Source organism: Stegodyphus dumicola, chromosome 7 (assembly GCF_044657685.1).
Source record: "Stegodyphus dumicola isolate Sdum_Otavi_A_Nest chromosome 7, ASM4465768v1".
NCBI classification, from domain to species: domain Eukaryota; kingdom Metazoa; phylum Arthropoda; class Arachnida; order Araneae; family Eresidae; genus Stegodyphus; species Stegodyphus dumicola.
In genome coordinates this window covers 203080351-203152439 of record NC_140774.1, presented here as the reverse complement: position 1 = coordinate 203152439, position 72089 = coordinate 203080351, and the positions used below count along the sequence as shown (strand labels likewise).

Below are 72089 nucleotides of genomic sequence, written 5' to 3'. Positions count from 1 at the left end.
TGTCGGCCTGTCTGCCGGAAGACAGTCAGGTTGGTATCACACCGCTGTCCGGCGCGTCTCCAGACTCGCCTTCGCTGGTCATGGGGCTCAGTTCAAAGCGGGACTCATCACTGAAGACTATTCTACTCCAGTTAGTGACATTTCAGTGCGAATGAGCCCGACACCACTGCAAACGAGCTTGACGTTGTACAGAGGTCAATGGTAGTCGGCGCAAGGGGCGCCGTGACCTCAGCCCCTTTTCTGTGAGCCGTCTATGAATGGTCCTTGCGGTCATTGAAGCACTAGTTGCACGTACAAACGATGATAATGATGCATCTGGGGCTGTGAGTGCCGCTCTGACGGTTGCTCGGTCTTAACGTTCTGTCGTTTCTCTAGGCCTACCGCTTCCTTCTTGACACTGTGTGCGGCCATGGTTCACCCATACCTGCCAACATCGTCTAATAGTGGCAACGCTGTTGCTCAAATGTCGAGCTATTCACCGATAAGACCAACCGGCTTCTTTGAGTCCAACTACACGACCTCTCTCAAATTCTGACATCTGCGCATATCGTTCGCGCACATGTATGCGAGGCATAGTTACTGTCTACCAGAGTACAGGGAATGAAATTCGTGAAGAATTTATGACCTGGAATCGTAATTTCTCCTCTTAAATATTCTTGCAAGTTGCACAGATCAGATGCGCTGTAGCGACAACCGTTCATTCATTGGCAGCCAAAATGTAAAATTTTGCATTTTCCGTCGAAACATGTATGCATATCAATTTGTGTCCAATTTGCTTTATATCTTCTCGGTGCGTTTTTTTTTTTTTTTTTTTTTTTTTTGTCGTCTAAGAGTATAAATGAATGTTATTTTAAAGGAAAGAGCGCCAGAATATTGATATTAAGGTTGGCAATATAGAGAATAGCTTGACAGTTAACAATATAATATTTACATTAGGAGGTGATAGAAACAAATTAATTACACATTCACATTAAATTACGTGCCATAGCCTTCTACTGCTAGCTCCTTAACGGTTAATAATCATATCGCTGTAAACATGTAATTTAAAAATTGTAGTTAATGTCAGCTTTTCTTAACGTTTGGGAAATTTTAAAGTTGGGAATTTGATTTTCGATGGGGAGATCTACTAAGATTCGTAATTCTTCTTGAAAGAAATCAATCTCATTGCAAAGTTCTTTGATTCTAAGAATCTGAGTAAGAATAGTATTAAGAATAACTTGCTTGAAAATTTTTTGGAGTGCCATTTAATGAGTTTAATTGCATGGAAATTGAATTATTTCCTTTTGTCATAAATTTTAAGCACTTTGTAGTTCAAAATCTGTAAATCAAGGTAATTAATATCATTTTGTTGAAGGCTAATTAAAGTTTGAGGCAAGCAGAGTAAATATTAGCTTCTTCTGTAAAAACCTTATTTTGTACTAATCAATTATTTTTATTTTAAGAAACTTTCCTTTTACTTCTGATTTCAGTTTTCTGCCAGAATGCAAATTTAAATGACTTATATGCCAATCTAAATGAGTAAGGAAATAAGTATTTAAGTAGTAGAATTTAAGAGTGCGTGGTAGAAGAGTTAGTCACGAGTATATGCCGCGTGTTTGCAAGTAGCTCTGTTGTTGAATATTTGGTGCTACCCAGTTACTTTAATTTATATTGATATGCTAGACTCGGCTTTTGCGTATGCAGCCACTAAAGCGAATTTAGATTGAAGTAGGAGCCAGTCGTCTAGCTAAAATTCAATTAATTCTGATTGTATATAGAATTTTGTGTTAAGTTACTTAGCCTCGAGAGATGGATAAATTATGACACCGAGTGAGTGATGTTCTCTTCAGTTTAGTTAAAAATAAAAAGGTTATTATAACCTTCTTGGTCAGTCACCTGTTTTCTAAAGACATAGCGAGAATTCCCTACTTCTTCTGTAAGGTATTTTTCCCACTTCCCTAGCGTGCCTTCGTGGTGTAACGGTAGCACGCTGGGCCGGTATTCCAGAGGTCCGTGGTTCGATTTCCGGCGAAGGTGGTTGCATATTTTTCATCTTTTCTGCTTCCAATTAACTTAATGACTCTACAAGTGGCGCCCCAACTAAAAGGGTTGTGGATGATGATTCTCCGCACCCAGGATTTGGCGACTAGGTCCCCTAAAACACTAGTTGCCCTTTAAAAAGGGGAGTATATAAGGTATTCCCTAGCGTGCCTTTGTGGTGTAACGGTAGCACGCTGGGCCGGTATTCCAGAGGTCCGTGGTTCGATTTCCGGCGAAGGTGGTTGCATATTTTTCATCTTTTCTGCTTCCAATTAACTTAATGACTCTACAAGTGGCGCCCCAACTAAAAGGGTTGTGGATGATGATTCTCCGCACCCAGGATTTGGCGACTAGGTCCCCTAAAACACTAGTTGCCCTTTAAAAAGGGGAGTATATAAGGTATTCCCTAGCGTGCCTTTGTGGTGTAACGGTAGCACGCTGGGCCGGTATTCCAGAGGTCCGTGGTTCGATTTCCGGCGAAGGTGGTTGCATATTTTTCATCTTTTCTGCTTCCAATTAACTTAATGACTCTACAAGTGGCGCCCCAACTAAAAGAGTTGTGGATGATGATTCTCCGCACCCAGGATTTGGCGACTAGGTCCCCTAAAACACTAGTTGCCCTTTAAAAAGGGGAGTATATAAGGTATTCCCTAGCGTGCCTTTGTGGTGTAACGGTAGCACGCTGGGCCGGTATTCCAGAGGTCCGTGGTTCGATTCCCGGCGAAAGTGTTTGCATATTTTTCATCTTTTCTGCTTCCAATTAACCTAATGACTCTACACTTCTTCAGTAAGGTCTACATTTTATGCTCTCCAAAAGACATAGACGCGCCAAAGTGGCGCCCGAACGAAAAGGTGGTGGATGATGATTCTTCACCACCAGGATTTAGCGATTGGGTACCCTAATGTCCATTCACCCTTTAAAAGAGGGAGTATATAAGGCATTTTCTCCCTCCTTTCTGCATTTCTTCGTGGTGAAATGGTAGCACACTCGCTGCGTATTCGAGAGGTCCACGTTTGAGTCAGGGCGAGGTCATTGCTCATTTTTCATGTCTCCTGCTTCAGCAACAAACAAAAATAACAACAAAAAATGTCTTTGCACTTCGATCTTATCAAAATTGCTGATTGCTAATATGTCATCGTCGTATCTGTAAATGTTGGAAAAATAAGTACGTTGGTCATGAGAAAGCTGGTTTTGGAAGTAAAATTCTTCAGTGAAGAGGCATAAATTACAAATGGGCGAAGATGTACTGGAGCCCATTGGGATACCGTTGATTTGTTTGTAAATTGTTTTATTAAATTTAGCGTAACTATGAAATAACACTTTTCAAGTAAAGATGCCGATTTTCTTTTGTTTCTTTGTTCGGTTCGTGTTAGGATCCAAGAGAAAGATCGATGCTTGTAAATGCATAATGTCTTTGCGGCATAGGGGCACTTTAAATGCATGTTGAGTCGAAAGTCCTCTCATGTGGTTTGGTGGTAGGGAAGAGGGGTGAGAGACCCTCGGACCTCCTCCCGGGACGCTCTTCCTCAAAATTGGGATGGAAGTAGAAGTTCAACCTCCTTGAGGCTCTGGTAACCACTCTTCCACGAATTACATGGACAAGACAACAGCAGCAATATGTTTGCGCTTGTATGTATATCTTACCTTTAGTAGTCCACATTCCGTGGAGAATATATTTTCTTAATCATATTGGCATTTGCCATTTCATTATACTATTATATCTTATATATATATATATATATATGCGGCTTAAGTGTTTGTGGCCGATAGTTTATTGGTTGCTTGCGTAACTGTAAATTGTTTTATTCCCAGTGAAGTGTAACGCGTGACGAACATTATGAGAAAACTAAGCCGGAAAAATTAAAAATACAAGAGCACGTGCATTTCGTTTAATAAATAAATTTAACATCTATATATAATAGAATTCGGAAGTATGCAACTGGAAAAAACGACAAAGATGAAAAAACAAATAAAATGAGATAAATAAATATCTTTATTATATGCGGCTTAAATGCCTGTTTGTCGCTGATCGTTTATTGGTTGCTGGCGTAACTGTACTAGCCAATGGAGTGAAGTTGCCCCCCCCGGGGGTTGACTCAGTCGAATGCCTGTGAAGTACTGGTTAGGATCTATACCTAGGCAGTCTCAACCACGGGTGTATAAGAACAGACTTCACAGAAGGCCTGAGGGCTCTCGGGACAGAGTAAGGCTCGGCAGGGACCGTACTGGTACTGCCTTGTCTGCCCTTGCTCTGTGGGGTCGAAACATGGTAGATTGTAAGAAGTGCGGGACGGCACTCAATTCCGCAAAGCTAAACGCTAGGACGGAGTTGCCCTTTCAATTGAGACGTGGACAATTTCCTGTAAAACTTGCCTTTGCTATGACCATCCATAGGTCTCAGGGCCAAACGCTTAAGCGTGTTGGCATTTTTTTACCTAAGCCTGCATTTGGACGCGGTCAACTTTATGTTGCCTGTTCGAGAGTTCGTGAAAGAACGGACGTAAAATTAAAAATAATGGATGGTGCTCTGCAAGGTGAGCTTAAAAATGATGGAAAGATTTACACAAGAAATGTTGTGTACAAAGAGATCTTTGACATGTGAATTAACGTTTTATTATTTAAAACATCTTTATTTTTTGAGCTAGCAGTGGCTTTTAAGAAATGTATCACCAGTGGTTTCCTTCATTGCACTCTATTTTAACCAATTAAGCAAGTAGAAGGGAAAAATCCCATGGGGCAGTAAGCAAAGGGGCGTCCTTACCGCCTGTCCTGGATAATTCAGTTTGAATTAGCAGACACCTTTGCACAACTAATTTTAATTACAATTTATAATATCTAGAACAGCGGTCATTTCGTATGACCGCCGGGTTTTCTTGTTACACATAAGTATTTTAATGTATTTATTAGGGTAGTAAAAGCCCACAAGTCTGAAAAACAGTTTTTCATCTAATCATATTGGCCATTAGTGCATTAGTACTTGTGTGTATTTATTATTATACGTATTTATTATAGAATCATATCGATTAAAAACATTTTTCGTTATCATATTTGCTGACGAATAAATTAAATAAATTAATAGAGTAACAAACAAACAAGCAAAAAGTCTTGAAATCTTCAGTTAGAGTTCGATCATAGAAAATTTTTTATCAATTGCTCTTTTTCTTGAAGAGATTTTTAAATTTAATAGTTTAAAATACTTTGTTTCTTTATGTATCACCTATTTTTCTCTTGCGTACCACCGGTTGAGAATCCCTGGTGAAGAGTCATTATGTTTTTTAGAAGCACGAGACGTGCAAAAATGTGCAATACCCTCGTCGGGAGTCGAATCTGGACCTCTACACGCCGATTGTGCTAACCGTTACACCACGAACGTATGCTGGAAGGCGGGTGAAAATACCTTATAATAGTCTAAGTGTAGTGATGAGTCGGTACTACCTAACCGGGTATTTCGTAACGGGTACTGAAAATCGGTACGTCCAAGTACCCGTTACTTCAGTACCGAAATCGGTACTTTTCGGTATTCGTTACTTCTGAACCGAAACGGGTATTTTTCGGTATTCGTTACTTCTGTACCGAAACGGGTACTTTTCGGTATTCGTTACTTCTGTACCGAAACGGATGCTTTTCGGTATTCGCTACTTTGTAACGAAAATATGCGTCTCTTCTCGGTATTTCGGTATTCGTTACTGGAGGATTGATGAGGGTTCAGCTCACTTCGGTTTTGGCACGAGGACAGTAGTATCTGGTTGTATTTGCGAAATGGTGATATGCGCTCCTTGTGTCCATGAATTGCCTGCTTCTCAGACACTTCCGTAGTTGAAATGTTTTCTGATATTCAAAATCTTACTCCGTACAGATAAAATCAAACATGTGGTGACGTGGCAGAGTTCCTTCAGTGCGCAAAATCGTTAGCTGCGTATTTCAGTACTCCAAATCGTTACTAGGGTACTCCGGTACAGCAAACCGTTACTAGGGTACTCCGGTACAGCAAACCGTTACTCCGGTATTTCGTTACTTCGGTACTCCAAATCGTTACTTGGGTACTCGGTACTTGAAATCGTTTTTCGGTACTTTTTAAAGTAACGGTTACTTGAGTAACGGGTATTTTGTACCGGGTACTTGTCTGTACTCGTTACTCTCGTACCGGGTACAAGAAAGTACCGAAGTTGCCCATCACTATCTAAGTGTAACAAAGATTGAATATCATGGTAAACCTAAATCCTTGAATGTGTCTTTATATTTCGTCTTCCTCTCTTTGTAAGTAGCAAAAAGTATGGAATAATAATTTATATTATTTTCAACAAAGAAGAGATTCAATTTTATATCAAATTCTCAAATCTTGAGTTTCTCTTTCATTGTTAAACTGAACACGATGCTATTATGTCTCTAGACATTTGTGCAATTAAAAATTATTTACCTGCTTGCCAGTTTAACCTAAAATCAAGTTAATCAATTTATATATTCTAGAAATTATTTTTATGACTTTTTATTTTTAATAATTAAAATGTTTAAGGTCGATGATTATAAAATAACCAGAACTGATTTTGTGACGATATGCTCTAAACCTCTTACCTTAATTTTTGATCTCCAGAATGGTTAAGATTTACATTATCTCTTCTCGGCAATTCTTCTATCTTTAAAAGGTCTTTCAACTCTTCAACCGTCGTTCGAATCGAAGGCCGAGGTACTTCTGCAGTGTGCTTTTCTTCCTTTTATTGTAAAAGAGTAAAAAAAAATCGAAAATATTTTATATTTGTTTCATATGAAAAATGTCAAAATTTTACACAATTTCATGTAAACTTTTATTCATTACTTTCCGAGAGTTATAAAAATGTACTGCAATACATACAGAAAAAAAAAAAAAAAAAAAGAAGCTTTTAAATGTTTTTTGTTTTTTTCACTTAACAAACAAACAAACAAACAAACAAACAAAAAAAAAAAAAAAAAACCCACTTCTGAAACTTGTATTTTTCCTACACAAAGAAAATCTGTCTCTATCATTGTGATAGCAAAATCTTGGCAAACGTATATTATTTGTAAAGAGCTAGGTATTAGACATTTTAGGCTTTAAAAGTCAACAGACGGAATAGAAATTATTATGATAGGTGCCTATAAAACAAAAAATGCTTCCGCAATTCTCTAACTAAAAACCAAACCTTCAAAATTCATAATAAAGTTACGGTAAGTATAATTATTTGCAATACTAGTTTAATAATAAAGTGCTTCATTTAATTGATATTTAAGTTAACAAAAATATCAAAATGAATTGCTTTACAGAGTATAGAATATTTTTACAAGATAATGCAATCATTGTCTCACAATTCTCTGTCTCCATGGGCATTGCTTTCAAAATATAATGGACGTAGTCGTGCATTCTTCTATACGACACTAAATACAAGTTTTACTTTCCCTCTGTTGACTGTATTATTGTAAGCTATCTTCCCCAATGGCGGGCACTGGCCTATAATGGTAATTCTAAGGCCTCCAGAAGTGGTGGCCATTTTATTGCGGAGGCACCTAACAGGCGGCCCCCGTTACCTCTTATGAAGAGACAAACAATTTTAGGTTAATCTTTGGATTATGTTACCTTGGCGATTTTTTGGCGACCAACCCTGCTAAAGCAACCTGCTAGTTTTTGTTTGGACGCCATTTTGTTTTCACGAAGTAAAGGCATTTTTTTTTTTTTTTTTTTTTTTTTTTTTTTACTCAACATTTCCAACATTTTTTTTTCCAACAATCTGCTAGCCGAATTACGCTTATGCCAGAACTTTTATGGAACAAAAGTGCTTAATCATGATGAAGATTAGGTGCGAAATTGGGCAATGTGCAGAATCGCCCACTGCTTGCCGCGTTTTTACGAATTGCATATACACGGTATCATCCATGTACACGTCGACCTATTTTCACTTAAAAAAACATCCCAGAATTGCACAAAAATGGCATTGCACACACTCTTGACTATATCCATGTACACTGCTAAAGTCCTAGCTAGTAACCTTTATCGCCTTACCAAAATGTCGCCAAACTACCTGTTACCATATTCCAAAGATTAGCCCAATTTTACATCCATGCCTTCTCCAGGATTCGAACCCGGGCCCTTCGGTATCGCACTCAGGGTAGATCGGTGTTTCTCAGAACTGATTTTCAGAAAGATGATATTATTCGTCGCCACAAATTTAGGCTAGAGTTTTATTTTTGCGTTTAACATACTAACATTGGCACAAACTTTCGGTGCTTGTAAATTATCTTTATGAGAAATAAAATACTATAGCCTATTTCTAACAGTTCTCATTACATATATATAACAACCTTTACATATTTTTTATCTCTTTTTGCAAACCCACCAGCTTCTCTCATTTTATGTTTTGTCACACCGTAATAAGTAGCCATCTGCAACAAGAAGAGGAAGTAAAGGAAAAATTTTATTTACCTTAATAACTAAATTAAATCAGTCCCTAGCCAAGCAAAAAGGATTTAACATTAAAAAACGACAATTTTCAATAAAATTAGACATAGAGACTAAAGTCTACCTTTCCTTTAAGAATTACGAAATGCATTAATAGCAGTAAAAGGTAAAATATCCACACAAACGCACACCCAAATTCTTAAACAAACATTAAAAAAAACTACTAAAACTTCTTTCCCCTCTGAGCCATTTATTTCTATCTTCACATTACCATAGTATTATTTTTATTACATAATTACAAAACAATTTTTAAAATAACATAATATAATCATGCCTAGTATTTTCGCGCATTAAGTTACTGAAGAATTAACAGTAAAGACATAAAACAAGAAATTTAGAAGCAATTTTACACAAATTGCTTACTCATAGACTACTAATCATACCAGTCAGTTAATGTCAGTCCGATACGCTTTTAAAACTTATGTAGCTTTAAGAACGCAGAACATTTCTAAAATGTTCCAAAACTTAGAAAATATTTAAAAATTTTTAATTTAATTGCTTTGTATTTTATGACTAAGTATTAGTACTAATTATTTATGACTAGGTGTTTTTACCAGAAATGTATATAATAACGAAGAGGTAACATAATTTTATTATATAAATATTTATTTACAGACATAAAGTAAGAAATTTAGAACTAATAGTATTTCACAAAGACCACAAATTGAAATTCATAATTAATAAATTTCAAATAATCATTACAGTCAAAAGTCGTTAATCCGGACTCGTCGGGATTTCGGCGATTCCGGATTATCGATTTTTCCGGATTATAGATCATCAGTTTAAATCTCGTAAAATGGCATGCAGAAATTCTAAAATTAAAAATATGAAACCGTAATTTATGAAATAAAGAACAATTATGATCTAAAGGGTATCAAAATTTACAAAAAAAAAAAAGCTTAATATTTATTTCAATGTAAGTTGTTTAAGTTGCTTCGTTTTATGTGATAATACTTTCTCTTTAATTCTATAAACAGACATAATTTCTTGTTCAGTTACAAAGTTCCGCTGTTCAAGTCCCGTAATTGCTGTGCCGAGAATACCGACTAACTTGTCAATCGAAATTTTTTCGTTTTCACTAACCTCTCTGAAACCTTCTTCATGTCTTTATCCATTTTTTGCAGCAATTCCACTTTTTGTTTGACGGACATCGAAACATACTTTCGTTTTGTAGATCCTTTGAGAGCTCCAGCATCGGAAATTCTATTTGACATAATCGAAAGTTCAAGTTTACTTTTATAAAATTGCTCTTACAGTCTGCAAAAAATAATAAGCCGGATCCAATTCGAAGATTAAGGAACAACGCAATCATCAACATTAACTGAAATAGATAATTAGATAATTTTAGCTTATACCGTCCGTTATACATTAAGCGCGCACGCGAAAACGTATTCTGCACTTGCGCACACGCATATGCGCAGTCGTAAAGGTCTTACGCGCACGCGTAAACGCCTATGCGCATGTGTCAACGTGGCGCATGCGCAGAAAGTTTTTAGCTTTGAGGTCCGGATTATAGATCGTTCCGGATTATGGGTGTCCGAATTAACGACTTTTGACTGTATAATTTAAATACATTGAAATGGTTCATCGGCTAATTCTGGATACAGAAAAGCAATGATTTCTGTAGAAGAGAGACTTCAATTAATTTCAAGGTTCCTTCCTCTTGATGAAGTGACCTTGAGATTGATTGAATTCCTCTTCTGTTTTTGTTCATTTGTCTTTTAATTTCATAATTTTCGAAGATCGGTTTTGCTTGTTCGTAATGTTTTGGTTTTAAAATTTTTTAATTTATTATTGCATTTCTGTGATTATTTGAAATTTATTAATTATGAATTTCAATTTCTGGTCTTTGTGAAATATTAGTTCTAAATTTCTTACTTTATGTCTTTAATGATAATTTTTCTGCAGCTTAATATGCGAAAATAACTAGGCATGTTTGTGTTTTGTTTTCAAAATTATTTTGTAATATTTATTTAAGATGACAGATACTTCATAATAAGTACATTATTATGAAGAATCTGTCATCTTAAATTTATTGTGTGGACTTATCATTTATTGTGTCTTCCAATATTCTATTAAGCACCTCAGCCTTCTATTAAGCACCGCAGTCTTTATCCAGGCAGAGAAGCAACCATTAAATTTCATTGCTTCCATGCAAGATAAATCTATTATCTTATAATGTTCCTCACTACTTTGGCTATGATAAAATGTGGAGGAACTTAGTGAATTGTGTACCGAATTATCTCCGAGTTCAAACACTAACAACGTAGGCTCGAGAAGGGTTAAAATACCCTTTTATTCACTCACAAAAATAAAATCAGACGGCCCCTTCTCGGGCTTACTGGAAAGCCTCCATTTGGGCTTTTAAATCAGGATAAGAAAATAAAAAACTAAACTGATACTAACTAAAATAGACTTAGCTGAAGCTAGACACAAATATCTAACGCAGTTGGTCCTTAATTTAAACTAGCCAGCGAATATCAACAGACATATACAATACGGCTCAGAGTAATAGATTCAAAGATGAAATAATCAGAAGGCAAACACGCGCCTCTAAGGACTCCTAAACACTCTCTATCTCTTGAAAGACTCTCTATCTTTATCCTAAACACTCTCTATACGTACATACAGACGTATCGAAAAAAAAACTCTTTTGAATCCATTTTAAATAGATCTTCCTATAAATACTACGCCTATTCATTTGCCTATAACTTCCTATAAATACTACTACTACTACTCATTTACCTTCAACGCGATTCTAAAACCTCATTCTGGTTTCATTCTAAAAACTCATTCTTAAGTGAGAAACAAGAATTGAAAGGAAAGGTTTGTCAAAATTAAAAATAACAATTACAAAATTAACCACCTTACAATCTTTTTTCTGCGGTAAAACAAATTTAATCTCAACCTTTGGAAAAAATGAATGTCAGGTCCTCACTTTCAGCATGAATACTTATCCTGATACCATACCTGAAATCCTGTGAATTTATACATGAATCTTGTGAATTATCCTGTAAACTATGGAATATATCGAGTTACGGTTATAGAAAGAATCACCTAATATCAGTTAGCAGATATGTTGAAAATACTATAAAAGTAATCATGGCGAATAAAATGGGAATATTAGACTATCCTACACTAAGGTTCATATCAACGATCTGACAGAAATGATGTCAATATTTACATCAGGCACTGCTTGATACTGATGGTTCTCACCTTTAGCATTTAATCTACGAAGTTGTCAAAACTATGTGTCCTATGCATACTCTTGGCAAACATATTGGTGACAGTATCAAGGTCCTGATCTCGAACAGTGAGCTGAATGCAACTATGTTCTTGTGAGTACTAGAAGAACTACAACGCAAGAAGAATGTAAAATACCGTTTTTTTTTAAATCACTATTTACAGTAACTCTCAGCTCGGGAGTGATAACAAAAGTAATGACCGCGCTTTGGGTCCCAACTGCACAATCAAACAATTTAAAGGAAAGCTTAAGTAGAAATTTAAATATTCGCTGTTCTCAGAGCTTAAACGCGATATTTGGCCTATCTATGGTGCGTAGCAAGCTTTAGCTAAGTACTAGCGCACTTAAATCACTTCAATAAGTATTAGAGTAATAGCGCTGAGGCGTAAGAATTTAAATACTAACTAGTCTGGCGAACGTCCACCGACCCGAAGTGGTCTGATACTAAAAGCTCTCTTACACTTGAGAAGTTTCTCACTAACCTTTAAATACAAAAACTTGGCTCCAACACAAATTAGCATAAAGCTGAACCTCGCGCTCATTCTGAAGGGAAGTTGAAATAAGAGTTTACAGGAAAGGGTAACTTAAAATAAAAAGAAATTTGGTTAGTTTAAATTAAAACCTTATACAGTGTCTGTTAGTGGTAAACTGCCATCTAAAAAACATTACAATCCTAGTCAAAATTTTACATGAATTATTCTTAAAATTTGTAATTTTATTCATTTCTGGGCTCATCGCTTTATTTTACGCTGTAAGTTCAATGAAATCGACTTTTTTTTAATGATTACTGATTATTATTAAAAATGTTTTTTAAGTCTTTTCTTCTTAAAAGTTACTCATACTTTTTCACATTCGACTACTTTTTGGCTTTCATCCGAAGAAGTGTCTTCTCTAATTGGAAGTTGTTCTGCTTCTTCGCTTTCTTTCTCTTCTTTTAGTGGGTCAGTTCTGGGGTCTTCCCGATACGGATCCTTGAAATAAAATATTATTATATTTTATATTATTGTCATAAACGCAAAGCACCAATTAAGTAACAATTAATTTAATGGAAAATTATAAATACTTTTATTTGTCCCACAACCCACTTCAAAATGATTCTGTTGTTAATATCTCTTAAATGGTCCAGTTTAAGAAACAAATGCAAGGAGGTAAAGTTTCAGATTGTGATAATTTTGGCCGAGGAATGCGTTTTAATAATCATATATAAAACTACAATTTTTCCACGTATGTATCCTCTACAAAGAAGGCTCTAATTTATAAGCCATTTTTCATTCTATTAAAAATCGTTTGAAGAAACTGCCTTTTTAATATGTAAAAATTACTGCCGGGAAAAAGGAATTAAAATTTTACATTTTTTTTCTACTTTTTTTTAATACAGTAATTCCTCTGAGAAGTCCTCCCCCCGCATGCAAACACACATAAGGCCCCCCCACACACATACAAAATAAAAATCGAATTTTAACATTTTTTGCAAATGAGAAATGAAAACGGACATATTTTTCCTGATTCAAAAAGTATGTTTTAAACATTTGCATTCAAAAACGCACTTGACTTTTCTTTTCAGAAAAATTTTAATGAACTCCTCAAAGTTTTCAATCAGCGATTGAAAGTTTGTGTAGTTTAAATTACCGGGAAGATTTTCGGTAAAATCTTGTATATTTATTATTATTTTAATTAACCAGTTATTATGATTTAAACCTTTCCCACATAGCACGAAAACATCCTTGGGATATCCTGAGGATCAAAATCGTAAAAACAACCTTGTATTTAGCGTAGGTATAATGAAACACTCAATCGATTTCGAGGGCAGCTAAAGGTCCCTCCTCGTCAGGAGAAAGAAATACCTAGAAAGAAGAAAATAAAGGAGAAAGGGTCACAGAAACACGTGGTCCTTATCAGCACTGCACGTGGTTATAACTAGATTTTTAATCAGAGTTGCACTGGCCGCCTACTTTAACTGAGCCAGGCAATCTGATCAAGGATAAAGGACAAGAAAAATTAACGAAGTTAAAATAGGGAGCGGGGGGCAAATGCACCTTACGCTCAAAATCTGAGCTTCAAATAATACGTGCACATCCTCATACCCCGAACCTCCTAAATACATCTCCCGAATGCTTAATATCACATCCTAGTATATCCTCAGGACATCCTAACTAAATCCCATCGACAGAGTACGGGATGTTATTAGGATATGATCTCGTACTTACTACATCCTCAGGACATCCCATTATATCCTATCTATGTCCCATCGGCAGCGGATGTTATTAGGATTTAAAGTCCTACTTATTACATCCGCAGGACATCCCGTAATATTCCAATTTCCTCCTGAACTCATCCTCCCGAGTGCTTAATGTCACATCCCAGTATATCCTTAGGACATCCTATCTAGGTCCCACCGACAGCGTATGGGATGTTATTAGGATTTGAAATACTAGTTACAATATCCTTTAACCTCTTAAATACATACTTTCAACTGTTTAATGTCACATCCGAGTATATACCCAGGAAACTTCCTTAGTAATTACTATAACTTCTCTTTTCCATTTCCTCACCGGAAATGTAAACGAGTTAGAAGTATTTAAGTTGAGGATTTCGGCTTGTAAGACAGAGCGTGTTTCTGCCTCTCGACTTTTCTAGGTTTCGACAGCTCTGATGTGATTGAAATTCGTCGGCTTTGCGTTATTGCTGCTGACATTTAATTGTTGCGTCGGTGAGAAGTTCTGAGCCAACTTAGAATTAAAAATCCGTTATGTAGTTATTGAGTACTAGGCTTAGTTTTTAAATTTGGATTGACTGTTACTTTAATCTTTCCGGTCCTAATGGGCACATACGTCCCATAGATTAGATTTCATTCCCTATTGGGTAAATAAAACCCACTTTTAAATGTTTAAAACATACTTTTTACCACTTTTTAAATGGGTTTTTTAAATGTTTTTTAAATTCAAAATGAAAAATCGGAGACATTTTTAAGGAATTAGGGAACAAATATATGACGAAAGAAACCTGGCCTATTTGCCAAATATGTTAGGTTGCGCTTTGTAAAGACTGCTTTACGCCATATCATACTTAACTTGTACTGTAAGACTAAAATATTCGGTACATTTCATTTAACTTTACTCTGTGTTCACATTCAATGTAAGGTTATTATCACAATATATTCTAGATGATTGGGACAAGTAGTACCAGATGACAATACGGTTGGGACATACTGTCGCAGGAAATTTCCAGGAAACGGGAAAAGTTAAAAACTTTAAACTCATATTACACCTCTTTTAGTATGTCAACATTAAATTAAACTTCTTTTCTTGAATTTCTTGAATGTTAATGATGTAAAAGTCGGGTCGAAAGGGTTAAGTGGTAGTTGACATTGTCAAGCACGAGACGTGCGGTTTATATTAAAGATCTGTTTAAATGAAAAGATAGTTTTAAACCTTTTCAGCACTCTTACTAAGCGATAATTCGCTCCAACTCTATTAGGGAAACCAGTTTATGCTGGAAAAGAATGTCAAACTCTAGAATCTTAATAGTTGTCAATTAAAATTAAAGTCAATTAAAAATTAAAAATTAAATTAATAAAGTCAATTAAAAATTAATGCAAACCTGCTGAATTGTTTCGTCTTTATTTATGCAATTTTCTTCGTAAATTATCTTGAAAATTATTGATGAAAACCAACATCAGTATCGGACCTACATATTATTTTATGTACGATTTTGAGCCGAGAGCGGACGAAGAGCAAAATAATAAATTGGACTATCACATTTATTGATGTGGGTAAAATATAAGAGCGGTTTAAAGTTTACTTCCCCCAAAGTACTAGAAGTGATTATCTTGGTCATGCACGTCCAGCGCTAGTGGCCTCCCAGTGCAGAACTCCTGCAGACTATTAAACTGTGTAACCAAATAGAGGGGACGAAAATTGTCACTTGTGCAAACCTTACATTAGTTCTCATGTTGTTATCGATCGGATTCGGGGAAATTATTTTTTCAGTCGCTTGCCAGCTAGAATTATATGGCAGGGCATCGCGGTCAGAAAGTGTCGGATTTTTCTGTCTTTGTTTTCGAAGCACACGTCTCCGTTAAAATTTCTTTTCATACTGTCATACAGTTTGTAGCATTATCTGTATTCTCATTAGTGACGCTATAATCGTTTTACCTTTCTCCATTAATGTGCTGGGAAAAGAATTGTCTTTGTTTCTCTCGTCCTTTGAAATAGAACGTTATACCGTATACTTAGGACTTGAATTCAGCCGGAGGCTATCCGAGATATTCCTTAGTTTTTGAATTGCTGAATCTCTAAATTGAGCCGGAACCGTAAATAAGAAGATGTCGAGTATTTTATTTCTTTTACTGAACTATTTTATCATGTATTTTATAATTTATTAAATTTTTATTTATATTATATTTTATTACTTTGTTTATTTATTTTTCTCTTCTTCCTGACGGCTTTTCTAGGGCTCCGGCATTTCTAATTTTAGAAATTAAGCTCTACTTAAAATGCTTAGAAACCTTTCTTTTATTACGTAATATCTACATTATTACTTACTGTTTTCACTTATTCCACGATTTTACAACAGGTGGCGCCACCTCTTTTCCCAGTCATTTTATAAGGTATTTCTCCCGCCTTCTTAGCATGCCTTCGTAGTGTAGTAGTCTGCACGCTGGCCGCGTATTCCAGAGGTCGGTGTTTCGATTCTTGGCGAGAGTGTAGCTCATTTTTCATCTCTCCTGCTTTCAAAAATGCCTAATGTCTCTACAATTTCACCCGAACTAAAAGGGTGGTGGATGATGATTCTCCACACCCAGGGTCCCCTAAAAACCCCAGTCACTCTTAAAAAGGGGGAGTATATAAGTTATTTCTCCCGCCTTCTTAGCATGCCTTCGTAATGTACTGGTCTGCACGCTGGGAGCGTATTCCAGAGCAAATTTGCATGATTAATTTATTATTATTTAATACTAATAATTTTTTTACATTTTGCAATATATTTATTTCTTCTACTATGTTTTATGGCACGTATAAGAAAACCCTCAGCGTGCCAATAAAAGGATGAAATATTTTTTTAAATTTTATTTTATTAGCTGGTTTAAGTATTGCAATGAATTACCTTATATAACTGAAAAGGTGAGCCCGTAAATGTTATGGATATAGATTATATCAAGAATTTCGCTTATATAGTGAATGAAACAGATAAAAGGTGAAACAAAATAGTACATCCGATTTTGTACTGCTATATTTAGTTGTTTCAAAACCTATTTACAAACAATTTGTTGTGAGCAGGGTATTAAAAAAAAAAGAGAGAGAGATAATGAATTTAAGAGAGATAAGCACTGTTACCACTTAAGATAACAACTATTTCATTTGCTTCTTATTTCAACTCTTTATAATATAATCGTGAAATTTATTTGAGAGCAAATTGATAACAAAGATTCAAAGACAGCATTTTAAAAGCTCATCGCAAATTCAACGAAAAAAATAGCACGTGAAAGAAACGATAATCATAAACGATAAACATTACTTTTACAAACAACTGTCTGAACAAGAGGTGGCGCCATCTATTATAAAATTAGTTAACTAAATAACGAAATTCGGTAGATCGTAATTTGGAAAATATACTTAATCGATATGTGGTATCAGAGACGCTGATGGCATAAGATTTCAAATCAGATTCAAAATGAGAAATCGGAGACATTTTATATGATGTTGATATTGAAGCTTGAATAATATAAACCTCCTGAAATACAAAAGCTGAGAATAGATGGTTGTACCGGAAGATAAAAGTAATGAATCATTGCTACTTAACGGCATCTTTGGATGACTGAAACGCTATCCAAAAATAACAGAAATTTTCTATTTAATTTTTCTAACTTTTCTGTTTAATTTGTGACAAAGTCATAGTAGTTTGAATACACTTGGTTTTTATGACTTTCTAAAAAGACTCGAACAAACTGTTTCTTTGTGATTCTTACGTGCTCCACTGTCTCCCAGCTGTCCTCGAAAAAGGCAAAACTCCTCCTTCTTCCCAATATTCGCCGTTGAATAGCTGCATCTCTCCTCCAGCAAATGGACTGTTCGGCGAGACGCTGTAGAGACCATAAATAACGTCTCTTTAAATCATCCGTACAATGTTCTAATTTTTCGAACAGTCTTTTAATCTCAGGTAATTTATCCTGTAAAAAGATTTTGGATATAATCATTTCAAAATGCCGGTATATTGAATCTTTCTTTATTTTAAAGATTATTTCTTAAGACGATAAAAAAAAATCCAAATCATATTTTAGGGACTTTTTATATAAATAATCCAGTTACACGATAAATCGGTCAATCTAAATTTGTTAAACGGGCCTGAAATTGTTCTTTCTACACTCAAACACTTCATCTTCTGCTATTCTCATGCTGTTTTGCCTCGCTAACTTTCCGTTCATAGAGTATCGGCATCTGAATTTACTGTAACGAAAAGTGTTGCGTGTGATCGAGCACATCGTGGCTTAACGGGCTCGTAAACATCGTAAACGTTGGCTTAATGGGTTACATCGGATTCGTAAACCGAAGGTCCCGAGTTCCAAACCCATCAAAGGCAAATCGCCTAAAATTTGAATGTTGTTTAAATTTGTTTTCTGCTAATTTATTTTCTTTAGGTTCTCCATTTTCTAAACCTACCAAGTTTGGAATGTTTCAGCTCTAAAGTCCATATATTTCCGGCAAAGTTTGAAATCTGGCATTTTAATATTGTAGGGATTTATATTTATTTTAATTAATAATTTAAATTTTAGTTCAGGCTTTCTTATAAGCCTTCATTCCCCTACTTGTCAGTGCCAGAATAATAGGGGGACCTGAAAGTAATGTCGTTTCTGCGCATGTCGACAACAACATGCTAAGGGCAGAAGTGGAAGCAAATCCATATCAAACAATCGAGGAACTGTCAAACACTCTTAACCAACCTTGGTCGATCATCCAAGAACATTTAAAGCAGAATGGAAAAATAAGCAAAACAGGTGTTTGAGTCCCCAATAATCTGTCCGAAAAGAACAAAGCCAACCTATCCATCACATGCAACGTATTGCTTCAACGGCACCATACAGAATCGTTTTTTGATCGTTTGATTAGTGAAAACAGAAAAATAAGTTCTATATGACAATCCAAAATCAAAAAGCAATTTTAATAGGGGTTACAAAGGGTTTACATCCCGAAAAGGCGCTTTTGGGTGTTTGGTGGAGTATTCGCGGAATTGTTCATTTTGAATTGCTGAAACCTGGAAAAACTGTTAATGTAGACCTTTATTGTGAACAATTGGATCTAGTGAACCAATCTTTAATCGAAAAATATCCGGCGATTGTCACGGAAAAGGCGTCATTCTGCAACATGGCAATGCAAGAAGGCACTGTGCAAGACGAACACTGGAAAAATATAATGAATTGCGGTGGGAGGTACTGCCTCACCAACCATATTCGCCCGATATCGCACCCTCGGATTTCCATTTAATCCGATCCCTACAATATTTTCTTAGTGACAAAAAATTTGAAAATTTGGATGATGTCCAAAATGCCATCTCGAGATATTTTACTCAAAAACCAATTGATTTTTATCGGTCTGGGATTGAAAATCTGCATACTAGATGGCAAAAGGTTGCTGATAACGAGGGTGATTATATTATTGATTAAAAATAAAAACTTGTTACAAATTTATTCGTTTGAATTACTGTAAGAAAGCGACATTACTTTCCGGTTCCCCTATTAGTTAAATTTGGTTGCTCGCGTGGAAGAATGCAAATTCTACCTTAAGGAGGAAAGTTCAAATACTGAGGTTTTAGAAGGGAAGTTAGAAAGTTGTGCTCTAGCTGCCGTCTCTGCCGTAGGTACGTTTGCTGATTGCTGATTCAAGTGGCTTAATTGCATTTATCTGCTGCCACTAGTTTTAGAAGGGGGTTGAAGTTCGGGATCTCGCTGAGTCCTGTAGGTTAGTTTAGCACTTGTTAAACATTTCAACTTTTGATTTTCAATTACCTGCTTTTCAGTTACCGTCCAAGAATGGGAAATTTGTTAGCGTCGAGTTGACGCAGTGTAAGTTTTAAAGAGTTAATAAAAGATTTAAACCCTTCTTTCCGTGCAGTTTCCTGCTACTCCTGTATCCAGATAGAAGTTAACCCACCTGGGCACTACAATATAATGCCTAAAACTAGCCGGCAAAGTATGGAACAATTCATATTTCCCGCATTTTCTATAGAATGCGAAATGACAAACCGGCAAAGTATGAAATACATTTCCGATTCGTTTCGAAGAACCAGACTACTTACCAGAAATAAATAAATAATGTAAAAATGCCAAAATAACTACTAAGAAGGAACCACGGGACTATTGGCTGCTGAATTGCTAGGATGTGTTGTTTATGAAAAACAAAAGTACATCCTTTTATCCGCGTCAGTACTATACAGTATTACGTCACGGACGCCGAGTTATTTCCCGTACTTCACGAAAACTCATTTAAGTACAATACACGAACGACGTGACAGAATGTTGAAAGAAATTTCAAAATTCAACAAAAACGTTACACATAATGATATTGAACTGTAACAACCACCTTTGTGAGCCCTGCCAGGAAAAACAAAAAGGTTGCAAAACTTATGATAGTTCTGAATTTAATTTCCATCTCAGCCACATAGGAAATATAGATTGATTATGTTGTATCAAGATCATCTCACTATCCTTTATTTTACATATTCCGAATAAAATTTTTTTCAATGGCACTCTTTCATTAATTTTTCAAAATAACATTTGTATTTTTGAGGAATGAACGTCTTTCAAATAATAGCCTTATCATAACCTTTCTTTATACTTTGCCTGCAGAGCATTTGTCATTCTATAGAATGCTTATATTATATACAATGCGCAGGGAAAGTAAGTAATAATTCTCATATTTCATACTTTTGCCTAAAATTGACCAGCATTATATGCAATGCCTAGGCATTCTATAGAATGCCGGCGTTTCATACTTTGCCGGTAACATATACACTAATGTTTGTGAAAAATGGTACACCAAGAAGGAATTGTCGGAAATGAATGAAATTTATTCCGTATTTTACTGACAATGACACAAATAAACGATCAAATTAACAAGATAAAAAAACAAAACGAACATCGGAAATCAGTACTTTGTGTGTTCACCACACTGAGCGATGAGAACCTGTACACATTGTGGCACTGAATCATACAGAATCTGAATGTAATCCTGGGGTATGGTAATCCATATGGCTTCGACTTAACTCCAAAGGTCAGTCTTAGTGTGTGCCTCACCAGCTGTACAAGCGAGTCGCCGATCGATGAAATCCCAGACATGCTCGATGGGCGACATATCCGAGAAATAAGCAGGCCGTGGAGGAGGCGAGACCTTGTTGTGCCCTAAAGAAGACTTTTGCAGTCTGAGAAACATGTGCACGGGCATTATCCTGCTGAAATGCAGTCTCCGGAATGCGTCAAAGATTGAGGGGGGGGTAACATCTGGCTCCACAACCAACTTTATGTAACGATCACTGTTGAGGTTGCCCGCACCCTTCATTAGATGGGATCGAAAACTATACCCAATAGCTCCCCACACCGTATGCCAGGCAACAGTATGATTCAGGTAACACACTGTGGGAGAAGACGTTCCCCTCTGTAATGTCTGACACCACTGAACTTCAGATTCGTCATTGTTTGACTCTTCCATCACGCTGCCCCAGATTCTATCGAGATTTATCAGAGAAAACAACTTTTTGCCACAAGGCATGCAAAGCACTGTGTTGCCGTGCCCATTGAAGTCGGAGGCATCCAAGATTCAGCGGCAGGGGAATCCTGCGGAGAGGAATCCTTGCATGCAGTTCATGCTGCAGCAGATGGCGACGAACCGTGCAACTAGACAATACAATACCTGTAGCCTTGGTCCAACGTTGTGCCAAACCACGAAAGAACGGTGTACGATCCGTCACAACCGCGCGGATGAGGTGTCTGTAATCCCGCGCCATCGTGTTACTGCGTGCGCCACTGCCAGGATTTCGCCTTGTTTGGTTCTCCTCTGTACATTTCTTCCAAACACTTATTACTCTGTGTGCGAACTGCGATTTCTCGAGACGAAAATCCACCGTCGCCGACGATGCGGCCTCGTTCGAACTCCGTTAGTTTTTGGTATGGCTCCCTCCGCTGTTGACGAGGCATACTGACCACTAATTAAACGTTCACCGCAGACAGAGGACGATAAACAGATTTCAACGCAACTTTAGAGTCCTTTATATATACATGGAACAAACGGGGGGTCCTCATTCCACGCATGCGCAATCGCTTTGTATTATAATTCTAAGCATTTGCATGTCTTACCTCCCTTTACATTTCCTGTAAGTTTGGTTCAATTTGCCTAATTCCTACCTTCATGCTGCTACAATTTTCACGAACATTAGTGTATAAGTGGTTATTTATTCTGTTCGAATAAAAGTCTTGAGTTGAGATTTGAGTACTTTGTCGTCATTTTCCTTATTACCCACATTTCATCTACGCGACATTATTATCAAATCTGTTTTCCATTTTGAATTAAAAATGGCGGTCCGAAAATTTACCTTATTGAATAACAGAATAAAATACCGTAATGAAGGTGAAAGTGCATACCAGTTTATCGACGAATAATGGAAATTATAGAGAAAAGTCTTCTCATTGCCCAGCTCCAGTGAAAAGCTATGTTCAAGAACCGGTAGAGAAGTGGTGAGTAACTAGTTCCGTTATAAATTCTCCAAAGTACATCATGTTCGAAAATTTTAATTAATTTCACAGATTAAGAATAGCATAAAGAAAAGAAGCCGAATAAACCGAACCATTTGGCAGTTGCACAATATTCGAAGGAACCCTGTAAGAATCAAGGAGTGAATTTTTGGTCGGTTGTTGTTGAATGTGATTGCAGAGGATCATTTGAATTTGGATCACTTGATAATTTTTATAACTGATGAAGTGAGGTTTCATATATCAGTTAGGCAAGTTCTTAGAACAGTTGGTTATGAGATACCGAAGATCCTCAAGAACTCGGTAAAGAACCCATGTAAGAACAAAAGATCACGTAGGAGACAGAGCTTAAATTGCGCCGGAGCCCACCGGAGCCCGGCTCTGGTACTTCTTCGTTTTTGGAACCTAATCTAATTCCAGCCAGAGCGAACCAGAGCTCTAAATCAGAAGCCTCCGGCACTTTTTTTATGTAACTGAATAATTATTTCAGTAGAAATTAGATCTCGAAAATTTTATTTTAAGCAATAAAATTATATAAAAAATTACTTCTTAAATTTAATTTGTCTCTTTACATTTTATTTAATTTTAATTACTTTAATCTTTAAGTATTTTAATAAATAATAATCAATTAATTAGGAATCAATTTGATAATAATTAATAATTATTAATTAAGTTGAGACTCATTAACTATTTAATTTTTAAATTATTAATGATTTTTAGTAGTCATTTTATTTATTTATTTACTCTTGTTCTTCTTCATGATGACGGTATTTCATAGGGCTCCGACACGTCTATTTTTAGAAATTAAGCCCTGGTGGAAGATGGTATACCTGCCATACGCATTATTATTGCAGTATTCTTTGAGCTTAAAATCAACATGGATGGTTAGTTGGCCAGTTAAGAATTTGATTGCTAATCTAACACAGACAGGGAGCGTGAGTATTGTTTCCTATTCATAAGATGCTTATCGCAGAGTGGAAAAATGAGCGAAGGCTGAAGATCGCGGAGATTCCCAGACTTAACGACTGGCAATTTTTAGTTTGGGGATACTTAAAAGAACGAATGTACGAACAGCGTCTTGGATAATATCCAAAATATCAGCATCACCAAATTTAGTGATGTTTACAGATATGGAAAAATTTTCATTCATATATCACCATCATATGTTTATATAAAGCTGCTAAAACGCCTACAGTTTTTTTCGCCACATCATTCTGCAGACTTCGAATTTAGTTTAGTAAGTAAAAGATTAAAACGAGAAAAATAAGGGATGAAGATTTATCTATGTTGAAATGTTTGAATAAAATTTTCACTTACTATCGTTCAAATTTTTTAAAGAAATAACTGTGGCATTCCGCTGGAGCGAAAATAAAGGTTTATTTTAAATATGCATAGGAAAAGTACAAAAGTAATATAAAAGATTAAGCGCAATAAAAGAGCCACCAGCAATTATTAATGTGCGTAGCTCACCCAATCCAGCAAATCCGTCTCGATCAAGTTTCGCGGACTTGGAGGTGAGCTATAAACTGTTTTACATATGATTTCAAAACATGAATATTATTAACATAAAACTGATCCAATTATATCCATTATACAAATGTACGCTGTAAAGATTGTGGGAAACAACTTCAGTTATTCAGTTCAAATAAAGGAGTACGATATCACACATAATTCGTATCTTTTTTTTTTTTTTTTTTCAACCAGAAGAATTTTTTATTGTAGATAGGATTTATAAACAATCATATCAAAACCTACCTGGAAACGTTCTAGATATTCAGGTTCCAGTTTACCACCAAGGCAGCATGCTCTGCGTATACGTTGATGAATTTTTTTATTCTTTCTCTCAGCTTTAAAAAAATATTATGAAAAAAAAATTGTGTGTATATAAGATAAAAGATATGTTAATATAAATTATAATTTAAATTAGCAATATCACCTTAATGCTTAATTTTGAGTATTTTCCCCTTTTATTCTAAAAATAGTAATCTATACCCTACGTCATTTCGAGACTTAATCCATGTCATATGATTCTCGCATAACACTGGTAATACAAATGAAACTAAAACAGCCATTGATAATTTTACAGCAGTATTAATTATCCAATCAAATGCATTGAGAACTGAAACTAACCCATTCTGAAATAAGATTTCATCCTGAACACAACTTATAAGGTATTTATCCCTCCTTTTTAGCATGCTTTCGTGGTATAGTGGTCAGCACGCTCGACGCGTATTCGAGAGGTTCGTGGTTCAAGTCCCAGCGAGGGCATTGCTCATTTTTCATCCCTCCCGTATAAAAAAAAACCTAATGTCTCTACAGTGGCGCACGAACTAAAAAAGGTGGTGGATGATGATTCTCCACCGCCAGGATTTGGCGATCGAGTCTCCTAATTTCCAGTCGCCCTTTAAAAGGGGGAGCATGTAAGCTATTTCTCCAGTCTTCTTAGCATACCTTCGTGGTGTAGTGGCACACTCGACGCATATTCGAAAGGTCCGTAGTTCGAGTCACGGCGAGGGCATTGCTTATTTTTCACGACTCCTTCAAAATAAGCCTAATGACTCCTTTCCAACGGGGTCGGTACTGACGTCCCTGGAAGTCGATAAAATTTTAAGGAAGGTCAATGATGATAAATGGTTCGACTGAGGATCGGTAATCAAATACGTACCGGGAATGGATTGGCATAACCACAATCCCATTAATTACAAAAATGTCATCAATAAAGCTGATAATTAATTGTTTAATGATTTGAAGCCTTATCATTCACTAAAGAAGAAATCGTAATAAAATAAATATAAGCGAAAAAACGTACAAAAATTGTTTAGCATATTTTAAAAATCAATAGTATTTTTGAAATATGCAATTTTTATACAGTAAGTGTAATATAAAAAAAGTTAAATGCAGAAACGCAGCAAAATAGAACAAACAAACAAACAAAAATGTGAAAAACGCAAAACTCCCTCAGAAGATACTCTCATTGTTATATACGAGCCACTTGCAAAATCTAAAAGAATATTTAAATGTTCGTTTGCAAGACCCGGACAGTTTGATTATACAAAGATAGCTCATAGAATAGTTTAATTGCGATGATTTAATATGGAACAAGATTGCGTTGAAGGAGAATGTTCAAACTCAAGTCTCATTCAAAATTCGTGCTTAAATAATGCTTGAACAAATGGTAGGCAAAATTTTTGAAATTTAAAAATAATCATAAGAGACATATTCCAAAATAGAAATTTAAGCGTTTGCAGCAAGGGCCAAGCTCCACACTTTTAAATTTTCGAAAAATTAAAAAAACTGACGTGGACATCACATGACTTCGTGTATGGAATATTAAATTTTAAGCATTTTTTTTTTTTGCTGCATTTCATTTAAACTTATTTCCTCGATTTTCATTAGATATATTTCTCATTTAATTAATTCAGTTCTCACTTCGCGGCAACGCAAAAATACATAAAACCTTAGAATATCTTCATTAAAAATTGAAAAGTATAGAAAAAGATAAAACACCAAATACAGTTAAACAATTTTAAATAAGTTTTACAATTAAAATTAGCGTCCCTAAGCAAAAAGAAGGAATTCGGCCAGCGGGCATGAAGGCGGACTTTTCGGTGCACAAAACTGAAAGTTCACATTTGGCAAAAAGACACTGAAGATGCAGAAACTGAATTCGCTATTCCAAATGTAAACAAATGTGGCTTCTATAGTAAAACAAAATAAAGTTAGCCGCACTTAAACAACTTTATAATTGTTGATAAATTTATGACTATTGCTTGCTGATTAACTAAAGGCATAAAAATCTTAGCCAGATTATAAGAACAGCATAATTTAATCATTTTTATAGCAAAAAATGCATTATTTACCACCAAAATATAAGAACAACAACAACCCCCCCCCCCAAAAAAAAGAACTGAGCTTACTGAGCCGAGTAACAGAGTGGTTATATATATATATATACTTTATACAAATAAAATTTTATATTTGCTTTGTATGAATGAAGAGTGTTTGTTAAATATATATAGTTTTGGTGCGGCCGATTGTAGCCGAAAAGGCACATGCGCAACTACATATTATAGCAGTCCTATATACAAAATTTCAACGTTCTGAGGCTACTCGTTTTTGAGTTATGGCTAGATACCTACATACGTACAGACGCCACGATAAAATCTCTTTTGAATCCAGTTTAAATCAGTTTTATAATTCTTTTGGGGAAAAAGTCCTTTATTCTGTCCTTACGTACAGATGTCATACAAAAACATCGTTAAATTGCATTCGATAGCGGTCAAAATAGAAATTTTCTTTGAAATATGGTACCCGTAATTTTTCGTGATTACAATAATTTTTTTGCTTCGTACAATGAAGTAAAAATGAATTAATAAGTAAAATAAAATCAAGTAATCTCAAATCAACTGTAATAACTTGTAAGTAATTACATTTAAATTCGTTTATCCCAAAAAATTTTTCTCTGAAAGATTACTTTCTTTGCCTCATGGTTTTATTTCCTTAAAGCGTGCACTGTCAAAAATCTGAAATTAAACCAACCCATATATTGCAAATCGATCATACTTGTTTACAAAAGCATATCATGCAGTGATTTTAGCCCACTTTTCTCACCCTTCTCTTTCTTAAAATGACCTGTAAAGAATAATTTATTATTTAGGTAATTTACCCCGTGCATCGGGTTCGGTTAAAGAACACATAAGTTTTCCTCAAAATTTGAAATCTTTGTCTTTAGGATTCGTAATTAAAAAACGAGGTGAAGTTAAATAGCTAATTATTTCTGCCAATTTTCAGGATAACTATCTTCTTAAAAGAACATGAAATTTATTCCTCTTTTTATTTTTATTCTTTATTGAAATCTATTTTTCTTGCATATCTTCAAACAAAATTTATAAGGTTTTCCTGAAAACACAAAAACAAAAAAATACCTTCCTCCTTCAATAACGCTTTCAGTTTTGCATCACAGATGATACAGAAGTTGTTTAGTTTACGATATTCTTCAATTAAATCTTGAATTAAAACTCCTAAAGGATCCTCTCCAGCCATCTTTACTGAAAGGAAACAAAAAACTGTTATAGAATTGCCAGTTTTTCGATTTGTAAAGTTTAGCTGCTGTTTACATTAAAAAAATTAAGTTACCAAGTTGGCTCGAAATAAGAGCTATTTGTAAAAGAACTTATAAATTAAAGTTTAACAAATGTAACTGCACTTCATTTTTTTTTAAATTTGAAAGCTGTTGTAATATTTCGATAGCTACATCTTTAGAAATCGTTTTGTAAATGGAATTTTAAATTAAAACATTGAATGTTTTATATAACAAGTAGAATATGCTGTAATATTTTACCTTATTTTGATGCTTGCGTTATCTGAATTGTTTGAATTTTTTAAAATATGTTTTTAATAAAATTCCTAATGCAGAAAACCAGAAATATTTTCCATTTTGTAAACACTTTATGATGTCCTTATTCAAGAGGAGTTTTTTCTTCTGTAAAATCTGGCAAAAAATTAAAACTAAACTTTTTTTTTAACAAGACAAAATTTTAAATCAAAAGTTTTACATTAATTTTCATGGGAAGTTTCACCCCTGTGTGGCCTGATTTCTTGGAGATGTATATTGGAAAGAAAAGAAATCAGAAAAACTTTGTTAATCTAAGGTTATGTCTTATTTTGTTTAATCTTGTAATTAAAATTGATACGCTAATTTTCCACCTGCAAAATAAAATTTCATTTTTTGGGGGGCGGGTCACTTTTTTTTTTCTTCCTATGCGGGCTCAAAGACTTGACGTGTATCCAAAGAAGCTTTGGCGGTGCATCTAAGCGCGGGATTTAATCCGAAATTAAGTTATTTGTTATTAGGGTAAAATGCTATGAATATGATTTCTGAAGTATCGACTAGGCTGCATATTATAGTTCATAAATGATAATTTATTGTACTTTGAATACGGTTTTTAAATAAGTATCAGTACGCTTAGAAATTATTTTTAGTTATGTCCTGTTCTGTTTTCGATAAAGATCATTTTATGCAAGTGAATGATCTTCCTATAAATCCTAGTTTAATTGATAAACTGCGTAAAGGTAACGTGTGTTTTTGAAACTAAATTTTTATGTTTAACCATATTTGTCTACATCCTGTTATATAAATTGAATATACATTAGATAAATAAATAAATAGTGTTTAAAAAAGTTATCTAATTTTCTCTTAAAATGAATCTACATTTGTATGTATGCGAAGTCTGGAAAGTAAAAAATTCGTGTAAAATAGTATAAACTTTTTTAAAAAAACCTCAAAGCTGTTATGTATTTTTTAATTGGATATAGTACTTTTTTGGGGGGAATATAACGTAATATACAGGGTCTACTTATTTTAAGAAACAAATATAAGGTAAAGTGCAGAATCGCCCACTTATTTGTTTGGCGCTTTTTACAAGAGTAAGAAGAATTGGATTTTGTCAATTTTCTTTGACTTTTTAAGTGAAAATAGATTGATATGTATATGGATAAAGTCAAGGGAATGCGCAATGCCATTGTGCAATTCAGGGATTTTTTTTTAAGTGAAAATAGGTCGATGCGTATATAGATACCGAGTATATGCAATTCTTATGAATGCACCAAGCAGTGGGCGATTCTGCACTTTCCCCCAAATATATTATGTCTCAGAATTTTTTCCCTCTGTTTGAAAGAAAAGTGGACTCCTATCATTTTTCATAGAAATACTAGAGTTTGCTGTTTGGATGATTTAATTCAAGGAAAAGGTATAGTTTCTATATACCTGAGCTCATCCAGTTTTCACCAAGAGCATCTCAGAGGATGGAATCTATGGTTCTTGAACCCCTCTTTCAAGCAAAGTTGAAGCTTGAGTTGATAGATTTTAAGTGTTCTCATTTGTATTGTACTTGAGTTGCAATACAAAATATCCATGCTTTGTCTAGGATAGGATATGAACCAGGAGCCAACAAAATGTGCACTCAGCCATCGCTAACAATCAGTTTTATCCCTAACAGTATTTTACTATAAAACTAGTATTAGTTTGAGTTCCACTTAACTTTAGTTTCATGTTGGCAATGCTGTTCAGGTAACCCATTTTAATTTTAGAATTTTGTCTATTGTAAAAGTTCCATTGGAAAAATTGTTTCTCTATTTTTCTTATAAACATTTTAAGACTGCTTCTTGCATGGGACATTTGTGATTAACATTTGACATTTAGCAATTACTGGTGTAACATTTCTATCCTTATAATTTGAGAAATTCTAACTTTTGTTGAGGCAGGATCTCATCTACTATCTGCTGTTGGTGCTTATGACTTTGTTAATTCTTCAGCTGATTATTCTTTTAATTGTATAGTTAGAAAAAAATTTAACCAGTTGCAGATGGCCAAGTTGTATATATGGCCAACCATCCATATAATTGCATTAAGAACTCCTTTCTTATTTGCAAAGTGTTAAAACTGAGCTATTTTTAATTCTTGCTTCTTTTTTTTTCATATTAATGCTGCATTGTTTTTTGTAAGTCTTCATTATAGTTTTCTAATTATTTTTTATTAAGTATTTTATGCACCATTCGAATCGGATATTTAGCAACAATTTCTTTTTTGTTTTAATTAAAAGTATAAATATTACTGTAATTGTCTGTTTTGAATATATTTAATGCTATAAGTATTATATTTAAAAGGTATTTCTTAATTTTTTCCTTTGGAAATTTTTCTACTTTTGTTTCAAACTTTCTGTTTATTTAATCAGTTACGATACAGTAAACAAGGACAACAAGATGGATGCCTTTGTAGAGTACTTTTCATAGGAAACTTACTTGTATTTGCTTAGAGAGACACTAATCATGCAACCAACTGGGATCGGGTGTATAATGTGCATTTTTAATGCAAGAAATGATATTGAAATTTATATGTCATTATATCCCAAATGTAAAGCTAATAATTTAAAAATAAGGAAGAGATGAGAGTACAAAAATTAGATTTCTTCTTGTACCTAAATGCCATTTATTTAAAAGAAATGCTGTTTCGTTTAAATATGAACCTTATGAACTTCGAAAATTTTATCATTGGATAATATGAAAAGTTTGTCATATTCGTTTTCTGTTATGTCTTCAGGCACATCACTGAATTCTGTTTCATTTTTACTATCACTATTACTGTGATCCATAAATAAATAATTATCTTCCGTTCCTTCTAGGTTGTTAGACATACTATATTTTAAATGACTTTTGAATTATGTCCGGTTTAAATTCGTTCCATGCTTTTATTATCCATTCACACACTATTACTAGACTGTCATGGCATATTTGACCTCCTTTTATAAATGCTTTTCAACCTTCTAACATCTATGAATTCCACTCTCATTTTAAATTTTCTTTGAACAGCTTACATACACTTCTAAAGACACATGCTTCTAAGTTGACACGTGCCTCTAAAGGCTAAGAGTGTTTATCCACCTAGAACAGTGGTTCTTAACTGGCGGTGCGGGAATGTATTTTTGTAGGTGCGGGAGAAGCCCCTACCTAACCATAAAAATTATTAAATATCATTTATTAAATTTTTTATAATAAAATATTTGAAATCTGCAATAGTGTCCCCAATATTGAAGCTCATAAAAATTGATAGCACCTAGCTCACTTATCGGCAAAAGACACAGAAAAGAGCCGGTGCCGTTGGGCTTATACACTACGCTACGAAAAAGCATGAAACGCTACAAATGAATGCGAACAGGCAGCTAGGTGACGGAGAAAAGAAAAAAAACTTTGTGGGAATACAAGTGGAGAACGTTATCCCAGCTTGCGCATGCGCCGAGTTCAGTATGTGCTACTCCAATGGAATCTACGGATTCACAAATTTGTATCTGCATCTACTGCTCCTGTGTTAGGTTGAGTCAAGTTGAGTCAACTATTGTGTCTGCGACATGCGTATTGTGTATTCTGACTTGTCCAGAAACCTCTTGAGACTAATACAGTCAAAAGTCGTTAATCCGGACTCGTCGGGACTTCGGCGCCGGATTATAGATCTTTCCGGATTATAGATCATCAGTTTAAATCTAGTAAGATGGCATGCAGAAATTACAAAATTAAAAATATGAAACCGTAATTTATGAAATAAAGAACAATTATGATCTAAAGGGTATCAAAATTTACAAAAAGAAAAAGCTTAATATTTATTTGTTTACTTTATTAAACATTTCCTTCAATATAAGTTGCTTCGTTTCATGTGATAATACTTTCTCTTTAATTCTATTAAACAGACATAATTTCTTGTTTAGTTACAAAGTTCCGCTGTTCAAGTCCTATAATTGCTGTGTTGAGAATACCGACTAATTTGTCAATCAAAATGTTTTCGTTTTCAATAACCTCTGGGTCACTTTCTTCACAATCGGAAGCGAATTATAATGTCGAGGAACTTGATTTAAATCATATCAAAGACGGAGTACATCGAGATGAAATACTACACTTAGTACGGAATTATAAACCAAATAAAATAAAAACAACTGCCCTGAAGATAAGGATAGTGCTGACAGATCAACTTCCAATCCGCGGCGTGAAATTGATAAACAGATTTTGGATTTCAAAACATACTTTCGCTTTGTAGATACAAATTACATATTAGTAAATATATGTCGGAAATTCTATTTGACATAATCTTTCTAATCTATCATAATCTAATAATGACGTTTCTGCCCCCCCCCCCTCTGCCGCAGAGCAGCGTGAAACTGATAAACAGATTTCGGATTTCAAAACATACTTTCGCTTTGTAGTAAATATATATCAGAAATTCTATTTGACATAATCGAAAGTTCAAGCTTACTTTTATAAAATTGCTCTAACAGTCTGCAAAAAATAATAAGCTGGATCCAATTCGAAGATTAAGGAACAACGCAATCTGCAACATTAACTGAATTAGATAACTTTAGCTTAGCGTATAACTCCGTTACACATTAAACGCGCATGCGCACAAACATATTCGCAGCCGTAAGGGTCTTACGCGCTCTCGTAAACGCCTGTGCGCATGCGTGAACGCGACGCATGCGCAGAAAGTTTGTAGCTTTGAGGTCCGGATTATAGATCATTCCGGATTATGGGTGTCCGAATTAACGACTTTTGACTGTACATTCTTAATTGCCCGTTCAAGCTGAATAGGATTCAGTGATATTACAAACGTAAGAACATTATATATATTATATTACATTATTTCTAAATAATTAAATCGATTATAGTGAACCCCACTATGTCAAAAAAACGACAATGGAACGATGAGTATGCTGGTTATGGATTTACCTGCACAACTGAAAAAGATTGCACACAACGACTGTAATGCATATTGTGTTCTTAGATATTTTCAAACAGCAATCTCAAACCATCAAAGTTATTAGAGCATTTTAACTATCTGCATGGTGGCGAAAAAGGGCATAGCATGAACAGCTTGAAGTCAAAGAAGGCTCGGTTTGATACCAGTGGAACTATCTTAAAATTTTGCGGACTAGCAATTCAAAAACCTTTATTACAAGCCTCGTATCAAGTGGCATATTTATGTGCAAAAAAAAAAAAAAAAAAAAGAAAGAAAGAAAAAGAAAAAAAAAGAAAAAAAAAAAAAAAAAGAAAGAAAGAAAAAGAAACCTCACGCGATCGCTGAAGAGTTGATTAAACCTTGCTAAAACAGTTTTAGATTCGGAAGCATATAAACAAATCCAACAGATTCCATTATTAAATGATATTATACGATCGCGAATACAAGATCTCAGTGAAGATATTTTAATGCAAGTAATTGAAGACATGAAAATCAGTTCACTAAAAATAAACATGCAACTGGATGAGTCAACTGATGTTGATAATTGTAGCCAACTTTACGCATTTGTCAGATATGTTTAGGAAAAAGAGGTGATAGAAGAATTTCTATTTTGTGAGCCACTGGAGGTGAATATGAGAGAAATTGATGTTTTCAATTGCATCAAAGATTTTTTTTACTAAATATCAATTACCAATGAATGTGATTGGCTCAATATGCACTGATGGAGCCCCAGCAATGTTAGGCAAAAATTCAGGATTTTTCACACATGAAAAGAGAATTACCGGAAGTTATAATAACGCATTGCATGTTGCATCGTCATGCACTTGCGTCGAAAGCATTGCCAGAAAGTTTAAAACAAACATCTAACTACAGCAGTAAATGTAGTAAAATACATCCGAGGGCGAGCGCTTAATCATTGCATTTTTCGTGCATTTTGCGAAGAAATCGGTGCTGATCATACCGTGCTCCTACATCACACCGAAATACAATGGTTATCTAAGGGTCGCATGCTTAACAGAGTTTTTGAATTGCGTGAGGAAATTATTCAATTACTGACTAGTCAAAACTGTTATTTAGTAAAAGATTTTGAGAGTAATGATGCAATGCTGAGGTTGGCCTACTTAGCAGACATATTTAGCCATTTAAATGAATTGAATTTATCAATGCAAGGATTTGGTATAAATATAATAATATCTAGTGAAATATTATCTTCATTTATCGCAAAATTAGAAATTTGGATACGTCCAGTAGAAAAGGGGAATTTTGCAAACTTTCCCTTGCTTGATTCTGTTATTGCGAAAAATAAAAAGAATACAATTATACCCGACATTGTAATACATTTGAGACGATTGAACGAATCATTCAATGGATATTTTTCTATCTTAAATATTACCAAAACTCAGAGATGGATACTGGATCCATTTCTATTTGTCTTAAATTTGATGGATGATAGTGATCTCAAAAGAAAAAAAGATTAACTTATTGAAATGCGAGCAAGTGGACATGTTCAAATGGAATTCGAACAATTAGAATTGCAACAATTCTGGTGTTCACAGTTACAATGTTATCCAGAGTTGGCGAACGGAGCACTGCAGTTACTCTTGCTCTTTGCTACCACCTACTTGTGCGAAATGAGATTTTCGTCGCTTTTGCATATAAAAACTAAAGCGAGAAATCGCTTAAATGCAAGTGATCACTTACGTGTATGTCTTTCAAAAAAGGAACCTCGCTTTGCCAGTATAATAATGAACAAACAACAACAGACTAGTCATTAATAAAAATAATATTGTTTTGTATTTATATAAAATGTACAATGTTTTCCAATAAACAATAAGTTTTGCAAAAAATGTATTTTTCTAGACTAAAAAAATTAAAACACATTTTTCAATGGGGTGCAGAAATATATTTTCAAATTCAATGGGGTGCAACTCATTAGAAAGGTTAAGAAACACTGCCCTAGAATAACTGCCATGTCTGTATTACACTCTTTCAACAATTTCTTTATATTATTCATTAAATGGGATCTGAACATGTCCCAAACTAAAAGACTTTAAGGATCCTTTAAGACAACAGGATGCTTTTATCAAACATTTCTTTATCCACAGTTTCACATAATTTTCATCCATCCATCCTATCTCATGAATATGAATGAAAACAGCATTTTAGAAATTACATTTTGGCATTGTCTTTCTTTTGAAAATAACCATCGGTTTGTACCCTCCATTACGCTTTTTCATGGCCTGTTGTCATTTTCCATTTTTGTTGCTTTCTCATCAGTTGTTTTATTTATTGTCATATCAAACATTACTGAAGCTTCATCCATATTCAACTCAAAGTTGCTTTAAAGTTTTCTCTTTCATTTGCATTCTTTTTTGCCTACTTTAAGACAAATAAATGTATGCTGTTTCTTGTTAGAATTAGATCAGATGCATTTCAGCTAAAGCAAATGCAATTTTTTCAAAATCACAGCTTTTAGTTACTACAGAAAAAGAAAACATCTGACTCCTAATTCCACAAATTCAATCAGGGCACAAGTGCATTCTTACCCCAAAATATATCCTCCTTTTCTTGAAACCCTAGAATAACATTCATGTGAACATCTATTGAATGTTAACCACTCTCTTTGCAGAATTATTTACTTTCTCAAGCATTTCCCCCACACACGTATTGTTCGCTTTATGGCTTGTCAGTTCAGTGTGCCATTGTTTGAAAGCCTGGGAAAAATCTTCGAATGAATGACTTCAAAAGATGAGAGCATCAAACATGTATCTTTCAGATTTCTTCGGGAAAAAAAAGAAAGGATGTGTGTTATGTGGCAAAGATATACCAAAAAATTAAAAATTGTAGTTTGAAATTATAAGTGTGCGCTATATGCCGGAATGTATGATAATTTTTTTTAATTTGTACAAAGATTTATTAAATGGTACTTGTTTCTATAGTGACCTTAGGGTGAACGTTGATTTGTGAGTTTCTGCATTGGCTAGAAATAAACAGGTACTGTTTTGTATATGTGTGTTTCTTCTGCTGTCGCTTTTAAAATTTTTTTTTTTTTTTTTTTTTTTTTTCCTTCTGCTCATAGTTCATGTTTGTTTGGGAAGTGAAAAATTTTCCCTTTAATAACATATCAGTTTTTCATTGCAAATATTTATTATGCTTACTGTTTTCAATCTTACCATCAACTGAAAAAAGTGCTTAATTTTTTCCCTAGAAGAATGTATTTTATCAAGTAAGAAAATTACAGTAAAAAGTCGTTAATCCGGACTCGTCAGGACTTCGGCGATTCCGATATATCGATTTTTCCGGATTATAGATCATCAGTTTAAATCTCGTAAGATGGCATGCAGAAATTCTAAAATTCAAAATATGAAACCATAATTTATGAAATAAAGAACAATTATGATCTAAAGGGTATCAAAATTTACAAAAAAGAAAAAGCTTAATATTTATTTGTTTACTTTATTAAACATTTCCTTCAATGTAAGTTGCTTCGTTTCATGTGATAATACTTTCTCTTTAATTCTATTAAACAGACATAATTTCTTGTTCAGTTACAAAGTTCCGCTGTTCAAGTCCCGTTAATTGCTGTGCCGAGAATACCGACTAACTTGTCAATCGAAATTTTTTCGTTTTCACTAACCTCTCTGTCACATTCTTCATGTCTTTATCCATTTTTTGCAGCAATTCCACTTTTTGTTTGATGGACATCGAAACATACTTTCGTTTTGTATGATCCTTTGGGAGCTCTAGAATCGGAAATTCTATTTGACATAATCGAAAGTTCAAGTTTACTTTTATAATATTGCTCTTACAGTCAGCAAAAAATAATAAGCCGGATCCAATTCGAAGATTAAGGAACAACGCAATCATCAACATTAACTGAAATAGATAATTAGATAATTTTAGCTTATACCGTCCGTTATACATAAAAAACGCATGTGAAAACGTAGTCTGCGCCTGCGCACACGCATATGCGCAGTCGTAAAAGGTCTTACGTGCACACGTAAACGCCTATGCGCATGTGTCAACGCTTTTAGCTTTGAGGTCCGGATTATAGATCATTCCGGATTATGGGTGTCCGAATTAACGACTTATGACTGTATTACTAATAGACATAATATGCAATTATATGTTGGAAAAGAAACCATTTGGCCATGATAATGTGTTTGTGGTACTGTTAGCAGCAGCTGCTGAACTTTGTAAAAAGTGAATTAAAAATGAAGAACATTATTTTTTAATAAATTGATAACAAATTTGTATTAAATAAAATAATAAATTGAATTTATATTTTATTACGCGCATTTTATTTAATGAAACACTATAGTAAATACAAATTTATACGGTACAAAGTCCATAATCCGGATGTCTATAATCTGGACCTCAAAGCAACAAACTTACGAATGCGCGTAAACCATTTAGACATTCGTGTTTGATGTGCGTCCGCTACGCATGCGCGTAAAGCCAGTAAAGTGTTTACACATGCGCGCTTCCGATATTGAAGAAAGTGACAGAGAGGTTATTGAAAATGAAAAAATTTCGATTGACAAGTTAGTCGGTATTCTCAACACAGCAGTTCCAGGATTTGAACAGTGGAACTTTGTATTTGAACAAGAACTTATGTCTGTTTATAGAAAAGAGAATTAAAGAGAAAGTATTAGCACAAAAAACGAAGCAACTTAAGCAACTTACACTGAAAGAAATGTTTAATAAAGTAAACAAATAAATAGTAAGCCCCCCCCCCTTTTTTTTTTTTTTTTTTTGTAAATTTTGATACCCTTTAGATCATAATTGCTCTTTATTTCATAAATTACGGTTTCATATTTTTAATTTTATAATTTCTGCATGCCATCTTACCAGATTTAAATTAATGATCTATAATCCGGAAAAACCCTAATCTGGAATCACCAAAGTCCCGAGTCCAGATTATGGACTTTGTACTGTATTAATTTTCTTCTATATTTATGTGTTAAGTAATTTATGTTGGGTAGATGTTGAAAGAATTACTCTTTACCTTACTCCAAGGGTTCTCAAATTGTGGTACATTACAATAATTTTAGTGGTACAGTTTTTACAGAAAAGAAATTAAATGAATGTAATGGACATTTAAACATCTATGTATTCCACATTTAAAATTGACTTTTAACATTTTAATTTAATCTTTATTATTCAAAAACACATATATTTTTCAAGTTCCTGATTTTTGCAGCTGTAGCAGAATTAAATTATATTATTTTAAGAATGCAGAAATATTTTAAATGAATTATGTAAAATTTTTCAAAATTTAAATCAGCATTCTTAAAATAATGTAAAAAGTTTATAATATTTATGAGGAAAACTGAAGTGAATTAGTTCATTATGTAATAAATACTGTTATTATATTTGTAGCACATTTACAGTTCCTATGCTGTATATTTGTAAAAAAAAAAAAAACTGAAAACAAATTTAAATGCAAGAATCCATTTTGCCACTTTCAGTAAAATTTAGTATGCATAAGTCACAAGGAATAGGCTTGCAAAGGTAAGGAAAAAAAGTTCAAATTTTTGCCAGCTGGGCACTTTTAGAAATGATAGTAAGCATTGTAAGAGAGGTGAACAAAATTTTATTACAAGAATAAAATTACTAAGCTACCTGCTCAGTGTGAGATCATTCACTGTTAATCATGTGTTGGACTCATAAAATAGTGTCAGCTGCAGGATACAGTATTTCAGGAAGAATGTGGGCAATATGACACACTGGGCTCTGATACAAAGAATACATGTACTTGATATACATGATTTTTAAACTGTAAAGCCAGACATTATAAGAACTGTAGTCTGATGCCAGGGATTAAGCCCTAAAAAATGACATTCATCAGCGAGTTTGGTGCAAATAACTCTTTAGCATGTAGTAAACCCTGCCATCTGGTGGAAAGCATTTTGGTTATATTTTTCTTTTTGTGAATTTCTTTATCATGATCTGAATAATGTGCATATTAAATTCCACTCAAATTAGTTAATTATAAACAAATACCACTTTCCTCTGAATGTCATCTAGTTAATTCCAATCGTAATTTATGTTAACCATAGCCATAACAAAAATATAAATATTTTTTTTTTTTTTTTTTTTTTATTATTATCGTTGCAACTTAAGTTAATTTATAATACTTATTTCCTCACAGCTGAATTACATTCACTGAAGAAAATCCTTCACCTTTGTGTAGTTGAACTCCAGCAAGCTATTAAAGTTACAGCTTCTGAAGCCAGTACTGTCCTTGAAGCAGCTTCTAGAGTTGTTCTTGAAAGTGAATGTAGCACTGGTAATCTTTATTAAAATGTCAATATTTCATGTGATGTAATAATACCATGTTTATTTTATATCATATTTAAAATAGTTACTGGTTGTTTTATTCTTTAATTTTTATTTAAAAACTCAAACTATGTCAAATATTTTTAATTAGAACTGGAAAATATTTTCTTAATTAGTTGTCTTTTAAAATAAATTATCAGGTAAAAGTATATTTTAGGGTACCCCTTGGCAGTACATGGATAGTAAGTTTGTGCAATTCTGTGACTTATTATTTTGGCCTGCATAATGGCGATTTTTGCGCAAAAAATCGGCGCTACACAAAGCCAAAATAACAAGACCAAGAATTGCACAAACTCGGTATCCACATCGACCTATTTTCATTAAAAAAAAAATCCCCGAATTGCACAAAAATGGCATTGCTCACTCCCTTGACTTTATCCATGTATACCTCGACCTATTTTCACTTAAAAAATTCCAAGAATTGCACAAACTTGCATTGTTCACTTCCTCCACTATGTCCATGTACACATCAATATATACTCATGTCCAAAATTATGTTTACATGCATAAATTCACGGATTTCTCAGAGACTATGACTTATAATTTAATGAATTTTCGTGGAATCATACATAACATGATGACACATAAATGCAAAAGAAAAAATTGAAGATCACCTCATATGATATAAAATTGTAGTATGAAACAATAAAAATGTAATAAAGTGTGACAATGAGAGTTAAGAAAAAAAGGAATGTTTCAGAAAAAGAATTAAGTCTTACAAATTTAATATGGAATATGATCTCCCCTGACTTGTACACACATATCACAATGTGTTTTAAGGCTGGAAATAACGTTGTTAACCACAGTTTGGGGAATTAATCTCCACTCTTCCAGCAATGCCGTCTTCAAAACATTTACATCTCTAGGAGGAAGATGTATACGTGCAATTGCTCCTCCAAGGCAGTCTCATAAGTTCTCTATCGGGTTAAGGTCAGGAGAGTTTGGTGGCCAAAGTATTCGCTTAATGTCTTCACTTTCAAGGAATTCATCAACGAGGTTTGCTCGATGTGGACGGGCATTATCATCCATAAATAAAAAGTCAGGTCCATATGCACCCCTGAAAAGTCTTACATAAGGATCTAAGACCTCATCTCGATATATCTGGCCTGTCACAGATCCGCTGCTGAACACGTGTAGGGGCGTACGTCCATCGATCATTATTCCACCCCATACCATCACACCTCCACTACCGAAACGGTCACGTTCCCACAATGTTCGAGGGATCATTTCGTGTTCCTGACTCCCTCCAGATGTAAACACGTTTAGAATCACCAGTTAAACTAAACCGCGACTCATCAGTAAAGAGAACATGGGACCATTGATGTTCAGTCCAGTTCTGATGTTCTTTACACCAATTAAAGCGATCCCTCTTTTTCTGTGAAGACAGTAAAACACATACCCTTGGCTTTCTGGCATAAAGGCCTTTTTCATTAAGCCTTCTGTATATTGTTTGCCGTGATGCAACAGTTCCAGTGGCGGCTGCAAGCTCTGAACTTAGCTGGCGAGCAGTAGCCTTTCTGTTACGACGGGCAGTTAATGCCAGATACCGATCTTCAGAAGCAGTTATCATTCGTTTCCGACCTTGTCCAGGCCTCCTTACAACACTTCCATCATTTTGAAACTGTTTCCATAGCTTAGAGACTGTCTGTCTTGAAATATTCAGACATGTGGCTGTTTCCATGATTGACTGCCCTGCTTCTAAACGGCCGATAATTCGCCACTTTACAGATTCTTCCAAATGATACTTCGAAGCCATAACAGACCGCTTTGAGTCCCTACACACTGAAATCAAACGCTATGTTGCAGAAATTCACTCAAATATTCAGTTTGCGCAAAGCGCTTGATTCACCCTTGGATGACATAACGCCTAGATTTGCATATCACAAACCGTTTGATTACTTTTGATTGGATAATGCTAATTAGGCTTGGTTTTCACACATTCCCTGCAAATACGGATCACATTGATTCGATATTTCATTGAATATCATCATTTTTGGGTATGTAAACATAATTTTGGACATGAGTGTATTTTCACTTAAAAAGTCAAAGGAGCACCCAATGCTACAATATAGGCAAACAAAAAATACATAGTCTCAATAAACTACATTTTAAACCAAACAATAAAATAACATAAAAAAGGGAAAACATGTTATACATTTAAACACTACAAAAAGCTATTTAGAAGATATATTACCCTATTTAGAAGTTCCTTCATCTTTAGTCTGTGGCACACAAAATTCATTAACAGCATCCAGAAACTTCCTAAAATTATCTGAACTCGAGTCCGTATATCGGTGTCGCCACATCTGAATCTTTTTCTACAAACCCATTCAAATCCATCTAAATTGTTTTTACATTTGATTAGACACATATCCTTCCTACATACAGGACACTTATAATGGCTACTAAATAAACCTTTTCTTACACACCAGTCAGTTAATGCTCTTTTCCTCTTTCGTTCCAAAACGTACAGAAACTTCAAATCTTACTACATTCAGCTATTCTACCATCTAAACAATAAAACCAACACGCACCACAAAAGCACTTACAAAACATCCCATGTTTCAAAATTTCCCAGAATCATGCACCCGATTACGTCACAGTAGGGTTTCGATAACATTCAACTACTCGAACTACCATAAATGAAACAACAACTTCGCCATAATACAAAGGTACCTTAAAGTCTACCTTAACCAAATTATCAATATATTCACACTCATGTGTGTTTTAAGTTTTGAATAGAAATAAGGAAAATTTTCCCAGTGATTTTATAATCAGTTGTTTTAATTTATAGATATTATTACTTTCTTAATATCTTTAAACATATCTTATACCATTTAAAAGTTTTAATGTATGACTTCATTATATAAATGCTAGTCAAAAAGGTATTAGAATGAATTATTTAATCTTGAAATAAGTAATGTGGTCTTTACCAAATAGTCACCGATGTTTGCTATTCTGTTGGCCCAAAGTATTTTCCACTCCTGGAAAATGTCATTATCTTCAAAATTTTCTCTACTTTCTTCAAAACAGTCATAGATGAATGTAAATGTTGTCTTCTCTGATTTTAGGCAATGAAAGAACAGAACACATGAAACTACAGAGGGTGCTTATGCATTTTTTAGATTTATTTTGGAGCTGTTTAATTAATATTTAAAATGCAAATGTTCACTCTGATAGCATTTTTCTGGATTATAATTCTGTGTAGTGATTTCCATTATAGTAGGTCTTTTCATAAAATTTCTCTTCCACAACTTTTTAGAATTTATCAATCATGGTGGGTAAGAGAGAGAGAGAGCTCTTTTCAAAAGACAAAAAGGCATATAGGTGAAATGCCAGGCCACTTCACAGGAATATGTTGAAAAACTATATATACAATACCAAATCAGTATTCATTTTTTCAAGGAATGCAGTGGTACTTTTCAAAATATGACTTGTTTCGTCTTGATGAAGTTTCATTGCTTGAAATTCATTTGTATAAAGAAGTGGAATTTCTTCTTAAATATTGGACATAAGACTATTGATAGTATGCTGAGTTGATTTAAACATTTTTTCCAGTCTTTTTAACTTTCCACTGTAAGAGAATCGTGCAACAATCATAAACCTGGCAATGAATTTTTCTTTGCATTGACGAAACCATGTTCGTATATTTTTCTTCTCTTCGTTTCTGATAATAAATGGACTTTTTTTATTGCAGTCATTTTGGAAAATCCATGCTTTATGAAAGGTCACAATGTATTCCTATTTATTGCCTACTGAATTGTTTTCATACAGGATTCTACAAATTGTTCTGTGTTGAACCACATGCTTTGGCAAAAGCTGGCAAACATTATGTTCTTAAGATTTTTTTAAGTTGTAAATCTTGGTTTATTATTTTATTTATTATTACTACAGATGTATCTAAAGACCTTACAATTGATTTTTGCATCGGTGGATTTTCTCTTGTTACCGGGGGTTTAACTTTAGAAACAGTACATACCTTTTCCAGGTATATGTTTGGAGCCTTCTTTCCATGTAGATGTTTTTTCCTTTTCTGATTAATAATGTTGCTTATTTTGTTTCTATAAATTTTAATGTCATGCATTTCTCAACGTTTTTTAATTATGGAATAAGAGTATTTCAGAAAATATTCTTCAATCCACAGCTTGTTCACGCACAACATTTTAAAAGAATAAATTAAGAAAAAAGCAGACAATATTTCTTATTTCAAATAATAAGCTATTGCCAAAAAATTTTATTCCGAAACATTAGCTTTTATTCTTTATCGATATTGTTCTAAAAATGTCTGAACACCCTCTGTAAATTGGGCTTTGGGGAAGGTGCAGCATACTTATAATCTTTTCTCAAACCAAATATTGGATAACAATATGTTAGGTCATTATGTGTACATTTTTTATGTCTGCTATCGTAATATGAAAGATTGAATTGATCATCTGCTATGATTGATGGGAATAACTTGAACTATAACTCTTTCCCTTTCTTTTCTGTCTCTCTCTTTTTCACACTTTTTTTTTTCGTGTGTGTGGTGCATGAAAATAAATTTCTCTTCTCCAATTACAAATATTTTTGTTAACCGAGAAAAAGAGCCCACCTGTAGACCAATGATTATAATTGCTGAATAATGGGAATTCGATCCCAGGCAAATGGACTGGCTGCATGGTTGGTTTTTGTATTTTCCCCATGTGTAACTTAAATATGAGCAAATTTCCCTTAGAAAATACTCCAGGAAGGCATTGCTTAAGCAGCCTTTGTTTAGTTAGCCTGTTATAATAGGAATAAAATCATTTAAACAGGCTTTTTTTTTTTTTTTTAATAGTAAGTATTCCTTCTTTGTTAATTTAGATTTGAAACTTATGTTCTTTGGAAAAAGAAACTTTAAATTTTTCATGAAAAAAAGGAGTTTTGTTATTAAGTTTGAATTGTAGATACAGAAACATATTTAATTATTTATTCCCCCCTTTTTTGGCGCAATTTTTTTATATCATGCAGAGCTAACACATAAGTGCTACTTACTTCAATATAAACTTCTTGAAAGCAAATATAGGCTTTTTTAGCTTAATAGTTTGTTGCACTGAATAGTATTGGATACATGTAAATAGAATGTCAAAATTTATGTGGTCATCAAATAATTAATTCTGGTAAAGTATAATGTTATAATATCTAAGTAAGTAATTCTAGTAAAGTGTATATTTTATAATTTGTCATTGAAACTGGTGATTTTTTGAATTGTTAATTAAATATATGCACCACCTTAGTAGTAAATTAAATATTTTGTTAGAAAGTTTAATTTATAGGCTTAACCAATAAATGCAATTTCTTACTAGTAAAGTAGTCTTTAGAGTTTGTGATAAATAAATAACTTTTCAGCCTACAGTATTTAACAATAAGTTTATTATATCTCTAATATATTTTTTATTATTTTTAGCATTTTATAAATAATTCTTTTTTATTTAGCATACAGTCTTCTTAATAATGAAAAGTTACAGAGACAAAGACTATGTCTACAGTTTTTACAAACTGATTATGTGATATATACTGGCACTATAACAGAAATATGTGGAGAAAGTGGAAGTGGAAAAACGCAGTTATGCCTGCATTTGAGTATATATGCTCAGCTTCCTCATCATCTAGGAGGCCTCAATTCTGGTAAAGTGCATTTTTCAATTCAAAATTGTTGTTAGATTTATGAAAGATAAAATATAAATTTGCTTTATCCGGTTCTTAGAGATTTACTAAGTGCTTTATTCAACACTACAAAATTCTTACTCATTTGAAAAAATCCTGTAGAATTAGAAAAAAAGAAATTCAATGAAAGTCAGGGAAGATGTAAACTTTGTAAAAATCAGAATTCGCCTCATCCCAGAAAGTTAGGTAAATTTTAAAACAAAATGTGTAATTATACAGACAATATAATCTTCAAAAATAATAAAAATTAAGTGCTTTAGAGAACTGAATTAACAGAAATTATCCTTCTTAAAAAGACTGCAAATGGAAGAGTTGCATTATTTGTTTTTTCTCGCCAAAAGCGTTTTATTCACTTTACATCTCGCACAATTTTACAATCCATAGCTTTCTGCTTCATTTTTTACTGAACTGTTGTTCACTTTATCTCTTTAAAAATGTACTTTTCTGTTGCCATCTCTTTATAAACCTTATTTCCCTTCCTAAATAAATAATGAAATGAAAAAGTCATTGAGCAATGTTTATAACAAATGATATATTTTTAGAGAAAGAGTTAACAGTCTTCCCTCTCAGAGTTTTATATTTCTTATAGAAAACGCTAGCTTTTTTTTTTAATTGGTTGCATGCATATTTTATATGTGTATTTTTTTTTCATTTGCTTCTTAGAAATAAATAAGATGAATTAAATTTTAATGTTCTTAATATCTGCATTGTATTTTGTAGCAAATGCTTAAAATTATTTAGTTTTCTATACTTAATTTTATGACTGGTTTATTCTATTTATTCAAGGAAATCATTGCATTTATTTGATCATGGAAAATCAGAAAAAAGTCAAGTAAATTAAAAATTGAATTTTAGAGGGAATTTTAAGCTTTGAAGCCAATTTTTATCAAACCATTTTTAGTTGTGTTTAATGACTTAGAGGTTTTTTTTTTTTTTTTTTTTTTTTTCCACTTCTCTATGTTGACATTGGCCACTCCTAAGGCCAGATGTGGTGGTCTCTTTATTATGGAGGCACCTAATAGGTAGGCCACCTTTGTCTCCTTTGAAGGGACAGACAATTTTTACATCCATGCCTTTTCCGGGATTCGAACCAGGCAATTCGATATTACAGTCAAGCTTCCCTAACCACTATACCATCTGGGCGGCACCTTAGTTAATAGTGTATAATTATCTGATTTATTTGAAGTTAAGTAAGTAGTAGCAAAGTATGTGCTGTTACAGAACTGATTTTACAATGCTTATTTTATAAGGAAGATATATCTTTTAAATTTTAAAAGCACAGTTTCTTAAATTTAGACCAATTTTGATAAATTATTTTGGAAGGTTTTATCTTTATATTTTCTGGAAATATGACTAAGAATAAAAAAAGCACATAGTACATGCTATTGAGTTCAGTTAAAAAATGTGCAATAATTACTCAGTAAATGCACATAGAGGTGTTACGAATTTGGTATTTAAAAAGCTAATGTTAGTTCAATTATAAATTAAATGGTTTTATTTCTCGCGCAGTGCAGCGCGTGACGAATATTAAAAGAAAGCTAAGCCGGAAAAATTAAAAATACAAGAGCGCGTGCGTTAAATAAATAAATATCTCTTTTTGATTTCGAGAAAGTGCTGGAAAATTCTAGCGCGTGATTTTAAAATCTTATAAAAGGAGGAAAACATCTCAGTTTGTAGTAGTTGCTTAGTTTGTTGTTGTTTAGAAAACTACTGTTGTTGATTGTAGCGAATTCGCGGATTAGCGTTCTTTAGCTGTTTTGAATTACGTTCTATTGGACATTTGAGTAGTTAAAAGAAAACTACTGTGAGATATTGTAATACTGCATGATAATTTGAGAAAATTTAAGCATTTTTGTTGTGATAATAATAAATTTTTGTTCATTTTTCATTGGACTTGTGCATTCATTTCATAACGAACCCGTACGCACGCAACAATTTTTGGTGTCAGAAGTGGGATTTGAATGCCAATCACAAGAGCGATGGAAGAACAATTGAGACAGCTCATTAGTGCTTTTGCTGCATTCCAAGAAAAGATGGAAGCTGGCCAAGCATCATTTAAAGAAGATATGAAAGACTCTGTTAAAGCAGAGATAAGATCCGTTAAAAAGGAAATGGAAGCCGTTCACGAAAAATTGGAAGCTAGTCAAGTAACTTTTAAAGAAGACATAAAAGCTGTACAAGAAAAGATTGAAGCAGGTCAAGACGAAATGAAAAGAGAAATAACCTGCGTAATAGAAAGTAAATTTGAGGCTACGGAAGACAGAATAGGAGCTGTCGAAAATAAAGTCGGGCAAATTGAAGAAAAGGTTTCTTCTGTCAAAGATGAAATAGAAGATAGTGTCGGCTGTGGAGCAACGAGTCGAAGGAAGAGTTTCGGCCTTCCAACAACAAATTGAAGAAAGAGTTTCTGCCGTCGAACAACAAATTGATGATAGGGTTTCTGCTGCCGTCGCCAAAGAAGTTGACAGCCTAAAGAAGTGCATCGCGACGGTAGGAAACAATTCTGAAGGTTCCAAATTTTTATCGATGCCTGCTCGTTCCGTTCTGAAACTATCTACATATGATGGGAAGACCTCCTGGCAGGTGTATAGGACACAATTTTCTATCGTTGCGGATGTGAATGGATGGGATTCCCAGGCTAAGGCCTGTCATCTCACCGCTTCTCTGAGAGCAGACGCAGCGGATATCCTGCAGACGCTTCCCGAAAATCAAAGGCTAGATTTCGAAGCTCTATCCGGCACTTTGGAGCTGCGCTTCGGCGAGAAATGTTTAAAAGACTACAGCAGGCTCCAATTAAAATCTCGTCAACAGAAGCTCACCGAAACGCTTCAGGAGCTCGCCACGGATGTTGAAAGGCTGTCACATCATGCCTTTTCGGAGTGCCCGACAGAAACAAGGGAAATCCTGTCCCTGCAATATTTCATCGATGGCATCCGGGACCCTGAAATACAGAAAGCACTGCGAATGGCGGATGTTAAAGATCTGAAAAGCGCTTTAGTGTATGCCATGAAATTTGAGGCAGCCCAGCAAGCCACCCGTCGAGACCGCCATCCAGTCAGAGCTGCTCAAGTCCAGGAGCCAGGGGATCAAGTCACTGCTCGTCTAGACGATTTAACTAGACAACTGAACGCCTTGAGACAGAATATTGGTGACAAGAAACCGACTGTAAGGTGCTGGAACTGCGGTGCTGAAGGACACATACGACGAAACTGCAGAACACCCCAGGGCACGGATGCTAAGACCGCTCCTAACAAACAGCAGGGAAACTAATTAGTGGCCATCTCGCGGGGCGGAGGTTGCCAGATCATGAAAAGCCCCAGTTTAAAGCGCTTCAGATTTCTGCAGTGAGAGGCGGCAGTAATGGACTATTCATAATAGGACATATTAATGGAGTTCCCTGCAATATGACGATAGATACAGGAGCCAACGTTACCATCATCCGAAAAGATTTGGCTCAACAACTGGGAAGCAAACTTATCTGGACGCCGCCCTGCGTTACCCTACAGACTGTGTCCGGTGAGAAGATCAACATCGATGGAAAAGTAAATGCTAACATCACCTTTGGAAGTGCCGCTTACCATCACACGGCATATGTAGCAGAGATCACTGATTCTTGCATACTCGGATTGGACTTTCTAAGGAAATACAATTTTTCCTTGGACTTTAAAAATAACGAATTGCATTCTACATCTGAGGACATAGCGTTATTTGGAGTCAATGATGAAGTTAAATCTGTCCATAAAATCATAGCACAAGACAATATCACAATACCGGCAAGAACAGAAATTTTACTTCCTGGATCCATAGCCGAAAACAGAAATTTCCGCTACGGCATCATAGAATATCCCAATAACTGTAATAGCCCAAAAGGAGTACTAGTAGCCTCAACACTTGTCGACCTATCCAGAACGGTTATCCCGGTGAGAGTCGCCAATGTAACTGAGAAGGGGAGAATTATTAAGAAAGGTGAAGTGGTTGCAGCATGTACTCCAGTTACCACCGTTGAAAGAAAGAGTAATATCCAAGAATCCGTGTCCTCAGAGAGAATTACATCGGAGTTATTGCAGAATGCGCAATTAAACGATAAAGAGAGGAATGCTGCCGATCGCGTCATTAAAGATCTTCAAGTTGTTTTCTCCCGCTCGTCTTCTGACGTGGGTCGAACTAGTTTGACACAACATAGAATAGATACCGGCGATCATCCCCCGATCAAGCAACATCCAAGACGTCTACCGTTTGCTAAACAGGAAGAGGTGCGAACACTATTAAAAGATATGGAAGAAAGCGATGTCATCAAGCCTTCAGTAAGTCCATGGGCATCTCCCATCGTCCTAGTCAGAAAGAAAGACGGCTCAACAAGATTTTGCGTCGACTATCGCCGGTTGAATGAGGTTACGAAGAAAGACAGTTACCCTCTTCCTAGAATTGACGACATTCTAGACACTCTTTCTGGAAGCAAGTGGTTCTCAACACTTGATTTAAAGAGTGGGTATTGGCAGGTAGAAATACAGCCTGAAGTCCGAGAAAAGACGGCATTTACTACGGGACAAGGGCTTTGGCAATTCAAGGTGATGCCGTTTGGACTGTGTAATGCGCCGGCAACATTCGAATGTCTTATGGAAACTGTTTTGAAAGGCCTTTCCTACGAAGCCTGCCTCATATACCTGGACGACATCATCATCGTCGGAAAGAGTTTTGAAGAACATTTCGAAAATCTTAGGAAGGTGCTTCAGAAACTGAAAGAAGCCAATCTGAAGCTGAGTCCCGCTAAATGCAAATTGTTCCGAAAGGAAGTGACTTACCTGGGACATGTTATCTCTGCAGAAAGTGTGCGCACGGATCCTGAAAAGGTATCAGCCGTTAAATCCTGGAAACGTCCCGAAAATGTCCATCAGCTGAGAAGCTTCCTAGGGCTTTGCACCTACTATAGGAAATTCGTGAAGGACTTTTCTTCCATCGCAAGACCCCTACACAAGCTGACAGAGAGCAACCAGAAGTTCTTGTGGACAAAAGAATGCGAGGATGCATTTAACAACTTAAAGGAGGCTTTAACATCTGCTCCAATCCTGACGTATCCTCAGCTTGACCGACCATTTATTCTCGACACCGACGCGAGTAATGAAAGTGTTGGTGCTATTTTGTCCCAAGAAATAGACGGCCAAGAACGTGTAGTGGCATACTGGAGCAAGTGCCTGTCTAAACCGGAGAGGAATTATTGTGTCACCAGGAAAGATTTGCTCGCCATAGTCAAAGCTGTAGAACAGTTCCATCACTATCTATACGGCAGAAAATTCCTGCTCCGAACCGATCATGCATCATTGACCTGGCTTTTAAATTTCAAGAATCCTGAGGGTCAAATAGCCAGGTGGATACAGAGACTCCAAGAATATGACATCACTATCCGTCATCGTAAGGGATCATCACACGGAAACGCCGACGCCCTGTCTAGAAGACCTTGCCAAGAAAGCTGCCGATATTGTTCCAGGGTGGAAGCGAAATACGAGCTGCTGACTCCGGTCGCAAGACAAATTACAACATCAACATCGGCTGATCGAGAACCATGGAGTGATGATGAAGTCAGGAAAGACCAGCTGGAAGACCGCGACATTAAACCCATAATTGATTTAATGGAGTCATCAAACAGAAAACCTACCTGGCAGGACATTTCTATCTGCAGTCCTACAACCAAAATATTGGGCACTCTGGGATTCACTTCACATTCGAAACGGCGTCTTATACCGGAAATTCGAATCGGATGATGGGAAGACGTTCCGATGGCAACTTATACTTCCAAGATCCCGCATTCCTGATGTCCTTAAAGAGTTACATAGCACCCCTACTGGAGGTCACTTTGGAATAATGAAGACCTTGCAGAGAGTTCGTGAGTGCTTTTACTGGAATAATGCAAAGGATGACATGCAAAAGTGGTGCCGATCTTGCGATGCCTGTGCAGGTCGGAAAGGACCGAGGAGACGCAGCCGAGGCAAGCTGCAACGTTACAACGTAGGGGCGCCTTTTGAACGTATCGCCTTTGACATCCTGGGACCTCTGCCACGAACTGCTGATGGCAACAAATACATACTCGTTGTCATTGATTACTTCACCAAGTGGCCTGAAGCTTATCCTATTCCTGATCAAGAGGCTGTCACAGTAACTGAGGTAATTATACAGCACTGGATTTCCAGGTTCGGAGTGCCTCTTCAGTTACATTCCGATCAGGGAAGGAATTTTGCCTCGGCAGTAATCAAAGGACTATGCAAACTACTCGGCATTGACAAAACTCAAACGACGCGATTGCATCCTCAGTCGGACGGCATGGTAGAGAGGTTCAATCGAACCATCCTTAATAACCTCTCATTAGTGGTTTCCAGAAACCAACAGGACTGGGACAAGAAATTACCACTCTTTTTACTGGCTTACCGCAGTGCTGTCCATGAGACTACCGGCTATTCTCCATCACAGATGCTCTTCGGTCGTGACCTTCGTCTGCCTTGTGATCTATTGTTTGGCCGCTTTCCGGATGCTCCTTCATCGTCTGAGGAATATATTCAAGATCTCCAGGCCCGGTTTGAAGTGATGCACAACTTTGCACGAGAGCGAGTCAACTTGGCGACGGAGAAGATGAAGACCCGCTACGACACAAGAGCTACTGAACATCAGTTCCACGAAGGAGACAAGGTGTGGTTGTGGAATCCGACTCGACGGAAAGGACTTTGTCCGAAATTACAGTCACCTTGGGATGGCCCGTATACAGTCCTAAAAAGGCTGAATGACGTCGTGGTTCGGATTCGTAAGTCTTTGAACTCTAAACCTAAAGTCGTTCATTACGACAGGTTAGCTCATTACTATGGCCATAGTACGTAATGTAAATAATTGTAAATAGTATCAGACCATGGTCCTTTTTGTTTATAAATGTGTATTTGATTTGATTTGTATTTAGTATTTGATTTGCATTTAGCATTTGATTTGTTTAAGTTAGTTATTGCATTTATTGTTTATATTGTTTGATATTGTAATGTAATGTTTATGCCTCAGTTGCATTTATGCCACAGTTGTAAGTTTAGCTTCCTGTCCAGGGATTGTACTGCCCGGGACGTGCAGTCCTTGGGAAGGGGGCAGTGTTACGAATTTGGTATTTAAAAAGCTAATGTTAGTTCAATTATAAATTAAATGGTTTTATTTCTCGCTCAGTGCAGCGCGTGACGAATATTAAAAGAAAGCTAAGCTGGAAAAATTAAAAATAGAAGAGCGCGTGCGTTAAATAAATAAATATCTCTTTTTGATTTCAAGAAAGTGCTGGAAAATTCTAGCGCGTGATTTTAAAATCTTATAAAAGGAGGGAAACATCTCAGTTTGTAGTAGTTGCTTAGTTTGTTGTTGTTTAGAAAACTGCTCTTGTTGATTGTAGCGAATTCGCGGATTAGCGTTCTTTAGCTGTTTTGAATTACGTTCTATTGGACATTTGAGTAGTTAAAAGATAACTACTGTGAGATATTGTAATACTGCATGATAATTTGAGAAAATTTAAGCATTTTTGTTGTGATTATAATAAATTGTTAATTTTTCATCGGACTTGTGCATTCATTTCATAACGAACCCGTACGCACGCAACAGAGGCAAAGCTTTTTAGCTTAAATAATGTTTGTATTTTTTATAGATAAATTTAAATGTGTTAATTTGAATATAATGTAAAACACACACTTAGTTTCATGTTGTTTTTTGAATTATTTTCATTTTGAAAGGGAATGAATTAAGTCTATTATTAATATGCTACAAACTCTCTTTTGAACTGATCTACTCCACTGAATAAATATTAAAATACTGCTGTTACTATTAGAGCACTTATTATGTGATTTTATAAAGAAAAATTATTTGTTGTATTTTTGGCTAATAAATAATGAATGTTAAATTAACTGATTTTTTAATATAATTAATTACTTGATCATAATTTATAAACATCGGAATGATTAATTCAGAATAAAAGTAATGAAATACTGTGTATGTCTCTCTTATACATATATATATTTTGCTTGATTGAAATGTTTTGGTTTTAATATTTTAAATTCTTTGTTGCACTTATATGATTATTTGAAAATTATTAATTATGAATTTCAATTTCTGCTGTTTGTGAAATATTAGTTTTAAATTTCTTACTTTAATGATATTTTTTCTGCTGCTTAACGCGTGAAAATACTAGGCATGTTTGTGTTTTGTTTTCAAAAGAATTGTTTTGTAATTATATATATATACATATATATGTCATAATAAAAGCACAGGAAAAGACGGAGCACTGTAGATGCATGCTTAGATCCATATTGAAGAAGAATTTTGATTGCATAGTATTTAAAGAACTTGGCAGTCGAGGCAGTTTTAATTCCATTTTTATTTCCAATTGATATTTGTGGCCACAATCACTTGGCACTCTAGTCGTGCCTTTCCACAGAAGATTTACATTTTTGATATTGTTGGGATAGAAAGCAAGCCAGCAAAATTACATATTAGCAGAGTAGAGAGCAAAAGCTGAAGTGCGTAGTTATGAAAGATGGAAGCATGCGAAGAGAAAAGTTTTGATTTACAATTCGGTGATTAATAGTCAAGAGGCATCTGGTATTAACTGTTACGTAAGATTGCATGATTAATTTGAATGACGCAATGCAGATAAGTTATTACGATTTTAGAATAGAGAGGAAGAATTTATGTTTATAGTTATATTATAATTCTGATTCATACATTTTTATCTTACATATTTCCCCCCCTTCAAAAAGAAAAAGGCGTAGCGACAGAGAAGCCTTTTTAAAGAGAAAGAGTTAAAGCACTAGCAAATTAAAAAAATATATAAATAAATAATAAAATTTTGATCCTGTAAAGTATTATTTATAAATATCAATTTTTTTTAAAACAGATTCTTAATTTTTAGAGTCCTATTGAATTTTTCAGCATTTCAGTCCAAAAGTCTTTTTGTTTGAGAGTTCACATAATCATAATTCTTCAGGGAAGGTTCTTGTTATCACAGAGTATCACAAAATAAACTTTTACATAGTCATTACTTATAATTAAATGTAATGCACATAAATATTTATGATATTAATTTTCATATTGATAAATTATATTTTAATACCATATAATAATAGGAGTAAGCTTCAGAAATTATTGTTTCATCGTTATCATCTTTCATTTACAATTCCTGATTTTACCAAACTGGAAGCCTCGCAATACTTCTAAACAAACATATCCATCAATAGGGCTGTCCTCTTGAGCTAACCAGTGTGTTCTATGCACTGGTGGCCCAGGGTGCCTAGGCAGTTACTTGAAAAGGCCTCCGTTCCTTGCATTAAGGTAACTGGCCTTTGAGAACTGCACTAATTCATTCCATAATAAAAAAAATATAATGATAATAATATAAAAAATTTACATGCATTGATAAAATGAGAGCCTCCAACATTATCTTACTTGAAGAGGGTGAAGGGAAAAACTGTACAGAGGTAATTACAGGCCTCTGCTTAAGAACCCAGTACTCCCTCGACATACACTATACTTAACGTACAATCACCCATAAATTTAACATGCATTTACCATAATTTCACATTACATATCTGTAATAATTTCACTTATTTTTTTACACCTTTATTTTTAAAATAATTATAAAATTCGTATTCAAAATTCTCAACAAAATTTCAAAAACATAAAAACTTATCTTAATATCCTTCCAATCCTACGAATAATTTAAATAGCTTAAAATTCGTTACTTAATTTGCTCACACATAATGATGAAAAATTAGAAAAATTAATCAACAAGAATTTTAGATTTTCTCAAAACAAATTGCAGAAATTTTAACCAAAGTTGAAATGAAAACTATAGAATCCGAAGCACATTAAATAATTTAGTTCCTGAGCTAGATTCACACGAATGTAATAATTTTTGAGTTGTTGAAAAAGCGGAAGTGCAAATAATTTTCTGTCGCACATACTTGCAAACACTAACTCGGATCGACCTTGAACCCGCTGTAATGCTGAATCCCTAAGCGGTAATTCACTGATGATTTCTTTTTCACTAGGCATTCGAACTTCTCAATTTATCGAGAGATTACTTTCAATCTGTAAACACTACGCGTGATTATTCTTTTGAAGCACTTGCAAAACACCACAGCAGAAGAATGATCTGTTATTTTTTAAACACTGAAAAAACAAACTTTATGATTCACTTCTTTCACATTATCTTGGATTTATCACAAAACGATGATTTGAAGAGCTGAATTAAATTTTACATTGAGGTTTCAGGCTGCAGGAAACTATCCTGCTGACTTAATTGTTATAATAAAAGCAAAAGAAAAGACGGAGCACTGTAGATGCGTGCTTAGATCCATATTGAAGAAGAATTTTGATTGCGTAGTATTTAAAGAACTTGGCAGTTAAGGCAGTTTTAATTCCATTTTTATTTCCAATTGATATTTGTGGCCACAATCACTTGGCACTCTAGTCGTGCCTTTCTACAGAAGATTTACATTTTTGATATTGTTGGGATAGAAAGCAAGCCAGCGAAATTACAGCAGAGTAGAGAGCAAAAGCTGAAGTGCGTAGTTATGAAAGATGGAAGCAGGCGAAGAGAAAAGTTTTGGTTTACAATTCGGTGATTAATCGTCAAGAGGCATCTGGTATTAACGGTTACGTAAGATCGCATGATTAATTTGAATGACGCAATGCAGATAAGTTATTACGATTTTAGAATAGAGAGGAAGAATTTATGTTTATAGTTATATTATAATTCTGATTCATACATTTTTATCGTACATATATATATACACACACACACACCTACCTATTCCTCGATTTACACGTTACCCATTTTACATGATTTCAGTTTTACACAATTTAAAAATTAATGGATTTCAAAAACTTGTTAAAAATGTATATTCTGCTGCATATACACAAATACATATATTTGAAGTCATTTTTGAATCTCATTGCTTTGGTAACAATGGTGGCAGCAACAAGAACGGGGATTCCCCATGTTGTAAAAAGGGAATGTCTATAGTATGTGTATGTATTTCACAACAGTAAAGCTATAGTGCAGTATCATTATTTTAATAGCAAAGCTTACATCATTTTTATCTGCATATTTGAATCTTTACTGGTAACCTTTCTTTCAACATTATATTTTTTGTGGCATTTTTTATAATTTATGCAAATTTTTAAGGTTTTATAATACCAAAAGATTTGGAAAAAATCAAATAAAAAGAAAAGTTATGTCTTTAGAAACAAAATTAAAATATTAGATCGTCTACATACTAGACAAAGAGTAACAGATGTTGTTAAATTTTACTCCATGAATGAAGCCACAATAAGGGCAATTAGAAAAAATGAAGTCTCCATTAGAAAAAGTGTAGAAGCTGGAACTTGCAGCAGTAAGAAATAATACAATAGAAAATATGGAAAAGGCATTAGTGATATGGACCAAAATCAAAAACGGATTTTAGTTGATACTAATGCTATTACAAATAAGGCTTTAAAGATTTATAAAGCACTTAAGAATCAGTCATTGTCAGATGAAAAAAGGTATCTTTTTTCGCAAATTATAGTTGGTTTGAGAGATTTAAACAAAGATATTCTTTGCGTAATCTAAGACTGAAAGGAGAAAGTACATCTGCTGATTTAAATGCAGCACAACAATATCCAGCAATATTTGCTTAAATCATTGCCACCAACTCCTATGCTTCTGATCAGATCTTCAATGCTGACGAGTCCGGGTTTTTCTGAAAAAACTGCCTGAAAGAACCTATTTAGCTAAAGCTTGCAAATCAGCTAGTAATCATAAGGTAACGAAAAGTTATATAACAATTCTTTTCTGTTGTAGCACTTCAGTTGATTATATAATGAAACCATTGTTATTAACAAATCAAACACACATTTAGAGAATAAACATAAATTATCTCCCCATTTATTGGAAGCATGGGTCACTGTCATAGCTTTCAATGAATAGTTTCTTAACGTGTTTGTCCCAGATGTAAAACATTATTTAAGTAAAAAGGGATTGCCTTTTAAGGCTCTTCTATTAATTGATAATGCACCAAACAAACCTTCAGGTATATTTTAGAACAAATGGAGAATGATGAATCTAATGCTTGGAAGAAATTTACAATCTTAGATTGTGTTATGCATGTTGAACTGTCATATACTCAGATTAAACAATCAATGCTCAATGCATGCTGGAAAGCAATATGGCCTGATGCTGCTAAAGATGAGAATGATATATAACCATTATAGCATGAATATTCTCAGATCATTAAATTGGCATAAACTGTAGGAAGAGACGTTTTGAGGATTTAGTTCAGGCAGATATTGAAGAAATAATGGCTGATGAAGAACTAAATGAGGATGAGTTAGTTGACATGATTCATAAAACAAATAAATATGATGAAGACAATGATTCTGGTGAAGAGCAATCTGAACCAGTTGCATTCACAGGAAGAATCATTAGTGTAAAACTTGAATTGGAGAGAAAATTAGGTAATAATTTTTTACAATATTAACATGAATGTTGGGCAAGCTCTCTGATTCCATCGGGAGCTTAGTAAATGCTTAAATCAATATGAGGAAGTTACAAAGATTTAGAAAGAAAACCTAGGCAATTGGTTAATTACAGATTTCACTACAAAGTCTTGACAATCTGAAATATTCTCTAATCCGTCAACCATTGAAGCAGAATCTTATCAAGAATGCTCAAGTGATGAAAGTGACATCATACTAATCAAGAAGAAAAGACTAATAGTTCATGAAAGTGATTTTCCTAATGCAAAATAAATTAAATTTGTACTTCTATTACCTACATATATTTGTTATTTTATGAACGAAGTATAACCTTATTTATTTTAAGATGTCTTACTTTAGTTTTATGTAAATAAATAACTAAATTATGCACATTTAGTTTCTTTCTTTCTCTCTCTCTCTCTCTTTTTTTTTTTTTTTTTTTCACAGCAAAATCCAAGATTTTGGTTTACACGGTTTTGTGCGGAACCTATCTTCTATGTAAATCGAGGGACAGGTGTATATATAAACTTAAAGCATCTAAATTGATCATTAAATTGGAATAAAAGCAAGTCAATTCCTCTATAATCTAATAATTGACACTGTGTATAAGAGGTTCAATGCAATATCAAAACAAATCCAATTAAAGTAAGAATTCCTTGTAGAACAAACTCAAAAAATAAAAATGCGAAAGGGAAAATATACAAAATTATACAAATAAAAATTAATCTCCTTTCATTGAAACTCCAATTCAGAACTCATCGGGGGAAAATGAATTAAAGCTTCATATAAGTCGATTAATATGTTTCATTCTCCTAGTCCATTTGAGATCAAAAACCGTAAAAAGATTTATTTTTCGAGTTTGCTTTACTATGAATTCTTTCTTTAATTGCATTTGTTTTGATATTGTGTTAAACCTCTTATACACGTTTGCAATTATTATATAATAGAGGAATTGCCGTGCTTTTATTCCAATTTAATAATCAATTTAGATGCTTTAAATTTATTCTACTTCAATCCTTCCTTTTTATATTCCCTTATATATACATAAATTTAGCAAACATTCTCTATTCGTAAAAAGCAAATTAAAAATTAATGAAATTTAATTGCAAACAAATAAATGATTCATTATTGCTGCGAACTAACTAATCTACAATATCATTTAAATTCTGAAAGCATATGTAAATCAAGTGCAAGTATCAAAATCCATGAATAAATATATAATTCCAAAAAAATGCATAAGTGAATAATTGTTGAGCAGGCAGAAGACAGACTTATCAAGGGTAAGTTGCCTCCAAACCTAACTCTTCAATTATTCAATTTGCGTTTCGTCATCCACGTAGGCAAGGGTAAAAGTAAAATTCAAAGCCAAAAGTAGAACCAAATGCTGTGAATTACTAAAAAGAAATTTAAATAAGTGGAGTTTTGAAAAATTAGCAAGTAAATGACTAGAATTAAAATAAAAAAGGTCAATTAAGAATAGAAAATCAAAGTAATTTAGAAAAACTCTTGCCTACAGAAAACTTCCCCGACACAAATTATGCATATAAATAAAAAAGAAACTAGATACTTAAGTAAATAGTAAGTTTTAATTTAACTTACCAACTATATTTGTATTTGGAGAGTGTAGCAGCATTTGCCAAACTAAGTGATGTTAAGTAGTGTTTCTGCTAACTTTGTAAGTAGAGGGTGCTAATATAAGGTTAAGTTGAGTGTTAAGCTGCTAGCTGTTAGATCTATTTTTCTATTCTGTAAACTTTTAAGTAATGTAAAATGTGTGTTCTGTTGCAAAAATATTGCTAACTGTGAAGTATTGTAAAATGTGTAAAAAATTGTAAAAATGCAAACTATAACATTATGTAAAAAAATAGTAGCAAACTATTAAGGATTGTAAAACATCAAAAATGTTTTTGAAATAAAGTACAAAAATTTTTTTGAAGTAAAATTAAAATATATATATATATATATATTAATTTAACAAGCATTCTCCATTCGTAAAAAGAGTATTAAAGTTAATTAAATTTTAAATAATGAAATTTATGTGTGTGTACGTTTTTTTTTTTTTTTTTTTTTTTTTTTTTAATTGCAGAAATGAAACTTCTGATTTTAATTTGAAATTATTCCTTAGCACTTTAATTTGCCTATTCCCCTTTCTGTTCTAAAAGTAGAAACTGCTTTTAATAAATCACTCTTCTGCATCATTTCAACATTATCCCATGTCATATGATTCTTGCATAATGCTAATGATATAGGCACGTACGTACATAAAAAGGCTTCATCCTATAATAATTTTAGAAAGAGTACTTGATACTTAGTGTCCCCTTCCCAAAATCTTTTTGTTTTATTTTTATTATTGTTTATTTATCAATTTTTCCGCCTGCTTTTTTAGCTTAATTTCTGTTGGTAATTTTCCCTTATCAGTTTTATTCATGAAATCCCCTTTCAGAAAGAAAGGGGGGAATGTAAGATCAAAAACATAAAATGAAAACAAGAATACTTCTGTTTATTGCATCTTTAATTAAATGTGAAAAATCAAAATATTAAATAACAGTAATTCATAAATTTTGTGCTAAAAATCGCATAAGACTAAACATAAAATTGAAAAGGGCATTTAGCATAGAAGAAAACATTTCACCTTTGGAATGCGTGCAACTCTATAAATTAAATTAAATAATCTAAATATTGGCTGACAGTCCTTTTTGGGATTTATTGCACAATTTTGCACTACTCCACAAGCTCTCAGCAGACTGGATATGATGCCGAGTATCCAGATCAACAAAATTATTAGAATGATTTACTGTGAAATGTTCATAATTTGCATCCATTTCAGCAGTCAGAAAATATAATAGTTCAGTCCATGGCATTTCCTTCTATTGCAGCAAATCACAGAATTTAGTACAGGAAAAAATACTGTGATTAGATGAAAAACATACTGGCTGTACAAGTTATGGTTATTAACTAAATCTACTTAAAACATTTATCACCAATAGAAAAAAAAAAGCCAAACTGGCAATGCCTGGTGCTGAAGAATTATATCAAAACACAAAATGTGCCAAATGGTATGACTTTTAAAAAAAAAAAAGAACTATGAATTTTGTCCTAACTTTGAATTTGAAATAATGTATTGTAAAAAATTGTCTTAAAAGAGTGCAACATTCCATTGTATTTTGAATGGCTTATCTGTAACACATAATAATGCTTAATGTATTATATTTTTGTGATTAATGCAAGTTTCATATTTAAATTATGTTATTAGGTCGGTTTACAGCTAAAAGATGTTTTACTTTGCTTATTAAATTTCCTTTTTCTTATTTTCCTTAATTTAGTTTCTTTTATGTTCTACCCCGCCCAATGAAAAATTATTATATGTAGCAGACATTTTGTGATAATTGTGCTTAAAATGTTTGTCTATTATAACAAAATTTTTGGATACATAATTTGTTATATATACTGATCTTTCCTCTAGAGGTGTTATACATTCATTCAGAAGGAGATTTTCCAATTAAGAGATTTATACAGTTGGCAAAAGCTGTTCAAAAACAGCATGCTTCATCTAAAATCAAAAATGTAACTGATGGTCTTATATTGAAAAAGGTGCATAATATTGTAAGTGTTGCCTTATATTTTAGATAGCAATTTAACAGCTGTTTTGTATTAATTTTGTTACCAAAATTTGTATTTTTCGTTTAGCTGTAATGGTGTCTCTGTAAGGTAAGGTACATCACTTTACTAAATTATTACTCATTTGAAATAATTTTTGTATAAATTCATATCTTTAAATGTTGAATGTAAGAGTAATTGTTGAATGTAAGACTATGTATTACTATCACAGAAATATTTATCACCAAACATTATCAACATATCAAAAGAAAATAATATAAACTACAAATTTAAATTGTTAAATAAAGATTTTATGATACATTAAACATTTGGCAGTTCTGATGACTAATCTTATGGTTTTCACATTTGACCGAGGTAACGGATTTAACACAGAAGTATCATATTTTAATTATTGTCCACTATGTGTGCAATACCAACAGCAATTTTTTTTGTATCTGGGACTAAGAAAACTTCTAAAATAATTTATGTACATAGTATTACCTTGAATTTTAAAAAAATCAATAAGGTTTTACATAGTAATTTTATCTGAACGTAAGGTAGCTTTTGTGAAAAATATTCTAATGGGTAAACAAAATCCCTAGGAAATACTAGCCATATTACTAATCTTATAAAGGGTATTCAAAATACACAGGGTGAGGGAGGGATTTGAATCTGGAAATGATATGGTCATTTTTGAGTTACTACTGTTATATGAGCAATGCCCTAGCTGGGACTCAAACCACGGACCTCTTGAATACGTGTCGAGCTTGCTGACCACTACACTGCGAAGGCATGCTAAGAAAGCGGGAGAAATACTTTATATATTCTCCCTTGTAAAGGGTGACTGGGTTTAGTAGACCCAATTGCCAAATTCTGGTGGTAAAGAATCATCATCTACCACTTTTTAGTTTGGGTGCCACTGTAGAGTCATTAGGTTATTTCGAAGCAGATGTTAAAAATGAGCAATGCCTTCACTGGGACTCAAACCACGGACCTCTCGAATGCTTGTCAAGCGTGCTGAGTACTGCACCACAAACACATGTTAAGAAGGCAGGAGAAATACCTTGTAGAGTAAAAATTCAGCATTATGCATTATGAGAAATTCTGCTATAAGAATAAATTTATAAGCGAGTTTTTAATGAAAAATAACCTTATTACTTCACTTGTTAAGAAACTCTCAGGGTAAAAACCTTACATGAGTATCTGGAGTCAGTGGGGGGGGGAGAGAAATTGTAAAACTTTCTTACCACAAAAAAAGGAAACATCTTAACACAAGATGACACCAAGCCTTCGAGAGACAAAAGTTGCCATTAATTTATACTGAGTTATAATACACAGAACTTTCATTTTTAAAACATTTAATTGAGTTATTTTTCTCTTCTAGAATGAAATGATGCATGTTCTACAACAAAGTTTGCCAAACCTATTACAGAAAGGAAAAAGGCCTAAATTAATCATAATTGACTCCGTGGCTGCTCTCTTACGAAGCGAGTATGAGAACTCAAGCGTAAGAACACAATTAATACAAAAATTTGCCAGTGAGATATGGAAATTGGCAAATTATTACCGAATGGCAGTTGTATGTATAAATCAGGTAAGTTTTCATTTTAAGCCACTGATTGATTTAACAAATTTGCTCTCTTTTTTAACTTGATAATATCATTTTCGTTTTGATTATAATTCATATCAGACATTGGATATCAGTCACTTATGATGAGTTAAAATACAAATGAGTTCTACCTATTTCCTTAAAAATCCTTTAGGATTCTTTTACATAATTAAAGTGTGCAACTGCACTGTTATGAGAACTGCTTACTTTTTCTCATAATGGAAAATTTATCTTCGTTTACTTGAGGTTTTGTGTCCTAATAGTTGAACAGGTTGACTGCCTGGGGTTTGTGATTTTCCCCATCTCTAATGTATATATGAACAAGTTTTTGATACTTTCTCATTATCTGCAGCCTTGCTAAGAAATGTATTGGTAACTTCAAAGCATTTGTGACTAACTTTTCGCCGAGCTAGTACAGGAAATGCAACACAATTTTCAAAATGTCTGTGTACTGAAAATCCCATAAAAGAGGAACTAATCAATGAATGTTTTTAAAAAGCAAGAAATGTGGGTAATAAAACTCTTACCTTTCTCAAAAAATCCTTCTGCAGTTTTTTTATGCTGTTGTTCTCTTCAGGTACACAGCAATCTTTTTCATTAGGGACTAAAACACACGCACAGAATTGCACAATCTTAGTACTTGCAGTTTTTCACATTGCATTTCCATAAAATTTTGTCAATTAAGCAGTAAAATTCATAGCATGTGAACTTTTGCTCTTTCTGTTGTTGGTCAAAATGTTGTATTTCAGCAAAAATGTGCCGCTTTTTTTTTTCATCTGTACCATAGTTCCATTATGGTTAATTAAGCCACCAGTGGGCAAGCGGTAAAGTCGCTGAACACTGGTAGTTCAGTTCGAGGTTCAAATCCCGCAAATAGGCTGGCTGCATGGGCATTTTCATGTTTTTCCCATGTGTAACGTGTATATGAGCCAGTTTCCCTTAGAACGTTCTCCATGAAGGCATCCCTTCCCTTAGGCAGATAGCAGTTGAGGCTTATCTCATAAAATAAACTAAACCATCATGATTAATTATAAGGAAAACAAATATACTCTGTATATATCAGAAAATCAATCTGTTTAATCAGAAAAGTGAGTGTTAAATGCGAATGCATGCATGCTTAAATGGACATATGCTATGCACTTAGCCGAGTTCATACATAAATACTTGGTGACATTGTGGTTGCCTACTGCATTGCCTTATGAATACTTATTGTGCATGGTGGTAGTGCAGATAATTACAATGCACCCAATTTGCTAAACAGTTTTCTATGAGAGTTTTTTTCTTTATATAGATAATCTGTGTGTGCTTTTCCTAATTAAATAATTTAATTTAGACTTGTAGGTGTAACTGAGCATTTGGTCATACTTTTTCAATTTGCTTGATATCTTTAGAATGATGTCTCTTGCAGTTGTTGTGAAGGTTTTGCGACAGAATGAAAAGTTATGTCCTGGCAGGCTGTCATTCAATGACAGTTTCTTATACAGCATGGTAAATTTATTTACTAGCTGCTTCCTCAGAATTGTAGAAATTTGTGGAAATGACAAACAGTACAGGCAAACTGACAAATTTGTTAATTTTTTAAGTGTTTATGTTAAACATTCATACCATAGTTTGGCATATTTCTATAGAATTGCTGGGATTTATCCTCAAAATTGAAATTCCTGTCTTTTGATTTATTGAAATTAAAGCCTTACCATCCCCTTATGATACCGCTTCTGTATTTTTTATTACATCAACTACTGTATACGCAGGAAAACTTTAAAGAAAAGTGAAAAAACTCTCCAATGATAAAGGTAAAGCCAAAAGGTAAGCCGAAAGGGGCAATTTTCCCAGAAGAGCTATTAATTCCGTTTTGGCATTTTGCATTGATTCACTATAAATGGCAAATCACTTTTTAAATTGTTGCCACCAAATAGTAGAGCCCTGTATTATATTTAAAGAAATGAAATAATGAAGAATCTGTATATATGTTTGTCGCATTGTGATAAAACAATGGTACCTAGCACCATAAAATTTTAAATAGCATACCCCTCCACCTAAATATGGGCATCTGGAAGCCCAAATGTGGAATTTGTTTTACAATTTATTTTATGTTTTGTAAGCATTTATGAGTTTGATGAAGAAACTCAACGATTTCAAAGTGAGCAATGGCAACACTCTATGAAAAAACATTTTTTATCTCCAGCGTGTGAGACTATTGGAAATTTAAATATTTTGTGATATTGCTGTTGAATTGAATTTTATGGTTTAAGTGCATAGAACATGATATTTAATTAATAAAGGTAATGCACAAAACGTTAAAAAAAATTCCCTTTGGGCATAATATAAAATCTGAAAGCCTTCAGATTTTTTTTAATCCTTTAGCTGTCAAGTTATTTTGATGATTTGGGTGCATAAATTGTAAATTTTTTTTACTTCAAAAATAAAATGTTTGCCATGCAATCAAAAAAAATTGCCACGTGCTTTGAACATAAAGCTCTATCCTGTGAAACCTTCAGTAAAGTACTGCCATCTGTTGAACTGTAGCTGAAATAAACTTACCATGATATATATTCGGGTATAACAATATAATACACTCAAAAAAAAAAAAAAAAAAAAAAAAATTTCCCCGAGTAATTCTTGGGCTAGACATTTTGATATACCAGTGCTGTGTCTGAGATTATTTCAGGTATGACAGTAAAAAGGTTAAAATTATTTTGGAAGTGAAAGGCTTTCTGAAGTGAAGTAATAGAAAACTTGAAACATTAAACCTTATCTATGTATTTATAAAATTAATGACAAGTATGGTCAATAAAGACCTGTACTGCAAAATAGAAATAACTATGAGTAGTTTTAATACATGGTAATCATATCTGGATGTCATTGTATGCTGTATCTGTATACTGTTTTTTCCTTTCCTATTAAACACTGGCATTTTATTAATGTTTCCAATCCAACAATTTTTATGTTTAATTTTATAAAATTATTTTTAATTCAATAAAAACTAAAGTTTCTTTTTTTCACTTATTAGATAAGATGAGATTTCATAAATTATTTCTTAATATAAAATTATAATTGATTTAATAAGAAATTTTTTGTTGCAGGTCAGTGGATATAAACAAAACAATTTAAATGTTGGTTCCCTCACAGCTTTAGATATTCCATCTTTAGGATTGTTGTGGTCTAATATCTTAACCACTCGATGCATATTATCTAGACAAACTTCATCTGTTGAACAAGTAATACGTATTCTTGAGTTAGTCTATTCATCTTATCACCAAAATATATTAGTTAATTTTAAAATCACTACAAACGGTATTGAAATTATTTAAAAATATCGAAATTCAATGATTTTTCAGAATATTTTTCAAGTAAATGTTTATGAAGCCAGCACCTATTTTACTATGCATGAATCCTACATATCATGGAATTATAAAAAGTACTTTATATATATTTTTGTGAACTAGCATGCATAATTATGATGTGAAAATTAAGTAAGGAGACAGTAAATAAAAACTGATCCAAAGAATAATATGGAAAACTCATGGTTTATGCTATAACACTGATAATCAAAGAAGCAGTCATAACTCTGAATGAAATTATATTTATTAAGTGTACATATGACACTTAAGGGTGCAGAAATCTTATCAGACAATTGAAAGGTGCCCATTGTAATACGTGCTATCCAAGCAACAATTTCATATAAGGACTGAAAAATGAAATCACCAGACTGAGAGAAATGAGTTGTAGTAATATATTGATAACAGAAATACCCTTGTCCTTTGTGAAATTTCAGCTCATTTTTTTTTTATAATTGGACAGACAATCAGATTTATTACGTGTCCCTTGAATTTTTTCACAATAGCTCGGCATTCATTTTATCGTTTGCACAATATATAGTGTAGTTAATGTCAAAATAATTCACTCTATAAATTATATTTAAAGTAATATGTTTTTAACTATATTTTAATATTCAGTTTAAATCTATTTGGTATATTAAATGATATATTTAAATATCTTGTGTTATTATTTTATGAACTTCCTGAATTCTCTAAGCAGCATGGTTTTTTGAATCTGCTCATGAAAGAGCTGTATTTAAGCACAATTTATTGGCTAGATTTATAATATGACTATAACTTTGTTTTCATAACTTTCCATTCATTAGGATAATATGTAGGTCATTGCAGAAAATAAAATTAAAGTAACGAGGTGATATAATGTGACAATAAATCTTAAGACTGGATAAAAGCGGTAATGCCATTGTTAAGGAACTGTTGATATTTTATTCAACGGTTAAGGAAAATTATTGATATTTTATTCAGTTCTTTAATTAATAAAACCTCATATCTTCTTTCATCATATTTCTTCAGCCTCATGAAAATAAATAGAAAAACACATTGTGATAACTTATTTTTTTCGGGAACTATTAATGGGCAGAATGCAGTTCATAAATCTGTAGCAACAGCACTAAAATTTAGTATTAATGATTTTCAATATATGTGCCCATTTTCCTTCCCTCATTAGTAACTAGATTAAGATAAAGTGTTTTAATATGGACATGTGGACCAGACAATACAGTTGCATGAAAAAGAATTATTTTTCCATAAGCATATCACTTATGCTTAAATTAGTCATGTAACATTTTATTACTTTGCATAAATTACTTGACTAATTTATACAGTTAGATTCAATCCTACTTACAGTTGAGATTGCAAGCAGGTATTATTGAACTGTGCCATAGTGGTTTGTTTCTACGTTAATTTCCATTTGGCTCCAGTCCATTCTGGACCAAATTTCAATTATCAGTGGCATCTTCTTAATTTCACTCGCAAAATCTAGTTTGAATTCAAAATCTCATCTTTGTTCTATTTATCTTAGAATCTTCAACAATTATCATGTATTCTCAGTTTTGGGTATTATTAAGTATGGTCTCAGTTTTTCAAAATTTTATACAGAATAACTTTTTATATTAATTATAAAATGTATTTAAAATATATTTATTTATATTTTTACACAGTATGTATATACAGTTTGTTTTTAAATATATATTGAAATTTTATAATCCATTTCTTATTCCTGTAAATTATGATAGTTGAAATACTGTGTATAAATCTGTAGTTCAAACAAAGCAGTTTTTCAAGTGTTTTAAAACATGTCAGTTACTATTCACAATATATACAATTTATTTTTAAATTATATTTGAAATTTAGTAATTAATTTATTTATGATAGTTGAAATACTTTGCATAAATACACAATTTAAACAGTTTTTTGAGTATTAAAAAGTCATTACATGTGCACTTTACTTTTGCCATAATGAATTTCCACTGTATGCTTTTGAATTGCAATTATTTGTTCTTCCTTCTACAAAATATAAAAGTCAATTCATTTGGTATTAAAAAAAAGTGTATCAGTTTTTCATAATGTTAAATGTTAAACTGATTATGACACATAATTTTTTATTACAGATGTATTTTTTTATTATGTAATATACTATTTACTTTAATAAGTTATATATTTAATCATTTTTCCTTTCATAAATATCAATAAGATATTAATTAAAATGTTTCTACTTTTCCTTTCACATGAAAAATTTTAAGAATCCTTGTGTGAACACAAAGTAAAAATCTACATGTTAAAAACTAGATGACAGTATTAAACTTTACTTATACTAAAAGAACAGAAGACATTTCAAAAACATTTTTAATAAATTTCAAACATAACAAGCTATAATAAAATTTCTAAAGTCACTCAATTACATAAATATGCATTAGCTCTGCCTGCGAAAGTCAATATGCTTTCGTAATTGGGGTGAGGGAGATTTACTGCATGCTTTCTATATGCATACTCCATGTTTACTGAAATATATCTACTATAAAATTCTTTATCATTATGTCATACTTAGAGTAGTTTTAAAAGTACTCAGTCTATTTTACATATTTCATATTACTCAGAGTATTTAATAATTCAAAACCTTATGTAAATAACTAAGCATATGAACTTCATAAGAGAAATTATGAAGCTGCTTTTGCAGGCACAACTGTACACATGTCATGACAATTAAAGATTAAAAACAGCTGCATAAATATGCATAATTTAATGGCACATCCACGATTTATTTCATAACTGAAATTGTACACAAAAACAGCTGCATATCTTTTTTACAACCCATTTTTTTACAGAAAATATTTTGACTAATTTTATCATGCATATTAATTTTATTTTTATTTAATAATAAAAGATGCTATGTTTAATAATTCTAAAACCAATTTGTTTTCTTGTAAGGTCCCTATTATAAGTGGGACAGATTTTTTCTTTAATTAAATTACATGATTTACTAAAATAGTAGAAAACTAAGTTGTACTGAAGAATACTTCCAATCTGTTTTATTAAAAAAACTGCACTTGAATATGAGTAAAATACATTATACGAAAAACATACAGTGGCTCCCAAAAATGTTTGTACACTTATGATTTTCATTGAAATAGGGCTCTATCCATTAATTAAAAGTAAACTTTCTGAATGAGATTTTAATAATAAGATCTATAATCTATTCGTAACAAAATTACATGAACTAATTTTTAAATATAGAACTTTATTTTTAAGAAATTAATGATCAAAAAATGACAAACATTTTATCTCACAAAAGTCTTCGTGCACTTAAAAAAAAAAAAAAAAAACTTGACATATTTGTAAATATTTTCATTTTTTGTTAAATTAATATTTAGTAGGATATCCTTTAGCATCCACAACAGCTTTTAAATGTCTGGGAATAGATTATACTTTTTTTTTTTTTTTTTTTTGTAATTTCTGTATCAATGTTCATCCATTCTTCCATCACTGTTTTAAGTTTGCTTTTCGTTTTGATGTCGTGTTTTCGTACTCTAACCTCCAGTTCTTTCCAAATGTGTTCTATGGAGTTTAAATCTGGCGACTGAGGTGGTATTTTCAAAACCTGTGGACAATTATAGAGACACCACAGGCGAACGTTGAGAGCCGTATGCTAAGGATCATTATCATGATTAAAAATAAAGTAGTTTCCAATATCAAATTTTGGGCTGATAATTTTAAATTGTCTCTTAAAATATTTAAATAAAGAGAATGATTCATTATGTGGGGGGGGGCTCATGGCAGCATCAGGACTAGGCAATTATTCCAAATTGCCTAGTCCTGATGCTGCCATGAGCCCCATCCCCCACATAAGAACACCTCCACTGCCATGCTTAACTGTTCCAACTAAGTTTTTAGAACGAAGTTCCTCATTTTTCCTTCTCCATACAGTTATTAGGACCAAAATTGTTAAATTTGCTTTCGTCAGCAAACAGGACATTATTCTAGTATGCTTCGGATGTATTTATCATTGATTTTGCGAATGAAAAAGTAAGCTTCCTGTTTTTCTTGCTAACAAAAAATATTTTACACGTAAAACACCTATGTAATCCAGCTTCTCTAAGAATTCATCGAACAGTTTCAGGTAAAATTGAAGTAGAACACTTTGCATTAAATTCTGCAGAAACTTTTACAGAACTCAGACGCGGGGTTTTCACAAATTTTCTAATAATAAATCTCTCATCACGTTTAGTTAACTTCCTCGGTCAACCTTTTCTTACCTTTTTTTCAATCCAATTTTCTTCTTAAAGCGTTTTATCACATACTGCACTGTAAAATGGGATAAATGAACTGATTTAGCGATATTTCAAATTGATTTACCACTACTATGGTGAAAAGTTATCAATTTTCAAATGCTGTTTGTAATTTCTTTACGACTGCAACCCATTTTTCAATAATAAATAGAATATTATGAAGTAAACAATAAAAAATTAAAGCAAACGATTTTTTAAATGCCACCAAAATGCAAAAAATAATAAAAAAAAAAAAAAAAAGCAGTAAAGGATAATTCTAATTTTGATTTTATCAAAAAATATTTCAGTGTACGAAGATTTTTGTGAGATAAAATGTTTGTCATTTTTTTATTATTAATTTCTTAAAAATAAAGTTTCGCTATATTTTAAAAATATTTCATGTAATTTTGTTACGAATAGATTATAGATCTTATTTTTAAAATCTCATTCAGAAAGTTTACTTTTAATTAATGGATAGAGTCCTATTTCAATGAAAATCATAAGTGTACAAACACTTTTGGGAACCACTGTAAGTATATATGCACATAATATTTTTTGGTATAGGAATGAACTGTACGATAAACATAATTTATATTTACATCTTCCACTGGAATTTGAACAACTAATATTGAAGTACAAAAGCTGCTGGTACTTTTCCGTTTTGCGGGCGCAGGCGATAAAGTCGCCAATAATAGTACAAGTGATGCCAAACAAAATATCCTCGCTGATTTTTGTGAGATGAGATCACTTGAGGTCATGCGATACAAACAGGCGAATCAGGATGTTGAACCATGAAAGCATAAATTCTTTGAATGTTGAAACATGAAAGTAAATTCTTAAATTAATGCCTTTTTACAAATTTATTGTCGTTATTTATTGGCATTTTACAAAATTTTAAACCATATTAAAATGTTTATGCCTTCAAAATAAAGAATTCTTAGAACTAACATTTGTTAACATTTTTTATGTGTATACTATATGTTGTTGCCAATAAAGTCTGTTTGGCGGGATTTGCGCCAGCGAAACAGAAAAGTACCTAGCTGCTAGATATTATTTTGTATTTTAGATGCTAATATTCATATGATGATATATATTTTGATTCATATTTCAGCATACCTAACACAATTTAATTTGCAACACAAGTGATTTCCACCCCCATGAATTTGGCTGCAACAAAATACATATGATTAGAAGTTTTAAATATATTTAATGGAAGTAATATGTAGATGCAATATCCAACAACCGGAGTCAAATGCTTAATTGTCAAATACGTGCCTAAATGTTTTCACCATGGGCAGTTTGCCAACTGTGTAACTCAAATTGTTTCACCAATATCAGTATATAGTCATTAATATTTAGACCATATACACATGGCAAATTATTTTACAAATCTACAAAATATGCAAAACTAATCCTGAAAGTTTCTGCCATAACACTAACAACAGTTCCTATACCAGAGTTTGAGGACTTTAAAATCACTGTATAAGTTTCAAGGGTTCCAATGGTTTTTTAATATTATTTTAAATAAGATTTATTTTGCAAAGTTCTACTTACTATTTTTTCAAATAATTTTTAATTGTATTACTTCAAAAGGATTCCATTTAAGTCTTTATGCATAAGTTTAATTTTCAATTTAGACTTTCTAGAATTGTAGAAGTAATAAATACCATTCATAAAAAAATTCTAAAATTTATATTTAGAATTTTGACATATCATTCTTTGTTTTTCAATCCATCCCTAGAGATGAATTAAAGCTTTGGATTTATAACATACATTCACTTTACTATAAATACATCCTGCTTAGGCAGTATTAAAACATTTAATTCAAAGATTTTGAAGGATGCATAAAGTTTGGATAGTGAAACCTGTATATGTATTTAAATATATAAAATAAGAATCTAAAGTTTCATTTGAAATACCATTATTCATAAATTCTGTAAATTAAGATTTCTGTACTCTCATAATTATCCATCACAAATGTATTTAT

The 72089-nt window shown here is 33.3% G+C and overlaps 1 protein-coding gene across 1 annotated transcript; it reads left to right on the top strand.

The window, feature by feature from the left end:
• Window positions 1–28258: 28258 nt before the first annotated feature.
• On the top strand, window positions 28259–66497 carry LOC118194181 (DNA repair protein XRCC3-like). Its single transcript, XM_035365392.2, has 6 exons — window positions 28259–28537; window positions 38899–39036; window positions 44541–44732; window positions 60760–60899; window positions 62278–62487; window positions 65586–66497. The coding sequence occupies exons 1-6, from the start codon at window positions 28450–28452 to the stop codon at window positions 65811–65813; spliced, it is 996 nt and encodes a 331-aa protein (XP_035221283.1). The 5' UTR covers window positions 28259–28449; the 3' UTR covers window positions 65814–66497.
• Window positions 66498–72089: the final 5592 nt, after the last annotated feature.

Bases quoted from the DNA above. Each gene is read 5' to 3' on its own strand.
- LOC118194181 (XM_035365392.2), top strand. From the start codon at position 28,450: ATGTCCTGTTCTGTTTTCGATAAAGATCATTTTATGCAAGTGAATGAT. The intron at 39,037-44,540 runs GTAATCTTTATT...TTTTTTATTTAG, and splicing joins TGAAAGTGAATGTAGCACTG to CATACAGTCTTCTTAATAAT. The intron at 62,488-65,585 runs GTAAGTTTTCAT...TTTTTGTTGCAG, and splicing joins CAGTTGTATGTATAAATCAG to GTCAGTGGATATAAACAAAA.